The sequence below is a fragment of the Taudactylus pleione genome, unplaced genomic scaffold (genome assembly GCF_031769625.1).
Source record: "Taudactylus pleione unplaced genomic scaffold, aTauple2 ptg000189l, whole genome shotgun sequence".
Classification (NCBI taxonomy): Eukaryota; Metazoa; Chordata; class Amphibia; order Anura; family Myobatrachidae; genus Taudactylus; species Taudactylus pleione.
In genome coordinates this window covers 4,702,541-4,774,629 of record NW_028284591.1, presented here as the reverse complement: position 1 = coordinate 4,774,629, position 72,089 = coordinate 4,702,541, and the positions used below count along the sequence as shown (strand labels likewise).

Below are 72,089 nucleotides of genomic sequence, written 5' to 3'. Positions count from 1 at the left end.
AGCCAGTTTGTGCAGGGACACATTAATTGCCAGCTTGTTTTGTGGGGGCCCAAATGAACCAATCATTTCAGCCACAGTTGTGTGGCAGACCCTGGCGCTGAAATGATTGGTTTGTTAAAGTGTGCATGTCCTATTTATACAACATAAGGGTGGGTGGGAGGGCCCAAGGACAATTCCATCTTGCACCTCTTTTTTTTCTTTGCATTATGTACAGTTTGGGGCCTAGTTTTTCAAACTGCCATCCTGTCTGCCACTGCAGTATCATGCTGTCAAAGCTGAATAATTGAGTGAGACAAGTTCAGTTTAAAATTTAATCGCAGCGACGCCATTTTGGAAATGAGATCACAAGACACCATTTTGTGTGGTCAGCATTAATTCAAGTTATAACCCATTAACTAAGAACAGATGGCAATGTTTTTGTTAACACCAAGGGCAACGGGAAAAAACAGCTTTCTAAGTAGATAAGGAGAGACAATGGGTATTTTTACATACAAATTGGGAATCCCGGGATGCAGATAAAGTATAGTTGTGGCAATTGTAATATAATATCTACACAATTGGATTTGCCTGAATACTAGACAAGATGTCTCCTAATCCCATAGTTTGAGGTGATAATACATTTGCACTTCACACAAGTGTCTGTGAGAACAAAAGAGGTTTTGTTTTCCTTTGAACACAGCAGGTGGGGGCCTGCTGACAGAGGGCATGTCGAATTACAACCCTCAGCCATCCACACTGCTGGAGGTTCACTTCGTGTATGAGAGATTATGCACTTAAATCTCACCCATTAATAACTAGCGTCCTTATGTCAAACCCCAAATACCCACACACTACATATTCGCACATAAGGTTCCATAAACATCAAAATGTATGATTCAAGTTGGTTAAGTTAGTTTAAATGCTAAGAAATAGAGGTTTTTGATATCTAAGGTATTATATATGATAAGCAAGGTATGTTTGATCTCGTTCTGATGCCTACGCTTTTTACAGAATCCCGGTGTTATCGGTGGAGAGATCGCATCATGCAAACTCAAGTTATGGATCGCAGAACTTATAAGCAACAAAATGTTTTAGTTGATGGAATGTTACAGGAGGCATTACCAGAAAGACCCCGGCTGTTAGAGGCAGGAAAAGTCTATTTGAAACAACCTGTTAAATGTGTCGTTACATATGCTCCTCCTCTGGGAACCAATGAGATCAGCAGGAAGTTTCCCCTTTGTCCTGTTTCAGTCTGGGGGGGGGAATAAATACATGTGTCAAAACACTGGTTTGGGAGTTCATGCTGAATTTTGGGTGAGCTGAGGATATCTAGTCAGAAGTCTATCTCTGGGTCCAGAGGCGCAGCGTATGTATAACCGTACCTGGTCTGTATTATTTCCTTTTACGCCTAACTTGTGTATGTATAGATTGCGTGTAACTGACTGTACTTTTACCTGAATAATACTTGTGCGTTGGAAACACAGATTCCACTCCTGTCTTTATTTGCGGTTAAACTGCGTACGCAATTAGCGTTGTCTTAGAGGTTTTTAGGCAGGGTTTTGTCTTAGAGGTTCTAGGCAGGTGAATCTTAGACGTTTATAGGAAGGAATATATTAAAAGGTTTATTTACGATTTAACAGTGGGGGCTCGCATCGGTTTATCACACTATCTGATACACGATAACACTCCGTCAGTCCTCTCTCAGCAAAAGGGTGGAGGCGCCTTTTGAGAGACGTATTAGTCTCTCATTACCACAGTGTTGCTGAGAGCGTACTGCCGGTTATTGTGTAGAGGAAGCGCTGATCAGAATCCAGGGACAAGAAAGGAAAAAGTTTCTTTTTCCTTTGTTGATAGAACCTTACGTTTAGAGGGGTGCCGCAGTATTGCGTACGCGGCTAAAACGCATTTTTGCGTACGCAGTTAAAAAGTCATTATACGGTTGTGTGGTAGTCGCATAATTGTGTATGTGGCTGTTTGCACAATAGCGTATACGCACTTCCGGTTCTGCTGCCACATGATTGAACAAAGCCATTGAGGTTTACATTTTTTTTTCTATCTACCAATATCTGGGTTAAACGTTTATTTTCTGTGCAGAGAAAAAAGTGTGTAACAGTGTGTGTATTGTTGGTAGGGGTAATTTATTCCCTAATGTTAAGGGTACCGTATGATCCTTAAGGGCTAGGTGCAAGGGTTAGCCTAGTCGCTCGGTAAGCAGCTTTACAGTTCTAAACACAGTAGCAGGTGTACATGTTGTCTTTGTTGTATAGAGGTGCGTGAGAGTGGCCGACATACAAACTCTCATAGGTTTGGAAGTTACCTTACTAAAGCTTATCCGAGTCTGGAAGTTGCCTGTTTCAAAACTTATCTAGGTGTGGAAGTTGCCTTACGAAATCTTATCCAGGTGTGTGGGCGCCGCCGACTTAAATCGTTCACAGGTAAGTGAAAGTATCTTGATTGTCTTTCACCAGCTTAAATTTTTATTGAAAAGCGTAGGAGTTGTCTCAGAATGGGAGCCACGCAAACAGTAGAAATGTTAAGCAATGATGTGCTGCTAATGGAGGCTCCAATTGGATCAGCCCGTCGTATTATGCATACTAAGTACGGTACTTATGCAATAAGGTATTGTGATATATGGTTTAATATGACGAGAAAGAGTGTTAGACCGTTTCCCAGACTTGGTAGTTTTGATAAAAATGTGTTAGATAATGTCCAGGATCACATCAGTATGGTGAGATCCCGAGAGAAAAAGATTAAGTATTTTGAATGTTTAAAAATATGGCAGCATGAAGGGGATGCTTGGCTTAAAAATGTGCAAACGACGCAAACTAGCGTTGCGAACGCATTGCCAGAAAATACATCCACGACGCTGAGATGCAATACGGGCGAGCCGCAAATTAGCGCGCACGTGCGGCAAAGTAGCGTTGTGGAGAGTATTGCCAGCAGTTCACGCTCACCTCCCCCACCTTATGTGGATGGAGGTGCAAGTACGGTTACCAAAAATACCAATAAAAATGTAACAAGCAACTTGTACCCTCTCTTAAGCAACCATAAAGAAAGTGTTTATGATATGGATGATGAACCTATTGTAATGTCTGCCATTTCCCATGCTGTGCAAATGATAGATGCTGCATCACCACAATCACGGGTGGTGCCGCCATCTCCATTGGTAACAGCAAGGGAAGTGTTAACACACTCTGCACCCATAGAGGAAGTTGTTAATACCGTACGTAGCAGCAGCAGATTAAACACCCAGCCAGGTAATCAGGTCTGAGGTAGCAACGCTGCCGGTCTGCATCCCATTCGGACAATAACTGTTCCGAATGGAAATGCAGATGCAAACGGTGTATTGCCTACGAGGGAAGTAATAATGCATTGTCCATGGACAAGAGCAGAACTGAATTCCATCATAAATGATTTCCCCAATCCCAAAAAGGAACTAGCCAAATGTCAAAGATTTTTGAGAAATTTGGGTAGTTCTCATGAGCCCACTAATAAAGATTGGCGTGTAGTGTTAAGGGCCTGCCTGCCACACAATACCGACGTGACAAAATTTATCATGCACTGTGTATTGGATGGCGACGTTCCCTTAACAGACCAAGTAAACCAAGGTAACATTTCCCGCATTGTGACTCAATTGGGTGTATATTTTCCAGTAGTAGTTAACTGGAACAAAATCTTCACAATTAAGCAAAAGGAGAGTGAAACTGCAGAAGATTATTGCGACCGGGCTCTGCAGGCTATCACCCAGTACACTGGGATAGAAGATATTAAAGATAGCACTCACCACAGGGGAATGATAGTCACGATACTCATGGACGGTCTGAAAGACAATTTAAAGATTCGGGTTCAGACCTCACAACCTGGCTGGAGGGGACTTACAATAGATAACCTCATAGAGTCTGCCATAGAACATGATAAAAACATCTCCAAAAAGAGAGAGACCCAGAGCGAAAAACTAATGGCTGTCAGTATACAAGCTCTGGAAGGAATGACAATAACATCACAGCCAACCGACACACCTGCACCCACACACACACCTGCTCCTGAACAATTACACGTCCTCACCAATCCCACACCACAGCAAACACATCCTTACCCCACATATCATACACAACCACAGGTCCCATACTCATATCCCCCGCAATATCCTTACCCTCCCTATCCTTACCCATACCTACCACCTTTCCCTCTTGCTCAAATCCCACAACAATCTTTTCATCCACCCCGTTCAAAATTATGTTTTAACTGTCACCAAGTGGGACACGTAAGTAAGTACTGCAAAGCGAAGAACACCATACAGGAACACGAGTTTCCCACGAGTTCATAGGTAACCCCAGTATCTTCTCCCAGGCCTTATATGACTGTTTATATTTTTTTTTCAACCTATCAATGGATCTGTTCTAATGTAAAATGTGGATGATTTATTGTTGTATTTTGGGTCATGTTTAAATGATATTAAACTGTTGTGCTTTATCTCCCACTCATAGGACACAAGGTTGCTAAGGATAAACGGCAGCCATGCCAGGCTGAGGTCGACTACTCGGAAAACTATCCAACCCAGCGACACAGGCATTATTTAGAGCAGTAGCTATTAATAACAAGATTTAATTGCAAGAACCTGTATGCAGATACTATATCCCTAGAATTACTAAAAGTGATAGGGGGACTTATTTTACAGGTGACTTTTTCCAGAACATGCGTAAGATGATGGGTAACAACACTAAGATTATCCCAGACTGTCTTTTCCTTTATTTGCCCCCCCCCCCCCTTTGAGATACTGTCCAAACAGGCAGCCTCATGTGAAAAATTGATAATGAGGTTACTGTGCAAGGTCTCACGAAGATGAATGAGAATAACCGAAATTGGAAGTGTTATTAACTAACATGTCTAATGCAACCTGTCATGATGTCAAATCTGGAGGAATTTGTTATGATCCAAATTTTTTTGTAGCTCAGGTTGTTTGACTGATCGGTGGAAAGGTCCGTATCTGACGATACAGCATCCTCAAAGGGTGGCCAGGGAAGATACATGGATCCATTCCGCTCACTATAGGGAGGTTAACCAACCGGTGGAGATACAAGGCAGAGACAAGGCCGATAACGTGGACCCGTCGATTGCGAGCTTGTGCCGGAAGGATTAAAAAGGTGACGGTGAGATATCTGAGCTAAAGAAATGTGTAGATCAGTGCTTCAAGCAATGGAGTGGTCTGCTGTGGTCATCCTAGTTCTTTTTTTTTTTCCAGAGTTTTATTTTTTTTGTCATGATGATCTGTTTGGGGATGCTCGGTGTCTGTGATGGGGGACCAATAAAGGAGATGTGAGCTGATGGCGGAGCTGATGGAGTGGAGTCAGGAGGAGGAGTGCTATACCAAATCAGGGGAGTGCCGGTCCAATTTCAGGACAGTAAATTGTTGTGAAAATGTGAATAACAATAATAAGGAAGAACTGTAATTCAATCCTGAGTTATGACGTAGGGTATAACAATGTAGCCTGAGTTTGAGTGGTCGTGCATGGATATAATGTTTATGTTGTTTTAAGTCATCTTAGGTAATGCAGTCCCAACCCCTTCCAAGGCTCTCCTTATAGGATAGGTGCATCCCCACATCTTTCCCATGATCCCTTAAGGATCCGCGGTGTGCGTATAAGGGCAGTTTTATGTCCCTCCCGGAGACGCATCATCTGAATGGTTCAAATGACCATACTGTGTCATACCATAATAACATTGAACGGTATATTCTCATGCATGGCTAAACAGATAAACCCTCTGACGAGGGTGACTGCAGTCTGGAGCGAGCAGGGTCTGAGGATAGCAGCTAGGAACAGGTGACAGGAAGGGAGCAACAGAGAACTAGTACCCAGCTTGCACTGGGATAAACATTGCACTGGCAAAGAAAGGACTGCTCAACAGCCCTTAAATACCAAAGGAAGTGCATGGTTGCTAGGATTCCTGATAATGCTCTGGCTGGATTGGCAGAAATGAGTCACCTGATGAAATCCAAGATGGTGACGCCCATGTTGTGCTGCAGTACTGCCTAAAGTGACCCAAACTGACATCTGCATTCAGGACTCTGTGCCTGCGTGACCCTGAGGTATGCAGCGCTGACCTCCAGATGCCCGCGCCCCCGCTAGAGGGACCCCGCCACAGCGTCCGAATAGGTAAGGCTCGGTCCCGGACACACACAGCCCTGGTCGTGACAACTTCCTAATTTTATAAAACTTTTATTTTTTTGGGATGATTATTTAAATGCGTTAAGGGCCGAGAGGACATTCCCTGATTTACTTGATTCTGCTTCACTCCAATCATCTCGGAGACTTGTTCTCCTTACTGTACTTATAATAAGACTTACTTTACACCAGCTGGTTGTATTTTTTTCCACTAAGAACATTTCCAGGTGCCATTCAACCAATGTAAACCAGTGGCACATCTATAGTGGTGCTTGAAACTTTGTGACCCTTTCAGAATTTTCGATATTTCAGCTGAAATTTGTCCTAAAACTACCGCAGATTTTTACACAAGTCCTAAAAGTAGATAAAGAGAACCAAATCAAACAAATGAGACAAAAAAAATTAGACATGCTAAATTTTTTATTGAGGAAAATGATCCAATATCACATATCTGTCAGTGGCAAAAGTATGTGAACCTTTGCTTTCAGTATTTGGTATGACCCCCTTGTGCAGCAATAACTGCTCCTAATCATTTCCGGTAATTGTTGATTAGTCCTGAACATCGACTTGGAGGAATTTTACACCATTCCTCCGTACAAAACAGCTTCAACTCTGTTATGTTGGTGGGTTTCCTCCCATGTACTGCTCACTTTAGGTCCTTCCATAAAATTTGGATTGGATTAAGGTCAGGACTTTGACTTGGCCATTCCAAAACTTTAAATGTATTCTTCTTTAACCATTCTTTGTTCGAATTACTTTGGGTTATTGTCTTGCTGCATGACTCACGTTCTTTTGAGATGCAGCTCATGGACAGATGTCCTGACATTTTCCTTTAGAATATTCTGGTATAATTCAGAATTCATTGTCCCATCAATGATGGCAAGTTGTCCTGGGCCAGATGCAGCTAAACAGGCCCAAACCATGATACCACCACCACCGTGTTTCACAGATGGTATGAGGTTTTTATGCTAGAATGCGGTGTTTTCCTTTCTCCAAACATGATGCTTCTCATTTAAACCAAAAAGCTCTATTTTAGACTCATCTGTCCACAAAACATTGTTCCAATAGTCTTCTGGCTTGTCCAGGTGATCTTTAGCGAACTGCAGATGGGCAGCAATGTTTTTTTTGGAGAGCAGCGGCTTTCTCTTGCAATCCTGCCATGCACACCATTGTTGTTCAGTGTCCTCCTGATGGTGGCCTGATGAACATAACCATTAGCTAATGTGAGAAAGGCCTTCAGTTGCTTAGAGGTTACCATGGGTTCCTTTGTGACCTTGCGACCTATTAAACGCCTTGCTCTTAGCGTGATCTTTGTTGGTTGACCACTCCTGGGGAGAGTAATAATGGTCTGGAATTTCCTCCATTTGTACACAATCTGTCTGACTGTTGATTGGGAGTCCAAACTCTTTATAGATGGTTTTGTAACCGTTTCTAGCCTGATGAGCATCAACAACTCTTTTTCTAAGGTCCTCAGAAATCTCCTTTGTTCGGGGCATGATACACTTCCACAAACGTGTTGACAGATCCCTCTTCTTTTAAAAAGAGAGGTTGTCCACTCACATCGATTGTCATCCCATATATTGAATATATCTGACACTAATTTCACCTTCAAAATATCTGCTAAGCCTAAAGATTCACATACTGTGACATTTGATCAGTTTCCTCCAAAAAAAAAATGTGCATGCGTAATTTTTTTGTCTCGTTTGTTTGATTTGGTTCTCTTTATCTAATTTTAGGACTTGTGTGAAAATCTGAGGTAGTTTAAGGCTAAATTTCAGCAGAAATATAGAAAATTCTGAAGGGATCACAAACTTCCAAGCACCACTGTAATAAAGTTGTCCCCTCACAACCATCAGTAACAAGTAGATGAAGTGAAACCTGACAGCATTTTAGGAAAAAGTATAAATAAGTTTTTATCAAGATGGAGATTGGAAAGTGGAGGAAGGGAGGTCGGCCTTTAATGTGATCTTTGTGCCCGCCTGGTGCATTTTCTGGCACATCTGCCAACCTGCAAAATTTAATATAGAATCCTTTCCACCGGGCGTGAATTAGAAATCAGCTTGTTAGACAATTAGGTGCACATGAAAAAGCATTATGGGCTGTAGCTTCCGTGTTTCTTACAATGACCCTTAGTGAGTAGTTCACTTGCAATAACAATCTGACAGAGCCCAGAGCACATTAGACTTTAAAAGAAAAGGGAGAGACCCCTCAACATGGGTTTGATGGGTCCCATATACTAGTAAATAACACATACGTCAAACTCTTTTCAGCTTCAGTTTCTTAAGTGATTGTAGCCTTTCCCTGCCTTGTAGCAAGCAGTTACCAAGGTCTCTATGAGCTGCTTAGAGGAAACCATAATTGTCCAGAGTGGGCACAGCATTCTGAGAGGTTAAAAGGCTCAGAGTATTTACTCTTCTCCTCCTCACATGGCTCAATTTAAAACCTAACAAGTCAATCAAGTTTTAAGGCCTGTAAACAAAAAAGTATCAGTAAATCAACTTGACGGGCACCCAAACCTTTGCACATGCCGATTTCATGATTTTATTTTCTCCTATCTGTTAAATTTAGCAAAAAATAAATAAATAACTGCATTAAAATATGCAGATATGTGATGTTTACATTTGCACCCTGCACTGTATAGATTGGATGATAAATACACACAAGCAGGGCCAGTGATGTCATAGTACTTAAGATTGCACCATTTAAGTTTCTTGACCTGTGTCACATTCCATTAGCACACGTCTAATTATGTGGGAGTAGCTTCAGATGTCTCTAGTGAAGCGTAGAGATAATACTTTTCAACCACTCTGCAGTGATATAAAAGGGTAACACTGAAGAGTGTAATTTACTTTTATGGATGGAGTTTAATCAGAGGAAAATTAGACTATGGAAGATGTATGGACGAAGTGCTGTATGGAAAAGCTATGGATGAGTGCTTTATGGAAGAACTATAGATGAGCTCCAGATGGAGCCCTCTGTGAAAGAGCTATGGATGAGCTATGGGTGGAGTGCTCTATGAAATAGCTTTGGACAGAATGCTCTATGGAAGAGCTATGGATGTGCGCTCTATGTAAGAACTATGCATGAGTGCTCTATGGAAGAGCTATGGATGAGTGCTCTATGGAAGAGCTTTGGATGAGTGCTCTATGGAAGAGCTATGGATGAGTGCTCTATGGAAGAGCTATGGATGAGTGCTCTGTGGAAGAGCTATGGATGAGTGCTCTGTGGAAGAGCTTTGGATGAGCGCTCTATGGAAGAGCTTTGGATGAGCACTCTATGGAAGAGCTATGGATGAGTGCTCTATGGAAGAGCTATGGATGAGTGCTCTATGGAAGAGCTATGGATGAGTGCTCTATGGAAGAGCTATGGAAGAGCTATGCATGAGTGCTCTATGGAAGAGCTATGCATGAGCGCTCTATGGAAGAGCTATGGATGAGTGTTCTATGGAAGAGCTATGCATGAGTGTTCTATGGAAGAGCTTTGAATGAGTGCACTATGGAAGAGCTTTGGATAAGTGCTCTATGGAAGAGCTTTGGATAAGTGCTCTATGGAAGAACTATGGATGAGTGCTCTATGGAAGAGCTATTGATGAGTGCTCTATGGAAGACCTATGAATGAGTGCTCTATGGAAGAGCTATGGATGAGTGCTCTATGGAAGAGCTATGTATGAGTGCTTTATGGAAGAGCTATGGATGAGAGCTCTATGGAAAAGCTATGGATGAGCTATAGAGGGAGTGCTCTATGGAAGAGCTATGGACAGAATGCTCTGGTGAAGAGCTATAGATGCAGTGCACATTGGAAGAGCTATGGATGCAGTGCTCAATGGAAGAGCTATGGACAGAATGCTCTGATGAAGAGTTATAGATGCAGTGCACATTGGAAAAGTTATGGAAGAGCTGTGGACAGAGAACTATATAGAAGAGCTATGGATGGAATGTTCTATGGAAGAGCTACAAACGTAGTGCTCTATGTAAGAGCTATGGATGAGAATTGGACAAACTATATGTGGATTAGTCTGTGAAGGAATGATGGATAAAGGCGACATCACAGGTCACTTATACCAAGTGTGCACCTCAGGCTTCTGCACTGGGCAGTGAGCAGCCATACATCGGCAGCGGCTATAGCACCAGCATAATCCACGCTGTGTACAGAGGCACGGAGAGCCTACACATATATAACAACAGCTTGGAGTATTTGAACATACATTGAGCCATCACAGGTTGAAATAGCCAACACTTGGTTATTCCTAAGAAGGAGGTGTGAGTAACCACATAAAATACAAATCTCTTGAATAAATATATATATATATATATATATATATATATATATATATATATACCTAGAAGGGAACTGTGATAATATCAATCTATGAGACTAACATTATAAAATTATTCACTAACCAGTGACTAGCCAGTGTTGCTTTGCTCACTAACATTCTTATTTGGCTTCTATATATGCAATTTTTGCTTCTTACAGACTGCTTTATATGAGAGACTGCTATTCCCAGTGTACATCCCATCATTATGCCACTGGGAGTTTGATGTGGCATATTATGAAATATTTTAATCTTTACGCTTTTGAAGCCCTGTGGCCACAGGTTATTTTGAGGATATTATTATTATTATTGTTTATATTTTATCACTCGTAGGTGATAGCTTATGGCTGGTTTCTTTTGATTATAACATGATGATCTTGGCTATTGTGATTTAATAAAAATGTATTTTATTATATATATATATATATATATATATATATACACACACACACACACACACACACACACACACATACATATATACATACACACACAAACATGCAAACATGTAGTGGGGCACTCATAGATCAAACATTCTAAGTGCCGGGGTGCCATCCTAAGGTTAATGTATCAAGCAGGTGTCCATAAATCATGGAACAGACTGCACTCCAATGGATTTCAAACATGCAAAAAGAACTTTATTCTACCAACGTTTCAAGGCCATGTCTGCCTTTTCATCAGGGTGTAAAAACATCAAAGTGAATAGTGCTTACCATAAATAGATTACTTATCTCGTTGTGACCCAGTGAGCGTTCGTTTCTCTCCTCTGTTTGGGTGTCGCGCGGTGTATGACGTCATGGGGGGCGCCACTGATGCATGCGGACACTACCAAGAAAACCCAGGATGCTAACCACTACGGAAAGAGACAAAGGCCATGTGTATACATCGCAGCACCCTAGGGGGAGAGAGCGAAGAGTGATAAAATGTTATGGCATAATTATGCATAAAAAGTGTATAATATATATATATATATATATATATATATATATATATAAAACACAATGTACAGGACACATTCTCTATGTCAAAGTGATACATGGACAAAACAGCAAATAAAAAGATAAAAAAAGAGAGAGACTGGGTCACTAACATACATGATCACAGTGAGGTAAAAGAAGAAAAGATGTTAACATAAATGAATTAATATATCACCTGTCAATGTAAAAAAGATACAATACACGTATATAAATATCCAGTACAGTACAGAGTCATGAAGATGGACTATTTTAGAATTAAATAAATGCACTCCAAGTAAGTTTATCATTTAGAACTTTTGGGTGTATGGTCTCTAACACATAGATCCATCTAGTCTCGGTCTGTAACAACTTTTTTGCCCGATCACCACCCCTAGTAAAGGGTGGCACATGATCAATAATTTTATAGCGCAAACTAGCTAGCAGGTGATAAGCTTCTTTTAAATGCTGGGCTGCCGGTTGATCCGATTTCTTGCCTTCCACGTACAAGAATCGGATGAACCCTCAAATCCCAGGTTGACCCCTTTAGGCCTTACTTCCGACAGGGGAACAGACATCCCTCCCTCAGGCCCACTTTCCGCGGTGGACAGAATAAAAGAAACCACCCAATCACAGAAGAAAAAAACATAGTTTACGACCTGTCCTATAGAGTGTTCACTGACCTAGAACTAAAAGTTTTGAACCGTGGCCTTTCATTCATCCCACCGAACAAAGATTTTGAGTGGAAAGTTGAGAATTATCGCTTTGCACGATCACTACACCTAAAACTATTTTTTCAGCATAAATCAACACCTAATACATCATCTGGTGAACCTGCGACCACTCTTAGAAGCAGTACCTCTAATTATGATCCTTTCTCACAAAATCCATCCATCAAGACTTTTTCTCGTCTAACGTATGACTCGGTACATATATATAATTTGGCGCAACCAAAAGCCTATCACAATTTGTCTCCGAAAGAACAACAAGCGCTCAAAAATATGACACAGTACCAAGATGTCATCATCTGCCCTGCGGATAAGGGTGGAGCAATTGTCATCCAAAATACTAGTAACTATAAATTTGAATTGGATTCACAACTATTGGATGGGGACATATATGAGAAGTTATCGCAGGACCCTATGGATCTTTATAAAAAAGAATTAGACACTGTCTTACAAAATGCAGCACTGGAGGGATTTTTAAGTCAAAACATAATTACAAAATTGGGACCTTTTCCGAAGATCCCTGTGATATATACTGTCCCTAAAATTCACAAAAACAAAGATAAACCTCCAGGCAGGCCCATTATAATCGGCAAATGGCTCTTTATTTCAGCCCATAGCAAAATTCCTTGACAGTCTGATCCAACCGTATGTAGTTGTTCAATCCACTTATTTAAAAGATACTTCTGCACTGCTAGCGTTAATTCACAACCTAGGCAGGGTACCTGACAATGTGATCTTGTGTACATTAGATGTTCAGAGTCTCTACACCAGGGGTGGCCAACCAGTCGGAGGCAAAGAGCCAAAAAATATATGTAGTCAATCGAAAGAGCCGATAGCATGCACGCGGTCAAAAAGGGGCGTGGCCTGTCACAAAGCCACGCCCCATTTTTGTGCGCATGCCTTTGGTATGACATTTGAAGGAGCATGACCTTGGATCACACCCCCGTTTTTAGTCACGCTGGGGGCGAGCCCAGGACATTAAATAAAAACATTTTACATAATCTTCTCAATATACAGTTTTCACTGTTGAAGTGAAAGGAAAAGCCAGAGTAACATAGAAAACATTGAAATAGCCACGTTCACATAAAATACATATTGAAATCCAGAACCACATAAAATACATTGAGAATGCCAGTGCCCATTATGCTGTGCCCCCTTGTAGCTGTGCCATTATGCAATGCCCTCTGTAGTTTTGCCCCTTCTGCAATGCCCCCTGTAGTTGTGCCCATTAATCAATGCCTCCAGTAGTTGTGGCCCTCATGCAATGCCCCCAGCAGTTGTGACCCTTCAGCAATGCCCCCTGTAGCTGTGCCCCTTCTGCAATGCCCCCTGTAGCTGTGCCCATTAAGCAATGCCCCCAGTAGTTGTGGCCCTTATTCAATGCCCCTGTAGCTGTGCCAATTATGCAATGCCCTCTGCAGTTGTGCCCCTTCTGCAATCCCCTGTAGCTGTGCCCATTAAGCAATGCCCCATTAGTTGTGGCCCTTATGCAATGCCCCTTCTAGCTGTGCCCATTAAGTATTGCCCCCCAATAGTTGTGCCCCTTCTGCGCGGTCCCCTGTAGCTGTGTCCATTAAGCAATGCCCCCTGTAGCAGTTCCCCTCCTGCAATGCTCCCTGTAGTCATGCCCCCAGCACTAGCTCCACCCTATGAAGAAACTTACCTTTGTGCTGGCACCGCTCCACGACGTCGGGGCTCCCGAGTCCCGCCGCGCCGTCGTCGCTGCTGCTGCTTCTGCCGCCAGCTGGATCTAACTGGATCCAGCAGACGCGCGGGCTCCCACTGCATTAGTGGGAACACCGGCCTCTGAAGCGATCAGAGGCTTCTTTAGCCTCTGATAGCTTTAGACAGAGACCAGCGTTCCCAGTAACAATGGGGGTCTGCCAAGCCATGCGGCTCGAGAGCCGCGGGTTGGCCACCGCTGCTCTACACGGTCATTCCTCAACAGGATGGTTTGGAAACAGTAGACTCATTTTTGCATAATTGTTCATATGATAAGATAGACATTAAGTTATTTATTAAACTGTTAGAAATAACAATCGAGAAATTATTTTATGTGTAATGGGGCTTATTATTTGCAAAAGAGCGGATGTGCAATGGGATCGAATGTTTCCCCTGCATTCGTAAACATCTACATGTTTGCTCAAGAACAGAAATTCTTCTTTTCCGATCCCGGGAATTGTTCAAGATATTCTTCTATATACTAGATATATAGATGAAGTTATCAATTTCTCCTCTCCTCCCTTCCAAATTAATATCTACCATTAACAACATTAACATGCAATCTTCCGCCATCAAGTTTAACATAGCTAAAGTAATGTACATTTTCTTGATGTTAATCTTACCATTAAGAACAATTATATTGTAACATTTTAAATAACACTGATAGAAACACCCTTTTGGTAGCAAACAGTTTCCATCCCCCCGCACTCAAAAGAGGTTTAGCAAAATCTCAAATGTACCGAGTAGCCCGCATTACTAGTGACACTAGTGAGGTTGAACAGGAATTGGATAAAATAGTTTGTAACTTTGTACAAAGAGGGTACGATCGTCAATTACTTTTGCAACAGAAAATGTAGGTACTAAGTTTATCTAGAGAGTGACTCTTTAGCTCTAGTAAGAAACAACTATTACAATCCCATATCCCTTATGTTTCTGAATTTACTCTAGCTAGCCCGGTCATTTCCAAAGCTGCTAAATCTCCGTGGCCTATAGTGACAACGGACAAAGACCTCCCCATCTTACATAATAGCAATCCCCTAATTAGCAACAAAAGGGGACGTAAACCTAAAGATATGTTGGTCAAAACTGATATTACTCCTCAGCTAACCCAGACAGAGAATACATCATACAAAAAGCCTGGATGCTATAGATGCATATCATGCGTCACTTGTGGCTAGAGGTGGGTTCCTTTTTCAGCCATCCCCACTCAGTAAAAAATAAATAAAATCAACCATGTCCTTTCTTGTACATCCAAATATGTGGTGTATTTAATTACCTGTCTGTGTGGTCTGAGCTATGTTGGCCAGACCACACGAATGTTTAAAGAACATATATGGCCATGCACCGCTCTTCCATTAGAGCAGCATTAGCAGGCGAGGAATCGGATCAACCGGTAGCCCGGCATTTTAAAGAAGCTTGTCACCCGCTAACTACTTTGTGCTTTAAAATTTTTGATCATGTGCCACCCTTTACTAGGGGTGGTGGGCAGGCAAAATAATTGTTACAGACCGAGCCTAGATGGATCTATGTGTTAGAGACCATACACCCAAAAGGTCTAAATGATAAACTTACTTGGAGTGCGTTTATTTAATTGTAAAATAGTTAATCTTCATGACTCTGTACTGTACTGAATATTTATATACGTGTATTGTATCTTTTTTACATTGACAGGTGATATATTAATTCATTTATGTTCACATCTTTTCTTCTTTTACCTCACTGTGATCATGTATATGTTAGTGACCCAGTCTCTCTTTTTATCTCTTTATTTGCTCTTTTGTCCATGTATCACTTTGACATAGAGAATGTGTCCTGTACATTGTGTTTTATATATACACTTTTTATGCATAATTATGCCATAACATTTTATCACTCTTCGCTCTCTCCCCCTAAGGTGCTGCGATGTATACACATGGCCTTTGTCTCTTCCCGTAGTTGTTAGCGTCCTGGGTTTCCTTGGTAGCGTCCGCATGCATCAGTGGCGCCCCCCATGACGTCATACACTGCGTTACACCCGAACAGAGGAGAGACACGCTCACTGGGTCACAACGAGATAAGTAATCTATTTATGGTAAGCACTGTTCACTTTGATGTTTTTACACCCCGATGAAAAAGCCAACATGGCCTTGAAACGTTGGTAGAATAAAGTTCTTTTTGCACGTTTCAAGTCCGTTAGAGTGCCGTCTGTTCCATGATTTATGGACACCTGCATGATTTTATATATATATATATATATATATATATATATACACACAGCAATTTCCAACAGCGTACTTATTTTTCATGGTCCATTCATATATATCTATAACAGGTACAGACCTTGTTTTGTAAGTGCAGCAGTAGGTTTTTTTTGCTATCATATTACATACATTAGTGCCAACTTTTCTTCATAAAGTATTTTCCCAGGTATATGTAAAATCATATGCAACAAAAAGATAATATTCTATGTAGTTCTCTCTACCTTATTTTGTCCATGCGACATACCGCCGGAATATCTGTAAATCCTATCTCTGAGCAATTATTTTTAATAAAATAATCACAGATGCTCAATATTTGTGTATTTTATTGGGTCACATTTTTAGAAAAAGCATTGCGTCATAAAATCTGGCATACAGCTTGATGGAAAGAAAATCCGTCCAGGTAAAATAAATAGATAAACGAAACCGGTGCCTTCTTTATGGACATGTGTTTGTACAGGTTAGTGAGAGTTAGCAGGTTGGCTTTGCTCTGTTACAGAATTATAAACCATGGAATATATTATATTTAGTTGTTCCTTTTCTTTCTCCCATCAGGGTCTTCTCAGGTTAAGATTCCCGTTTTAAAAGTACAAAAGCGCCCATGATTGCCAAAACCGCATACTGTAAATGAAGACGAAAGACTATTAAACTCACTTAATCATTTAGAGAACCACAGGAAGTATACAAACAGAATACAATAAAATTATGATCTCAAACTGAAGAACTCACAGATATGGAAAAAGGGATCAAGGAGCATATTTAAGCAGTTGAAAATGATTTAAGTATTGGGGCTATTTAAGAAGAGTCTCACGCAGGAGATATCGGAGATGTCAGCACATACGCAGTAGCTAATTGCAAGGCACCTAAGAAGTGAACTATTGTGCTGCTGCATGGAACTAGCGGAGAAAGGCTTCACAATGGGAAAAGCAGCATCGCCAGTACAGCCTCTTTTCAGAGGCACAGTTTCATCATGCAAAGTAGGGTTAATATCTCAGATAAATCAGAGATCACAACTGTAAAATGAATCATTATTTAGCGGATAAAAACCCAGTAAATAATAAATAGGCCCCTAAATCTGTTAAGAAACCTGCATCTCAGGCTTCCTCTGATTGGGAGATCTATGTAATAGTCACAGTTGTTACTAGGCCAAGTCAGGTCCATTTTCCATACTCGCAACTAGGAAATGGCAGTAATCGAACCTCACTTGTGATCTCCCAGTACAAGGAATGTGCAATAACGTTGGTAATCTTATTTACAGATGTGTCCTCATTTCACTTTTTTATTTACATATACATATTAAAATGTTGTTATATTTTAACTATTAGTGTGCACCACAGTTGACACTTCCAATCCTGTCCTTTCATTGTTTGCTTATATTTTATGTGTTAGTGGTAGCACCCCCCTATACAATTTTGACCTTCCAGTAGTTTTATTTGTGCGAATAAGATGCCCATTTTTAGGGAAAAGGACGATCAGCAAGACAGTCACCTGTGACCTGGCGCTCCGACTGAAGCCACAATATAAAAAGGACACACATTTGTAGTCGGGAATGACCATCCCATCTGTGTTAACTGCTATAAATATAACTCAATTTAAAATATTGGAGGTGTCTTTCGTCCCCAGTGAAACTGGTCATAGACTTATCAAGTTTCCACAGGTAACAATTTGGAATCTGAAGAGGCGATGTAAGAGTTATAAACATTATTCTGCTATTAGTGCCGGGCATTAAGATATGTATCCTGCCCAATGCATGACGTAGCTTGGCTTAGTCACACCCTCCAAAAGTGGGCTTATATTCAAACCCCATCTAAGTAACTCCCCCTACACTTTGGACACAATATAATGCTTTAATCACATCCTACCTATCTAACCTGCCCACTGCGTGTTAGAAGGTGCCCTCTCTGAAGCTCAGGGGTATCCACAAGTCAATAGTGATGTGAGGGCAGGAGAGACAGTCTGTCTATGCATTTCCCACACAATCTAGTGAGTTCTTTAGGAATGGGCAGACTCGTGGTGGGTGTGATATCCAGGAACAGAGGGTCCCCCTAGGATAGTGTTTTAAATCCAAGGGGCCTGCGTACTGAGAGGGCGTGGCCTAACCCAGGAGGCGTGGCCACACTCCCTCCCTCCCTCCAAAACAATCAATGTAAAATACTATGCACTGCAATATTTGACCCACTCAGCAACTGGCCCGGACCCTCACCACACCCCTCCAGCAGGCCCGACGCTCGGGTAATTAGTACCCGCTTCCCCACCTCTCGGTCGCCCCTGATTACTACATGCGGTTGTAGTTAAGACAAGTAGGTGTTGACTTAAACGTGGACATGTTCTTTCAGAAAACTTCTTTTCGCCTACCTTAAATTTGGGGTAATCGTTCATCACTATAGTCACCATTCCAACATACGGCAAGAACCTAAACGAAAGAAACCAAAATTAAAGACCTGAATCATATTGCAGAATCCACAGTGCCTGCCGTATATTGGACCCACAAATCAGTCACCATGTAGAATGATTGGTAATTACTCCAGCTGGAAACCTAAGTAGCTAGTCCAGAAACCTACTGGTAAACACAGTTTCTTTCATGAAGCCCCACGCGCGCTATGTAACGCTTCACAGATCAATAACATCTGCACAAGAGCATGATAAAAGGATACAAATAATCTGATTTGTTGGTATGGGTAATATTGCATTTGTTCTCAAAAATGTCCCCTCCCCCATAGCGATGAAAATTGAGGAGCATTGTAGACTGAGCTGTTGAGTATTTGTTGGTGTTTTAGGATGTACGATCAAAGTATTTATAAATGCTATATTTTTACAGGTATGTAGTTGGGAAGCCGGTGGACCTAATCCCGACAGCCGACTTCCTGACTGCTTAATCCCGGAGAGGGTTAAATGACAGGCGTCTAAATCTAGACGCCTGTCATTTTGCCGACGCCCGGCATCCCGGGCGCGGATAGCCACTGATGGGGGGGGGTTAGGGTTCCCGGGGGGGACTTAGGGTTAGGCACCCCCCCGGGAGGTTAGGTTTAGGTTAGGGGAAGGGGGGGGTAGGTTTAGGCTAGGGGAAGGGGGGGGTTAGAGTTAGGCACCCCCCCGGGGGACTTAGGTTTAGGTGGCGGGGAAATCATACCGATTCCATTTAACATCGCTATATAAAGAACCACACCAGGCCCAGAGTTCACCTCTTTGCAAACCATGAAGATGCTGTAGTCCTTAGTACCCGAATGCTGCTGTATATTTGTATCTGCCGACAGTTCATCCTGCAACAACTTCCATGTTATAGATAGTGTTCATTCTAGCACCCAGCACCTGTCAAACAGTGCAGTACCTCTTTCCTGCCTGGGGTGTCGCTCTCTCTCTCTCAGCTGATGCAACAAACTGCTGAGAGTTCGCCAGAAGCACCAGGGCAGAGAGTGACACCCCAGGCAGAAAAAAGGTACTGCACAGGTTGTGACAGGTGCAGGGTACTAGAATGAACACTAATAGAACAGTTTTCTCAGCTGTACACATCAATATACTCATTACGGTTCATGTATATTATGCATGTGGCACAGATGACATTAATGTGTCTGAGACATCGGAAAAAACAGACTATGGAACGGACAGGGAACACTGGAGGGAGTAACATGGGAGTGTAAGACTCTCTCTTCTCCTTTCCAACGCTATAAACTGCATTATTAATTACGGTAGAAATCCCAGTCGGAGATGTAAATATGATGTATACACTACATAAAATGTAATTTTCATTTCAAAAGTTCAGTGCAAGTTCACCATACGGTACGTGGTACAAAGATCCCTTGGTCGATTCACTACATGATAAATGAATACAAGTTTGATGATTCTGCAGAGGGAAAAGGAAATAGATATTGCTAGGATACAGGCACCTATTAGGTGAGCCCTCATGAACAACAGTGTAATGACCGAGGCCTTGTTAACCTAATGTGGATAATCATCTACCAGTTATTCCACTGTGCCCACCCGCTATGGGGCTCATTTAGAGATGAACGTAGAGAACGCCCATGTAAGGATGTGCATATGTTTGGCTGCACATTTCACGTCTGTATTTTGAGTTATAAGTGCAAACCTTTTCTATATATATTTCTATATGTATATATATATACACACACACACACATACATGCACACACACACATGACTTTGATGGTCTGGAAAGGCACCGTAGGAAGTAATTGATTCACCCAAAATGTGAGTGTCGGGTTCAATTGATCAGTGTATAATATATATATAATATAACATATCATATTACATATGTGAACGGGATGCCGGTGGTCAGATATCCAACATCGGCATCCCATCAGGGTTAGGGCATTGACACCTGTCGGTAGATATCCTAACCCTCCCAATGCCTGAACGTAACCTTGCTTCTATGACCATCTGTGTTGTGCACTGCTTATGAGAAGAACACATTTTTCAGCATAATATCCCTTTAAACTGATGATACATGTTATGAACCAGTGGGCGATAATGTACTTAATTTATATGGTGCCACACAGGGGTCCGCTGCACCTTACAATGTACATAAACGTAAACCGTATTAACAAAACAAGAAAGAAAGTGACTAACAGTTCAAAACAATGCAGGACATGGATTACAAGGTTAATAAACATTGCTGCATCAGCAGACATAAGACCCAAATAAGCAGCACCAGATGAGCCCAAATGTTAGGTGTCATTGCAAGCAGCGGGGAGGAGATGATGGTATAAATGAGGGAAGGAAAAGCACGAGGGAATAGGGCCCTGCTCGTGAGAACTTACAATCTGGCTTTTTAGCCATCCGGCGCTGCCCACTCGAGGGCACAGGAGAAAAAACAGAATGGGAAGTGATCATCTTTAGGAAATAAATACTGTGGCAGTATCACCAGAGGTGGTGCTGGTGAGCAGCAGATTCAGTGTGGGGCAGGACAGATCCACCCACACAGAGTAGAAAAGCATTGTGGGAAGATGCCTAATCCCTGCCATATGACCAGAGCCCAGGTGAGGCTGCTGGTGGACACAGTCAGACAGTCCAGGTGGGGCTGTAGTGTGAGTGAAGCAAACCAGGTGGTCAGGATCATACCTGCAAGGAGGCAGGCAGATCCATATACCTCTGACACTGTCCTTGTGAGCGGCGGCAGCCAACAAGCTGGGAAAGCTATACCAGGCCAGGAGGCCAGTGCCCAGTCCTGCATGTGGCAGGAAGGACCACAAATCTCAGAGACTGTGAGAGACTTTCATACAGATTAGCTGCTTCTATAGAGAAGTGAGCTAGTGTCCTAAGAAAGGGCTAGGTTGTTTATTATTTTATTTCTGTTTCCTGATTTCCATGCTAAAGTAAAAGCACCATTTTCATTTGTTTTACTGGAACACCATGTGTGGACTCTAATTCGGAATCTAATCACTGCACCACTGACACCAATCTACCAAGTTAATAACCCCAAGTTATCACAATACTTTGAGTGCTATACTGGGTTATTCTGTCTCTGCCGCTTCAAAGTCATCCTCCCAGTTCTGCACCCAAAATGTGCTCTTTGAAAGAAGTAAAATGTGGCAATGCCTATAATTCTCCTTCATTAGAATGACTCTTGGCATTTAAGGTGGAATAGCCACGTAAATCAGTGTAACAGAGTTCCTCCATCCCCAGCAGGACCTACACACAGGTTAGGAAATATAGGCTAGGAAAACACAATACTGCAAATCTAATTACAGAGATTCGTCTATCTTTAGATCGTATTGTTGCTTAGCTTCGGGTGTTACATGTAAATAGTTTTATAAGGTTCCTTGGGGACAACAAAAAAGCGCTCGCTGTGTTTTCCTGAAGGTCCTTCAGAATGTTTGGTAAGTAATTCACTGTGGATTCTCTGTGTGCGAAAATGTCTTTGCAAAACTCTAAACGTGTTTGCCCAGCCGTGATTTATACAGTCATTTGATGCAAGGCTGCCGTTTCATTGCAGTCTCTATCAACGGAATGTGCTTTGTAAAATCTTCCACTTCCACAAGGACTATGGCAACAAAGTACTGAGCACTTGCTTAACCCTGTCCGAGTCTAACGGTGCTGCTGGGAGTACAGTGCAGTGTTGATTGGCCATCGCACTATAAGGAAAACTAGCGTTCATGTATTAACGTAAAGACAATTCAATATTTAGAACCTAGCCTCTACATTCAGCATAAGGAGCTGGTATTCACAGACCGCAGAACAACAGACTAAAGAAAGCCGCGTCATGAAAAACATAAAAAAAATAAATAAAAAAAATTCCACTCCACCATAGATTTTCCCCGATACACAGATCTCAGGGCCTAATTCAGACCCGCTCGCGAGCGCTGAGCGCTCGCAAGCGGGTCGATGGTGCCCAAGTGCGCATGCGCACGACGGAGGGAGCTCCGTCGTGTGCATGCGCGAGACCCGAATAACGACGGCCAAGCCGTCGTTATGGGTCTCGCACCAAAGGGGACGTGCTGTCGATGGTGAGTGACAGCACGCCCCCTTTGGTGGGCGTGGCTGCCCAGACGGAGGCGTTCCCATGGGAACGCCTACCGTCTGGGTCCGGCCCCACTGACATCACTAGTGATGTCAGTGGGAGTGTTTTTGGCTCTGATAGAGCCAAAAGCACTCCGGGCTTGCGGCAGACGAGACCCTACCACAAGGGTCTCGTCGCAAGCCCGATGGTCGCGATGGTCTTGACCATCGCGACCATCTTTTTGGCCGCTCGCATAAGCTGTGGGTGGTCACCCACAGCTATGCGAGCGGCCAGGAGGCCGCTCCATTTCCAGCTAGGACGGCCCTGATTCAGAGCGAGCGCTCTTGTCAGAGAGTCCGGCTCTGAATCAGGCCCTCAGTCCAATAAAAGATGAGGCAGAGGTATTCAGGACCCATTCTGCACACTCACAGAATGGGTCCTGGCATGTCTAGATTCTTGATAATCAGGAATCTGCGTTCGGCAGTGCACTTGCGTACAATGCTGAATTAGCCCCTTAGTCGCTTCTTTAAAATTGTAGTTGGTTTTTAAGTCACGTTAGTCTCACTTTTTTGCTTTGTTTTAGTCAAGATTTAGTCAGTGGACCTCAGTTTTAATTTTAATCTAATTTTAGTCAATGCTATAGTCATAATTTTTGCAAACAGTTTAATGATACTGTAATGCATTTTACTGTAGAACTGTTCTCTAAAATTCCATAGAGAACTTGAAGTCAGCATAGCGTTACCTACGGTATGTGATTAGCAATCTAGGCTCAGTAGGCTGAGTGAGAATCGTGTTATACAAATTAATGCCTTAAATTTGTTAGAACCAGTGTTAATTTAGAGAAGGATTTTAAATTTAGTTTTAGTTGCTTGTTTAAAACTGAACACAGATTTTGTCGTAATTTTCGTTATTAAAATGTTTGTATTATCGTTACTATTAGTCCTAAAAAAAAAAAAAAAAATGTAGTCGCCGATTACTTTTAGTCAAAATTTTCGTCAAAACAAATTAACACTGCAACCTACATGTGCAGTGGGAGCCAGGGCACGTGCCCCCCCACTGCTATGGATACAAGACAGACCTACTGTGGCCAGAGAGGAGGGAAGACCGGCTGGGTATTTGAACGGGGAGGGGTGGGACGGTAAGGAGCGGGTGTTGAGTGGCAGAGCAGCAGAGGGGAGAAGGACCCGCTGGGCCGCTGGGTACGGGGCAAGTATGAGAGCGGGGAGTGGTGGGACGGAAAACTGCAGGGGTAGGAGAGAGCAGCAGAGAGGAGGGCGGAGCAGGGAGGGAGACTGAGAAATAGAGGAGGTGGGGACAGACAGAGTGGGGGGGCACAGCAAAGCAGGGGGCAGACAGAGGTGACCTAGCATATGATGTGTCCCTTTACTAGTCTTTAATAATAAATTAATTGCCTAGCTGGTTAAAATCATTATCCTGTCTACGCTGGTATGCTGATCTCTGTATGTGCAGAAATCAGCTGCAGAGGGGGGACCAATAATTAGTCCTCCCTGACCTGCGCTCTGCATTAAGAATTAGGGGTGAGAGAGGGTCAATGGCACGGGTGGGGGGATAAGATTTAGTTAAAATGGGGATAGGTGAGAAAAAAAAAGATTTATTGATCCTTGGGGGGGTTGCGGAGGTTGTTATACAGGCATATATAGTGAGACATAGGAGGGGGGTAATAATTCAGTGGGGGCTTGTGGACACAGATGGGTGGTGGGATGTGCTAATGGGGATCGATCACCCCTAGAAGAGATGTTGACACTGGGGATCTATATCTGCTGGGGGATATAGAGACACTGGGGAGATCTGGGTATAGTTTATATTTTTATTTTTTCATTTAAATATTTACAGATTCCATTCATTTTAATGCAGTCAAAAATCGTTCAATACTTTGGTAAAATCGTTCAAATCGTTTAATCGTTCTGTCGTTCATCTGACAAATCTGACCGTGTGTACGCTCCATTAGAGTCAGACAAATAAGCAGACGCATGGCAACGATTTTCAGGGTAGGCTAAAGGCCAATGTGAGTATTTTACACTACACAAACTGGCGGAAGTCAGCTTCAGCCCCTGGACATTCACCACGAGTTAGCCGTAAGTATACCACAGGATGGGTTAAGGACCATTAATCCCAGCTTGACCACACCTGCTTGTTTTCAAATCAATGACTGTTCCTCTTCACAGAACATATTGTTGGAATTCAGTCCTGACAATGAGCAAATCTAGTTCTGCTAGCAGTCAGCGCGTCGTGGCGAAATGCGTGTACACATTACTGTGAATGAGGCTGTTCTCTGCACCGGTTTTTCAATCTCACAAAACTACTATTAACAGTTGTCCAGTTTTATGAGAACCAACAGGACTTAGATTTTGATTTAAAAGCATTTTATTACAAATCCTTACGAAACATATCATTGCGACTGGATGGAACTATTATTATTATCCTTTATTTATATGGCGCGACAAGGGTTCCGCAGCACGGGTACTACTATATTACCACGTTATGAGCTTGTAACATGGAGCCGTTTTTTCATTTATCATATGAATATTACAGGTGGACCTACTGGCAATAAACAGGAAACCATTTCTGAGGACTCAGAACAGGTTCTGTGTCTTTATTAAAGCATCAAGTACCCACTTGAAGAGGGAATAAATAAACAGCTGTACGAATGCAGTGCCAACGTGGGCAATTGTGAGACGCAGGCTGTCGAGCTGAAGGACCCACTAAGGCTGAAAATGTGTTTTGTTGTAGTTATGCTGAAAAGGATGTTTTCTGCTTACATAATGCTGGCACGCAAGGCTGAATAACATAAAAATACAATTTCCTTTATGGACGGCTCAATGATTGTCAGAAGTGCTGTAAAGATCTTTATAACTGAGAGGATGTGCAGGGACGTATAGAGCAAAAATAAGGTTTAAAAGGGAAAATTGACTACATGACAGCTTTAAACAGTCATATCATACCTGTTAGGTCCACTGTAAGAGAAAGTAGCTTCATATCAGTTAAAAATGACACCAATCACTGTTCATGCCTTAGCGCTCATCAAGACAAATACGACAACTGCAAGCACGCTACCCTGACATCCATCAACACTGCTGGTCAGGTGAGCAAGGGAGGTCAGGTGAGCAAGGGAGGTCAGGTGAGCAAGGGAGGTCTGGTGAGCAAGGGAGGTCTGGTGAGCAAGGGAGGTCTGGTGAGCAAGGGAGGTCAGGTGAGCAAGGGAGGTCAGGTGAGCAAGGGAGGTCACTGTTAGTCTGTCCATCAACACTGCTAGTCAGGTGAGCAAGGGAGGTCAGGTGAGCAAGAGAGGTCAGGTGAGCAAGAGAGGTCAGGTGAGCAAGGGAGGTCAAGTGAGCAAGGGAGGTCAAGTGAGCAAGGGAGGTCAAGTGAGCAAGGGAGGTCAAGTGAGCAAGGGAGGTCAAGTGAGCAAGGGAGGTCAAGTGAGCAAGGGAGGTCAAGTGAGCAAGGGAGGTCAAGTGAGCAAGGGAGGTCACTGTTAGTCTGTCCATCAACACTGCTGGTCAGGTGAGCAAGGGAGGTCAGGTGAGCAAGGGAGGTCAAGTGAGCAAGGGAGGTCAGGTGAGCAAGGGAGGTCAAGTGAGCAAGGGAGGTCAAGTGAGCAAGAGAGGTCACTGTTAGTCTGTCCATCAACACTGCTGGTCAGGTGAGCAACAGAGGTCACTGTTAGTCTGTCCATCAACACTGCTGGTCAGGTGAGCAAGGGAGGTCAGGTGAGCAAGGGAGGTCAGGTGAGCAAGGGAGGTCAGGTGAGCAAGGGAGGACAGGTGAGCAAGGGAGGTCAGGTGAGCAAGGGAGGTCAAGTGAGCAAGGGAGGTCAAGTGAGCAAGGGAGGTCAAGTGAGCAAGGGAGGTCACTGTTAGTCTGTCCATCAACACTGCTGGTCAGGTGAGCAAGGGAGGTCAGGTGAGCAAGGGAGGTCAAGTGAGCAAGGGAGGTCAGGTGAGCAAGGGAGGTCAGGTGAGAAGGGGAGGTCAGGTGAGAAGGGGAGGTCAGGTGAGAAGGGGAGGTCACTGTTAGTTTGAGCAGAAGTCTGAAAAATCTTGCATGTGGACTGTCCTATGTTTTTTGTTGTCACCGATATGACCAGCAGGGGCGTAAAAGCACTGGGATCAATCACCCCAATGCCTATATTCAGTGCGATGTGCTTGAGTCGTGTCCACCTTGATAGACGCCATGAGCTATTTCTAACAAAAACACACCTATGTATTAGCAATTAATGTATATTTAATAACATGGTGCATACAGCATCAATTAGCTGTAAACCGCAGCAATCATTTAAAGTCTATGGTAACAAAAGAGGGTGTTGGGGTTCCGCACCAGCTCTACTAAATGATTAACTAAGAATAAACAAAAAAACAAAAAACTTTGACGTAAATCTATAGGAAAATCCTGGTAGGATTGCTTTGGTTTGGCATTTTGGTGGTGCACCAGTGGCTTACATAGTCTATTGTAACAAGAAAGAGGACTCTTTGGAGGCGCAGTCTTAAGAAAAATATAATAGACAATGTTAGATAGTGTTTAGAATATTAGACCACATTAGTATATAAGACTGATGTGTAAGAGTGCAGTGTATAATCATATAGCGCCATATATGCAGTACTGTAGAATATATGCACATTTCTGACGCTGGATATAGTCATTTTCTTATATGCACCACATTAGCTTTCTGCAGGCAAAACAGAATAAACACATTGATAACCAGATAGTTGTAGGTTAATTGCTTATTTAAGGAAATCCCATAGTGTACCATGAGTATATTTAGAGTTGATGAATTGATACTAAATGGCAGAGATCAATAAATATATACATTAAAAAACAGACAATACTGTATACAATCTTCAGTAGGTCTCCTCCAAAGGGTATTCTGATACAAATGTAACTCTTGTATATTAATTCACTGCTGATACACGGTTTAAGAATTCTGGTGAATAGATATAAAGGAATCGGTATGAAATAACGCCGGCCACATAGTTCAATTCCCGGCAGCAGCAGCCCGACAGTTGAACAGATCCCGGCAGCAGCAGCCCGACAGCGCTGGAAATCCCGATCGTCCTAAGGTAAGTAATCACTAACCTAACCCCCCTAACCCTAACCCTCCTTAGGGGTGCCTAACCCTAACCTCCCAAGCAAGTGCCTAACCCTAATCCCCCCTGTAAGGGCCTAACCCTAACTAACACTACGACAGACACTTGGGTTCTGGAGGTGGTCTCCCACGGGTACCCCCCCTTCCCCGCTGCCTAAACCTAAGTCCCCCTCCGGGGTGCCTAACCCTAAGTCCCCCCCTGGGGGTGCCTAACCCTAACCCTCCCTCCCCCTAGCCTAACTGTAACCCTCCTGGGGGAGGTGCCTAACCCTAAGTCCCCCCCCGGGTGTGCTAAACCTAACCCTCCCCCCTGCGGCTGCTGCTTGCGGCGCCTGTCTCCCGGCGTCGGGAAAATGACAGGCGTCTAGATATAGACACCTGTCATTTAACCCACGCCGGGATAAAGCAGTCGGGAAGCCGGCTGTCGGGATCATGTCAACCGGTTTCCTGATTGCATCCCGATATAAATACCAAGGTCAGTGCAGATGTGACTGTAACTACTGTGCTGCCTCTCTGTACTGTGCTGCCTCTCTGTACTGTGCTGCCTCTCTGTACTGTGCTGCCTCTCTGTACTGTGCTGCCTCTCTGTATGTCAGATGACAGTGAACAAGCGACGAGTGGGCACGTGGTCTGCCCTCGGTATAGACGGAAGTATAACAGCATGAGGGTCTGATTCAGGGTTAGACCGGGGAGTGTCCCGTTATCTGCTATTCAGTAATTTATGTGGTTTTTTACTCCCTGTGTTTTTATACACGTGAATAATTTGTGTTGTTACTATATGGATACATTATAACACAGCAACTCAATAGCAGCACTTTTATTTTTCTTCATCTATTATTTTTACATAAAAATTAGCATAAAAATAATAATAATAGGAACACAAAACAGAAATTAGGAATCACTACAAATGTATGATAAAATACAACATGTGACATCACACTACATAAGATCAATGACATGAATTACAGAATGTGATGCTAGCAGCCAATTACAGACACTTAATATACTTAAACTAAGATACACCAACGGTGCCAATGTGCAGAAATATACATGACAAATATACATACTTATTTCATAAAAGGACAAACACATAAAACTACACGTACCATCAAGGACAAACAAATGCACAAATGATGTATAATATTTGTCATGTATATTTCTGCACATTGGCACCGTTGGGGTATCATGACGTGTTTCCTTTGCGACTGGCGTTTGGCAGCGCACACGGGGCATGTCGGAGGGTTGGTCCACATGGGGTAAGCTATTTATGTCGGTTTACTTTAATTCATTTTGTCTTTTAAGCTTGATAAAAGCGCTGATTAAAGGCGCTGAAACGTTGCAATGATAGCTGTGTGTTCATAGCGTTTATTTGTACGGAGTGCCGCCGAGTGTTGGATTATGTGACAGTGCACCTTCTTATAGGAGACTGCGTTGTGGAAGGCACCCGCCACAGTTATCAGAAGTACCAGTGAGTGCCAGATCGTGGATATATATATATATATATATATATATATATATATATATAATATGAGATATGGTAAGAACTTACCCTTGTTATCTCTATTTCTACGAAGTCCATAGGGTTCCACAGGATACCTTGGGGTATAGGTGTGACGTCAGTCGCAGGGCACCAAAGAGTTAAGCTTTCAGCCTCCCAGGATGCACTAGGTCCCCCTCCTATACCCCGCCCCCGGGCCAAGGCACCTCAGTTAGTTACCAAGCCATAGGCCGGAGGAGGAGAAGGAAGAGAGAGAACAAAGATCTGGACACATACAAGAATCACATTCTCACCAGAGGGAGACGGAAAACCGGTGACCAGAGCAAAGCCCATCTGCAGCACAGGTGCGACAGGGCGGGAGTCCTGTGGAACCCTATGGACTTCGTAGAAATAGAGATAACAAGGGTAAGTTCTTACCATATCTCATATTTTCTACTTCAGGGTCCATAGGGTATCCACAGGATACCTTGGGGATGTCCCAAAGCAGTATCCTTTAAGGGTGGGGACGCTCCTGTGCAAAAAGGAGAATCCGCCGCCCGAAGGAAGCATCCTGAGAGGCGAAGGTGTCAAACCTGTAATACCTCATGAAGGTATGGACAGAAGACCACGTAGCAGCCTTGCAGATCTGAACTGCCGAGGCACCACGTCGAGCTGCCCACGAAGGACCCACAGACCTAGTGGAATGAGCCTTCAGAGAAGGAGGGACCGGTAGGCCTTCATGAAGATAAGCTTCAGAAATAGCCATACGGATCCAGGCTGCCAAAGTTTGCTTTGAAGCAGGCCAACCCTTTTTACGGAAGCCATAGAGGACAAACAAAGCGTCCGACTTCCTAAACGAAGAAGTGCGGTCAACATAAGTCCTTAAGGCCCGCACAACATCCAAAGAGACCTAACCCACGGAAAGACCCGGTGAGTTAAAGGCCGGAACTATTTCCTCGTTAACATGAAACTGGGAAACAACTTTGGGAAGAAACTCGGGCCGAGTGCGGAGCACTGCCCTGTTCCCATGAAAAACCAAGAAAGGGGGTCTACAAGAAAGAGCCCCTAACTCAGAAACACGTCTGGCCGAAGCAATGGCCAGAAGGAAAACAGTCTTAGCTGTTAGCCATTTAATATCCACTGAGCCCAGCGGTTCAAACGGCGGTCCTTGGAGAGCCCTCAGGACCACAGCCAAATCCCAAGGCGCCACAGGTGGAACAAAGGGCAGCTGAATACGGAGAACACCTTGCATAAAGGTGCGCACATCCGGGATTGTAGCAATCCTACGGTGAAACCAGACAGATAGGGCCGAAACCTGTACCTTCAAAGAAGCAAGGCGAAGCCCATGATCTAGTCCCGCTTGCAGGAAGGCGAGAATCCGAGACAGACGAAACTCCCGCGGTGCATAACCTCTCGGTCGACACCACTGGAAGAACGTATGCCACACGCGATGGTATATCCTCGCGGAAGACGGTTTCCGAGCTCGTAACATGGTACGCACCACAGAGCTGGAAAGCCCCCGGGACCTCAGCATTGCCGTCTCAACAGCCACGCCATCAAAGACAGCCGAGTCAGGTCCGGGTGAAGACAAGGACCCTGAGACAGAAGGTCCGGTCGTAGCGGCAACCGCGGAGGACTGTCCACGGACAGACCCTGAAGGTCTGAGAACCAGTGCCGTCTGGGCCACGCGGGAGCAATCAACAGGAGCGTCCCTCCTTCCTGTTTGAATTTCCGGATTACCCGTGGAAGAAGGGAGACCGGAAGGAACAGGTATGCGAACCTGAACGTCCACCGGACGGACAGAGCATCCACCAGAGACGCCCCTTCGTCTCTTGTGCGAGACCCGTACACCGGCAACTTGTTGTTGTGCCGGGACGCCATGAGGTCGATTTCTGGAAGACCCCACCTGTCAACCAGTAGTTGAAAAACGTCCGGGTGCAGGGACCATTCCCCTGGATGAACGTCCTGGCGACTTAGAAAGTCCGCCTCCCAATTTAGCACTCCCGGGATGAAGACCGCTGATATGGCCGGAAGATTGCGCTCCGCCCAAACCAGGATCCGAGAGACCTCTACGAGAGCCGCCCGACTGCGAGTTCCTCCTTGGCTGTTTATGTAGGCCACGGTGGTAGCATTGTCCGACTGGACCTGCACCGGGTGACCCTGGAGAAACCGCTGTGCCTGCAGGAGAGCATTGAAGACCGCACGGAGTTCCAAGATATTTATTGGAAGCTCCGCTTCTGTCGGCGTCCACCTGCCCTGGAACAAGTGTGGACCCGAAACTGCTCCCCAGCCCCGAAGACTGGCGTCCGTTGTCAACAGGACCCAATTTGGAACCCAGAACGGACGTCCCTTGTTGAGGTGGGTCGTCTTTAACCACCACGCAAGGGACAGGCGAACCTCCGGGGTGAGCACAATCGTCTGGAACTTCAGAGACTGAGGCAGCCCGTTCCACTTGGACAGGATTAGGTGCTGCAGAGGTCCGGAGTGAAACTGGGCGTATTCCACCATGTCGAACACCGACACCATGGAGCCCAGTAACCTCATCGCCGAGTGTAAGGACACCCGGCGGCTGTGCAGACAACTGCGCACCCTTGACTGTAAAGCAGAGATCTTGTCCTCCGTCACGAAGATCCTTTGCTGTCCCGAGTCCAATAAGGCTCCAAGATGCAGAATCCTCCGAGACGGGATTAGAGTGGACTTCTGCCAGTTGATTAGCCAGCCGTGCCGTTGCAGCAGTGCAATGGTCAGGTCCAAGTGGTGTAACAGGAGCTCTGGAGATCCTGCCACCAATAACAGGTCGTCCAAGTACGGCAACATGCGGACTCCTTGCAGCCGCAGAGAAGCCGCCATGACCGCCATCACCTTGGTGAAAACACGTGGTGCTGTCGCCAGGCCAAAAGGTAACGCCCGAAACTGGAAGTGGTCGCTGCGGATTGCAAACCGAAGGAACTCTTGATGGCGCAAAAGAATAGGGACATGCAGGTAAGCGTCCTGTATGTCCAATGACACCATGTAGTCCCCAGGTTCCAGCGCCAGAATGATGGACCGTAGGGTCTCCATCCGAAACTTCGGGACCTGCAAAGACTTGTTGAGTGCTTTGAGGTTGAGAATCGGACGATATGACCCATTGGGTTTCTGTACCAAAAATAGATTTGAATAGAAACCCTGGCCCCTCTGGGAGAATGGAACAGGCACTATAACTCCAGCCTGGAGCATAGTGTGCAATACCTTCCGCAGCTCCGTAGTCTTGTTCCGGTCTGATGGTAGACCCGTGGTGAAGAATCGAGCTGGGGGTCTGTGCCGGAAGGAGAGGGCGTACCCGTGGGAGACCACCTCCAGAACCCAAGTGTCTGTCGTAGTGAACGACCAACACCGGGAGAACTGCAGCAGGCGGCCTCCCACCCTGGGATCCCCCAAGGGGAGACCCGGACCGTCAGGCCGCAGGCTTGTCATCTGGCTTGGGGGCCGGACGTCTGGTACTCCATGCCTGTTTCCGGGGCTTGACCGATTTCTTAGGGCCAGCCTGTCGAGGAAACGACTGTGGTTTGGGCCTGCCCTGGGCCCTAGATGACCGAAAGGACGATGGTCCAGAACCAGAAGGAGCAGCGGCCGACGGGAGACAAGCAGATTTGGCTGCCGCCAGCGTGGCCACAATCTTATCCAGATCCGGACCGAAGAGAACTTCTCCGGTAAACGGCAACGCTTCCAGACCTTTCTTGGAATCTGCGTCCGCCTTCCAGGATCGCAGCCACAAGGTGCGACGAGCAGCTACCGCTGCTGAAGAAATTCTAGACACCAGAGCACTAATGTCTAGAGCCGCCTCGTTGATGTAGGTGGCCGAATCACGGAGATTGCCAATCAACTCCGCCTGTTCGGCCGGACAGTCGGATTCAAAAGAAGCCTCTAATGAATCCGCCCAGCGCTCCATCGCTCTGGCAACCCAGCAAATGGCCATAGCCGGCCGTGCTGCCCCCCCTGCAAGGGAATAAGCGGACTTCAGGCAGATTTCTACCTTGCGGTCCGTAGCATCCTTAAGGGAGGACATGGATGGCATCGGCAATGTGGCACTACGGACAAGACGGGTCACGTGAGAATCCACCTGTGGAGGGGATTCCCACTTAGCAAAATAATTATCCGCGAACGGATAAGCCACCGCCAGGCGTCTCTGCGGCTGGTATCTTTTGCCAGGTTGTTTCCACGCCTCCTCTAAATGGTCCACCAACTGACCCGAAAGAGGAAAGACTGTGGCATCGCCCTTCACATCTTTGAAAAAGGCATACTTAGATTTAGCCGCTGGGGGAACTTCGTCCTCAATCACCAAGGCTGTGCGGACCGCCCGAATAAGTCCAGGAATATATACTTTGGACTTAGCATCAGCGTCCTTAGTATGGAGAGGTTCCTGATCGTAAGGATCCAGAATCTCCCCATCATCAGACGTCCCTTCGTCATCCTCATAAGGAGCGGACAGAGACGCCACCGGCCTTTTATGAGGCCACATCACAGACTCCCCTTGCAACACATCCGACAAGTGCTGTACAGAACTCGTCAGGGAGTTAACCCACGCTGGCTCCTGAGAACCCGGGAGCGGGGAAATAGGGAGACTGTGGGGTACCACCAATTGTCGTGGGAACCCATGCATGGGTGACGACACCACAGACTGCTGGGACAAACCCATCGGAGTAAACGCGGGCTGCGGAGCTAACTGGCCCACTAAAGCTGTTAACGCCTGAGCGAAACAAGCCCAGGGCGGCTCCTGTACCGGTGCTGTAACCGTAATAGGCCGCGCCATGGACAAACACTGCCTGCAAAGGCCCTCCGCGCTACCCTCCCTCTCCGCTAACGGTACTTTGCACGTGGTACACTGTAGCCGGAGGGGAAAATCACTTTCAGACATGATGGCACCACGTATGTGACCTCTCTCACCAATTAAGTATTAAATAGGCGAGAGACCACCCTGCAGCACCGCACCGCAAGGGCTTTAGCAGAAAGAACAGGGACAGTAATAAAGCTGACAGTTTAGAGAAGAAAAGCTACAGGCAGCGCTAGCACAGTCACATACAATGCAGAGAAATAACAATTCCTGCACTAACAGCGCTGATCACTCAACTACACAGACACAGGGCCTGGTAGGACACAGCACTGCATACACAGACCTGAGCCACAGCGGAGGAGAGGTATGCGGGGGGACCCAGACCACGATGCTTCCTTCCAGACTTCCAGCAGCGTTCACCATGCGTTGCAGAGAAGATGGCCGCCGAGGAGCAGAGAGAAGCTGGCCTGGGGGAGGAGCGCTGACACAGCACAGTGCAGAGAGGGCTGTGTGCAGCCGGCTGTGAGACAGGGAAGGCGCGCTCCCCTGGCATGCATTTAACCCCTGGGACGCCGCAGCGCTACCGCTCTACTGCGGTCCGCTGTCCCAGGGGGTAGTGGAAAGCGCAGGTTCAGTACCTGGCTCCACGCTGCAGCCAGTCCCCAGGGAGCCCCCTGCCTGGGGACTCAGGACCATGTGACCAGCGGGGACCCAACGCGGGACCCCGCTGCTTACCTTTGTCCCCCTTGGATCCGGCCATGGTCCGGAACATCTGGGGTCACCGCTAGCTGTGACCCCAGATGCTCACCAGCATCCCCGGTTCGGTACCGGCGTTCTGGTACCGGCGGGGGTGTAGGGAAGACAGCATGGACGTCAGGACTGACTGTCCATGCTGTACATCCAGATGTGCAGCCACAGCTGCACTGAAGAAAGCTTCAGGGGCTCTTCTAGCCCCCACTCCGACAGGTGCACCCGACGCCGGCCGGGCACCAAACTAAACTGAGGTGCCTTGGCCCGGGGGCGGGGTATAGGAGGGGGACCTAGTGCATCCTGGGAGGCTGAAAGCTTAACTCTTTGGTGCCCTGCGACTGACGTCACACCTATACCCCAAGGTATCCTGTGGATACCCTATGGACCCTGAAGTAGAAATATATATATATATAATATTTACACAGCTACTGAGGATCTGCATGACTGAACATAAGCACAGGTCCATATATCGTATACGCCTTGTGCTTGTATTCAGTGATACAGATCTCAGTAGCTATGTACAGGGGCGTCGGAATGATTTTAAATTGGGTGGGCATTATATAATTACATTTTGGTGGAGCCCCCTCCCTCCAACTTACCTGTTGCTGGTCGGCGAGCTGATAGGCGCCGGAGTAGCAGGAGGCAGGGACAGGAGCGACAGCCTCGGACGGTCAGGGGCTGTGCTTTATAGCAATGGGCTGCATGGCCCCTGCACTGCACGGAGGAGGAGGAGGAGGTGGTGTAATGTCAGGTCTTTTAACTTAAACACCGCATACTTCACCTCATCCTAAATGCAGCCCAGTGCTATAAAGCACAGCCCCTGATTGTCCGCGGCCACCACTCCACAGTGGCGCCTTTCAAATGTTTGGGGGGGGTGGCGTGGCGGGGTGGGGGGGGAAGCGCCCCCTCGCCCCCTCCTTTCCGCCGCCCATAGGCTACGTAATTTACTATGCACATATAGGAAATATGTGCATAGTCAATTAACGTACAGATTTGTTGCTCCTTGTAATATACAAATTATGTTGTTTCTAAAGACAGTGAAATGACTACACCAGGACTCACTCGTTAAAAAGATATTAATTGGAGTTTATACTCTATATATACCATGGTATTGAATAACAATGCAGATTGACAAATGTACGTTTCCTGGAAACCATAATGTGACTGAATCTCCTGTAATTTATCATTCAAGTGTAACATGCAAACTCCTAGGCAAATGAGGGGCACAGACAAGTTCCTAAGTATGATCACAGCTCGCACAGCGGGATAACAAAGGACGACATCTGGCGTATACACTCTCCTGTGCTGGCAACGATTACTGATATACACATTCTGATATTACATGGCCTTAAAAAACCCCAATCCCTTAGAGCTGAATTCACAAATGTAGGGATTCATAATACGTCTTGCTCTGGTTAGTAGTATATTCACCAATATAGGGGCCAAATCTAGAGTTAATACAGGTTGAGTCTCCCATATCCATAATGCTCGGGACCAGGGGTATTTTGGATATCGGATTATTCCGTATTTTGGAATATTTGCATACTATAATGAAATATCTTGGGTATAGGACCCAAAACTAAACACAGAATGCATTTATGTTCTATATACACCTTATACACATAGCCTGAAGGTCATTTTATACAATATTTTTTATAATTTTGAGCATCAAAAAAAAGTTTGTGTACATACATGAAATTCATTTATGTTTCATATACACCTTATACACACAGCCTGAAGTTTATTGTATACTGTATTTTAATGAATTTGTGCTTTAAAACAAGTTTGTGTACATTGAACCATCAGAAAGCAAAGGTTTCACATTCTCAGTCATACTAAAAATATTCCGTAATTCGGAATATTCCGTATTTCGGAATATTTGGATATGGGGGACTCAACCTGTATTAACCTAACTTGCAGATAAATAAAGTGACTTCTTTTTTCATCTGAAACTAAAACTGGAAAGAAAGAGGGGGGGGGGGGGAACCAGGTAGAGGATGAAGAGTGATTTCTAAAGTCATGTAACCCAAAAAAGAAGTTGTCAATCAATGAAGAAGTGCTGTATACACCCAGTATAATGATTTGCCGGACAGCTGAGAATGTTGGTTGAGTATTGTGATACCACGTAATAAGTTAAGTTGAGACCCCTTAGAGTAAATCCAGCTGGGAGACGCAAAAATCATGTTGTGCTATGGGGATAGGACAGGTTTAGAGTTGGAAGGGGAGTTCGTTGTAGTGGAACTGTAACACGCAATGGTAAAAAAATAGCAGTTATAGTATTAGGCAGGGTTACATGCAACTGGGTGGCAGGTGCTATTACTTTGCGTGCATGGACTTCTCATACACTGCATTTCATAGCCGTCACAATCATTATCATCTGGGCACACTTGCACCAGTCTATACTGGGTTGCACCTGGGTGACTCTTCCGCCCAAATCTGTATAGCCTGCAATTCTGGCGGCACGCCCTCACTAAACATGACCTATGTGATGACACCTCGTTACAGCCCAGTTACAGCTACTCAAGTAGAGATGCGACCGAATTCTTACACCTCTGCATCACCTGTAGCTACGTGCACTTGTCTTTGAGGCATGATGCGGTCCGTGGATGGGCGCATGTTCAATTCTGCAACTGACTTGTTGCGTGCAACGTGCTAAAGCATGTAAATGACAATGATACCCCTCGCAGTGCACAACTGTTCTTCCAGGAGAAAACATGAACCCTTGAGCCGGACTCTGCATGGGGCGCAGAGTATTGCTACGGTGTGGCTCCTAAACTCAGCATCATCAGGGAATGAATTCAGGAGCCAAATGGGTAGGAGGGGAATAAAACGTACATTCAGGATCCTCAGTAAAAGCTGAATGACATGATCCTACATACACAAGTCGCCACCAGATTATACACATCACAGCCCATAGCTCACCCTCTTGCTCTGCCCACAACATCCTTCTTCTCCAGCCAGTTCTGACCTTCCTTATAGAGACCTCGGTCATCAACTTCATTGTTATCGCCCTTCGTCAGGAACTTAATATCTCCGTTTTCTCTGAAAATTAGATGTGAAGAATTAGGGATGGTGATACACGGAACTGAAGGGTCCTGCTTGGATCTACAACCGGATCGGGTTCACAGGTCAACTGTCACTGTTCTACAACATGTTTAAAGTGAATCTCTAGTAGCCTCCAGAGAAGGCCATTTACAAAGAGCAAAGTGACTGCTCTGCAGTGCAAAAGCATCTTTGTACATGACGCAAGTGCCTCTAGATTCTATATGTTCACTAAGCAAGATGGACGCTTTTGCAGAGGAGCCGCAGTTTGCTCAGACTGACTGAGGGAAGGAGTAGGGAAGAGTGAGGCTGTTGAAGAATAAAGTAGGGACACAGGAATGATAAGATTTGAAGGTAAGTGTAGGAATAGGATTTTAGTTTGTAGATTGACATCATTGAAGTGAGAAGGATGCAGGGCCTTGCCGTGCTGAGGGACTCACTGTTATTACCACTCCATTCACATTTTCAGCAGCTCTGGACTGGCGGACATCGTGTCTTGTCCTATATCTTTAAAGAGACCCCCTTTGTGCCTTTATGGGCCGAATTCAATTCTGTGCGATGTTGAATAGCAGCATTAGCGTTGTCGGGAATGGGTTAAGTCTAAGCATGCCGGTTATCGAGACTTAACCTGGGTGTTAAGGCGTGGTAACCGGTATTCTCTGACTAAAGTGCCGGGCGCACGGCTGTTAGCGCCGCGCTAAGCCGGCAAACAGCTGCTCGCCCAGCACTTTTGTCGGATTTCTCCTCGTATCCCCAGGGAGGTGCGAAAAGAAATCCTTTAGCCGCCCAACCAGCGCAGTGTATTGAATAGCTTCGGGAGCTCTCTCCCACGGCTATTCAACATCGCACTGAATTGAATTCGGCCCTATGTAGCAGTTTAGTAGTAGGAAAACAAATTTGCAGGCCCACTCCAAGCAATGTATTTCTTCATTCAATACTTTCATACCCACGATAGTGGCGCCTGTAATAAATACAATCCCAATGTCCACCAGTCCCCAAGATTAATAAGGCTAAAACAAGCATCATTTTAGGACAGACATTTAAACCCTCATCACATTCTAGTTTGCGAAGGCGTCTCTTGAAAGCGAGAAAGCAGACACTAAATACGACAGATAAACTCAGCTGATCTCTTGTCTTATTCTAGGTCAATGGAAAGAAACAAATTTGCCTGACAATAAAATATTCAGAAAGCAGAGTGTTTAATAAACTCCAGGGACACCTACGGCCTATGGTGGAGGATAACAATGGCTAGTTATGTAATCACGAATGACTCACTCTAACTAGAACGTTCATGGCAGAAAATGAGTAATACAGAAATAAACCGCATTATACGTTACTTTTCATGAACTTTGATGACCCTGTGAACTATCGGGATATCTCGGCCTTCCACTTTGAACACGACGATCTCTCCGGCTCGGATGGGGTCTTCCTGGAAGTTGGTTAGGAAGAGCAGGTCTCCTCTATGAAACGCCGGCTCCATGCTGCCACTGTGCAAGGTCACAATACAGACAGAGGTTATCAATCTGATGGCTGGGATCTTTGCCCACATTTAGTCATGGCTGAGGGCAACAGGTGGTACTGTGCCCTGTGCCCAGGAGCCATGCAAAGAGTTCCCTTTGTACAAACGGGATCGGTATGAATGACATACGGCAGTTCAAATACCGACAGCAGAAGACCCGAACGGTAAGTAGACTTCTAACCTTAATCTTCTCCCCCCCTCAACCCTCCCTTAGGTGTGCCTAACCCTAACTTCCCCCCCTAGTGCCTATCCCTAACCTCCCTCTAAGTGCCTAAACTTAACCCCCCGTTCCCGCAGCCTACACTTAAGTCTCCCGGGGGGGCCTAACCCTAACCTCCCCCCGGCGTAGTTAATCCTAACCCCCCCCTTTCCCTAGCCTAACCCTAATCCTTCCGGGGGGGGGGGGGGTTGCCTAACCCTAAATCCCCCCCCCCCCAGGACCCCCTAACCCAACCCTCTCCCCCGCGGCTGTCCGCTCCCGCCGCCCGGCTTACCTTCGTTCGGTATGCCGGCCATCGGGCTCCCAACGTAGGTAAAATGACAGGCGAGCGGATTTCGACGCCTGTCATTAGACCCCTGCCGGGATTAAACAGTCGGGAAGTCAGCGGTCGGCATTTTGACCGTTGGCATCCTGACTGCATCCCGTACTAACAATGTCGCCTGCAAGCATGACATTGTTAGCTTCTTTATATACAGGTGTTCATTTCAATTAAGCTATTATTCAACAACTGAATATTGTTTTTCATGTCGGCTCCTTACGGGACTATTACTGAGGCGGAGGACGTCATTTCTGGGTGTACTATTTTTGAACATTAAATCCAATTTTTCCCTCTCTTGATTAGTTGCTGACCCATTTCGCATAATATTAGGGATTTCCCCTACTTTTTCTATCCGCCCTATATTCATTTTCTCATTGCCGTATGTTTGCTCGTTGCTCATCCGGTGAGACCTGCCATGTTTTTATCTTGTCCCTGGTTGATATATATGCGAGGCACAAATGGCCCGTCCCCTTCCAGCTTTACTACGGCCTGTTAGTGTGGACAAGATGGCAGCGCACATAGGCAGTAATGGTCTTATACCAACCACATTTTCCGCCTTGCCCAATAAAGATGTTATGGCATCGGGGGCCACATATGGCAATATTAAAGTGCCAGAAACAGCTTTATAAAGGAGGTTTTAGCCAAGTATATGGGTCTATCTAGCTTTCATATAAATGTAATGGTTCTGATATTGACCATTACAGTACCTACATAAGTGACCTTATCGGGTCCTCAAACCCCCCACCCTCCCCTCCAAACATTTGTTAGCTATAAAATAATAATCCAACAGTGAGACCAGTAACAAAAGTCAGTCTAAGTACCTTAATACGACAACAATGGGGCTCTCACTCCCGGTGACCACGATCAGGCCTTTCCATATCATGAGGGCTGATGATACTATCATAGCAAAGTTCAGCACTTGATAGTACAACTGTAGAGACACAAATGGCGGAAATGCAACTGGATTATTATGTAATAAAGAGCAACTCGCATGGAGCAAGAGACTGTTGTTGCTTAACGGTCACATTAAATCTAAGAGTAAAGCTGCCAGTTCTAGTCACCGCATTGCAGCCTGGCCGGTCTCTAACTGAACACTGAGGAATGAATTTAGGGAGAAACAATGGGCCATGTGTGACACATGGAGGACACAGGATACTCCCTCACAGACGATGCGGGGAATGTCCGGAAAAGCCTCATGGATTGCAGCGACAATTGCTGCCAGCGCCAGGGAGTTTCCCACGTAACAGGCTTCTTTCCAGCCCATCTGTGACAGTCACTTTACTCCACATCTCAATCTTCCTTCTTGTGACTGGTGATATGACGTAACCAATGTCCCTTGTATATAACGCTGCATGTCTGCTGCCGCCTACTGTGCAAATGCAACGTCCATCAACTATCTAAACTGCCGCGCCATTCCTCAAGTGGATCCCGCGTCACAGGACCACTGTACATAGCCATAGTACCTATACAATGTTTGCATCAGGTCTTAATTCTTGTAAAGCTTACAGAGAAACAAATACTATATAATATCACAGCACAGTAATACTATATAATATCACAACACAGTATACATTGCAGGTGGTATTACATGAAGTCCCGGTGACCTCTGTAATATTTGTATATGCAACCTTTACTTTCATTTTATTTATTTTACAAAGCACGGCACATAGATATTTTGACACCAGCACTCAGGGGGCGATTCAGACCCGGACGCTAAGCTGCGCTCTCTCGCAGCCAAAAGGGGCCGGGTATGCAAATTCCGCGAACGCACTGTCTGGTGTAAGGACGCCCTCTATGTCTTAGAGAGCGACGGCAGAGTGATCGCACGCCGGTGTAATGACGCCCACTTTTCTTTTTTAACACACGTCATCTCCAGGATGTGTATGCTTAATCAGAACCATCGAGAGCCATCGGAGCTGCACGCTGCGCTTGAGGGAGACCTTACTCCACCGCAAGCACTGCAGGCTGCAATACAACCAAGTGACATGTACAATGACGCATCCATGCTAATTATGCACACCAATAAAACTCTGTTTCGACGGCCAGACACGCCTGCGTTCTCACCACCACTCCCCCGTTCACAAGCACCTTCCCCTGTTACCACCCACAAACGGCGCTGTCACTCAGAGTAGCGCTCAGTCTTTGTGTTAAGAGCGCAGGATTCCTGATGTCAGTGACTGGTTCGCGCACACGCACTGCGATGCATACGCATGTGCAGACGGGCGACAATCGCCCATAGCGTGCGTCCGCAGCTTAGCGCCCGGGTCTGAATCGGGCCCTCAGTGCGATATTTTTATATACAGGTATCTGGCCTAATTTCAAGAAACCTGTCAGCCAAAAAGTTCCAATACCAGCAAGAAGAATAAGTAAATAAGTGGTTCTGTAAGTGTATCATACGAGCTGTAATGTGTATTCTCCTAGTCACTGCGAAGAGCACTGCAATACAGGAGGAGGATGATAATGCCAGGAGCAGTAAGGAGAAAGACTGGGCAAACGTTTAAATGTACTTTAGTACAATTGTGGGGATGGTTCTCCAAAGCACCAATAATACTAATGGGCCATAACAAAGTCTTCCCATAGACACATTGGGTCTCATTCAGACCTGGTCGCAAGCACAGATGTGCTTGCAACCGGGACGATGGGTAGCCCTGCGCACTCGCAGCGGCCGCACTGCGCGTGCGCAAGCCCCGGAGCGAGAGAGAAACTCGCTCCGGAGCTCGCTACAAAAGGGGCGGCTGTCGATGTTGATCGACAGCTCGCCCCGTTTTGTAGGCGGGCCGGGGGGGGGGTGGTTTCCAAAACGGAGGTGTCCCTTAGGGAACGCCTACCGTTTTGTGGGCGGCCGCACTGACATCATCAGTGATGTCAGTGGGGAGCTTCCTGCTCGATAAGAGCAGGAAGCTCCCTGGGGCTTGCGGCTGCCGAGACCCAACCTTAGGGTCTCGTCGCAAGCCCCGATCGTCGCGATGGTGATCACCATCGCGACCATCAACCCACAGCTTAACTAACGACCAGGAGGCCGCACATCAAAAATGAAGTGGCCGCCCTCATTCAGAGAGAGCGATCGCTTCTTGAGGCCGCCTCTGAATGAGGGCCATAGTCTAACATGTTAAAGAACATGACATTTGCAAATTGTCGAGATCTTGGCAATTTTTTACTGCGCATTTTTTGCATTGTACAAATTTGCCGCTTTCAATCTCGCTGCTAAATCGATTAAATCTCAGCATTGACAAATCTCGCACTCTATGATGTTTTGGCCATGCTATTCTAAAAGGGCCTATCCATTAGCAGATAAATTTGAACGATATATCATTCAGTCGTTCAATTTATCTGTCATGGATAGGCCCTGAACGATGACAGATGCGCACTCCCGCAGCCGACAAATTGTGTCTTTCGTCTCTCCAACCTGTTGGTCAATTATCACTTATCGCTGACCGATATTAGAAATTATCTGTGAGTTTATAAGCGGTAAACGACAAACGATATTTTTAGTGAAAATGAATAGAAACATTAAAAAAAATCGACTCCCTGAATGTCATGCAATATCGTTCGTCATTCGCAAAAATCTGTCATGTACATGACGGATATCTGTCACCGCAGCCCCAGGAATTTTCAAGGGATAAATCTTTTGTCTTTCATCGTAGAGAAAGATCTGCTAATGGATAGGCTCCTTAACACCAACTTAGGGCGAAAAGTCCGTTATCGGCGATGACGTAATTTTCCCTTATCCCCATATTCAATTTCAAAGACTTTTCGCAGGTGCGAAAAGTCTTTGTTAAAAAACGGGGATAAGTTTTCACCACTCCATAGGTAGCAAAAAAAAAAGTGCAGAATTGGGGTTTTGGGGTGTAGAATAAAAAAAAAAAAAAAGTACCCTGCAGCCCTTGGAATGTCCCCTTAAAGAAATCGGTGTAAAAAAATAAATAAAAAATAAGCATTTCATTTTGGGGGCAAAAAAAAAAAAAAGAAGTTGGGGGACAAACTTAAAAACTAGGCTAATTTCCCCAAAAGTGACAGGACTTTGATACTTACCTTTCCGCTGGGTCCCGTTTTCGCCGATTCCTAATTGAATACGGGGATAAGCGGACACGCGCCCAATACTTTATCCCCTACAAAAACGGCGATGATGGTGAAAAGTCTGACCTCGGTTTCAAATTGAATACGGGTTGTAGACAGAAGCCCTATCCTCAGTGGGAGAGCCCACGAGCTGCGGAATCTCTCCCTCCTCTCCCTACTCACTTTCCTGGTTCCATTCTCCTGTCTTGTTCAGTTTTCTCCCCAACGATCAAAGCCAAACGTGTCTTTGTTTTACTTTCCCTGTGTTTGATCAGATGGGTAAGATATTCAATTTGTGATGCACTACGTATGTGTAAAATTCTGTGTAAAAGATCTTTTACGTCATTCTAAAAAATAAACAGTGCAAATTGGCTTTTTTTTATTATTAGGTTAAAACTTTCAGATTTTGTAGACAAATTCGGGAGATGCTGCAGTGGACTTTGGTAACTTTCCAGATAGCAAAGTCAGATTTGAAATTTACGAATCCAGAATTAATTGTATGGACAAAAATTTCTAAAGACCAATCTCTTAAGGGGCCTATCCATTTGCCGACTTTCTGCAGGAGGTTTTGGTCGGAACGTGCAGAAAGTCTGCAACTAGATAGCCGGCAAGGACCAGCGATGCGCGTGCATGCTGGGTCCTTGCCGACCCCGACTATCTATTGAACATGCCAGTCAACCTGACGACGGTCGTCAGGTTCGGCATGTTAATAGATAGGGAGGGTGGGCTCCTGCACTGAAGACGTTCAGTGAACGTCTTTCAGTATGGTTCCCGCACCTCAGCGACGTTAAATGGATAGGCCCCTTTACTCCCTGCAGTCACAAGTTATGGTGTTAAATCTGGATAGAACTTTGGCTTTATCCCAGGTATAAGATCACTTTTATCATTTTGACCATAGTGGTCTTAAAAAAAATGTTAATATGGAGTTGAGTAAAAAGCATGGGTGTCGGGGGAAGGGGGAGCCAAGTGGGCGTCTCATAACCCTAAACATCAGAAAGGCGCGGCGGCCGCAGGCGGTCAGGGGCTGTGCTCTACAGCAATAGGCCCCTGCACTGAGGAGGAGGTGTAATGTGCGGCGGTCTTTAAGTTACAAGACAGCACATTACTCCTCCATTCAGTGCAGTGCAGGGACTGTGTAGTCTATTGCTATAAAGTACAGCCCCTGACCCACCGCTCCAGTCCCTGCGTGCCCAGCAACAGTTAAGTTAGAGGGAGGGAAGGGGGTCTCATTGCATGGAGGCAGGGGTGTTGAAAAAATTTTATGTCACCCCCAACATAAAATCGTTTCAAAGCCTCTGGTAAGAAGGGACATTAAGGGGGCTTAATTAACAAAATAGGGACATGTACTGGAGATAGATAGTAATGTGTCGGCACCATAATGCTAGTGCCAGTATGTCGGCGTGGTTGTAATGCTACTTACAGCATATTAAACGGGTCAACATTATAACTTTAAACATGCTGCTTTAACATGATGTTTAAAGTTATAATGCCGACCGACAGCGTTGGCATACAGTTACCGGCATTGTGGTGGCGATATTGTCAGTGTCAACATCCTGACCGCAATCCCTACAATGGTGCTGTAACACACAACAACCAGTCCATTGTATGCCATGAACCTAATGCACTTTAGAACATGAAAGCAATCTTATGAGCTACAGAATACTATATATTAAATATGCTTCGATAAACTAATTTTAGAAAAACCTAAAGGCCGGTACACACTAGACGATGTCTAATATGTACTGATCCCGTTAGCGATGCCAGCAGCGTCAACGCGATGGCGGGGGCCATGCTACATTTTGCGGAATGGCCCTCGCTAACGATGTCGCCCATTGGACCTGCGTCCAGGTCCGACGAGCGATGTCGCTGATGACGCGTAGGAGCTTGTATTGTCAATGACATAGTGGGTACACACTGGCCGATGTGCCCGATATGTTGCTCCGATCCGCTGGATCGGGCGACATAGCGCTTAGTCTGTACCCGGTATGACTCACCATCTCACAGTGACCCAAGACGTAGAAACTTTGTTCCTGATGCAGAGTTGAATGCAAGTCGGCCATAGTTGCTCCCTCATTGCGTGCGTGGAACTTAAAGCGTATATTTGCCACATGCAAAGTTGCGCGCACTGAAATCGCCCATACATGCCGACGATCCGTGCGTCTGCATGCGGAAGGCCATCCCTCCCCGTTTTTACATCTGCAGCTGCAACTGTGATTAGTATATGGAGTTGCACCCACCCTATGTGATCCGTCCGAAACACAGACCCACGACAATCTCATGAAACAGCAGAGTTACAGAGAGTTCGCATGGCTGCCGGCCAGTTACGCCTATTCCATGGAAAGTGTGGTCGGTCAACATGCATCAACCCATCATATGCACTGGCGATTTCCGTTAGCGTGTACATGCCTAATCCAGCACATGTGCCGTCACAGATTCCTTACTTTTGCGCAGTGTGCAGAAAGCCGCAAGATATGTCCGAATTTCCACTTGTGTCTAAACTCAGAATCAGGCCCTTGGTTTGGTACTTACCATCATCATCCAGTCGAACTTGCACCATTACATGCGTGGTGTAAACAATACGGCTGGAAACAGCCGTATCTACGACATCGTCGGACTCCAAACAGCCTGCGATCCATCGATGTGCCATTTTACAACTTTGCCCATGCGAGAACGTTCCATTACAGCCCAGTTATGCCCCTTTACTTGCAGGCGGAAATGCAAGAAGTACGCACGAGACCGCACCTCCAATACCTGCGTAATTCAGTGCATCACGTACGTTCAGCCACTTTTAATATCATTTATCTGGATAACTTGCATTTTAGATAAAGAGTAAAACTGCCCGTCTCCTGTATAAAGCTTACAGTAACTAGGCAGGAGTATTAGAGAAAAGCTCTTTACAGCGGCACCGCAGGGAGATGAGTGGAAAAAGAAGAGAAAACAAAAACTAAACACTCCAACGTTACCTGCATTGTAATGCGGCTAAACACATCAGAATATGAATGCTGGCCTGCTGAGATTTCCCAAGCTGCTAAGAGGGCTCTGATAGATTGCCTAGTACCAGCCGAATCATATGGGTCCTTAATCACTGCGTACGACAGACGTCTGGGCACGCGCTGCTGCTTACAGGACTTACAATTCAACATAAGTGCAGAGCCAGAGCATAATATACAATATTCCATGCAGTGAGCAGTTAACAGATTGAAAGATGGTAGAATAGCAACACTGTGGCTTAAATTTACTAAATAATAGGTCTTTAGTGTTTTTTTGAGGCCACGGGAGAGAGAAGAGCAAAGAATGCGGGACATGGGTGATGTGTGGGTTTTCTGAATGCAAATAACCAGGGGAGCGAGTCTGCAGTGCTAATTTACTTGATAAAGATCCCCTTTTCATCTACGCATTATGTAATAACACTTTATGTCAGACGTCCCAGGTCAGCTAGGTGACTAAAACAGATTTCACAACAATAAAAATGATTTACAAACTGCAAGAACTGTGGACTTGCAAAGCTTCTTTACTGCTCCCTGCACCCACCGGTCCACCAGGGTGTACCCCTAATTCAAGATCATCTTATAAAGATAAAGGCAGTTGTTTCACACTACGGCACTTAATTATACAGTGTTTCCCCGATAATAAGCCCTACCCCGAAAATAAGCCCTATGGAGTTTTTTTGCCCCCCCAAAAAATAAGACAGTGTCTTATTATCGGGGAAACACGGTATATAAATGTACTGCCAGCCACCTTGTTACATGGAGACCCCAACGACTGCCAGCCACCTTGTTACATGGAGACCCCAACGACTGCCAGACACCTTGTTACATGGAGACCCCAACGACTGCCAGTTACCTTGTTACATGGAGACCCCAACGACTGCCAGACACCTTGTTACACGGAGACCCCAACGACTGCCAGTCACCTTGTTACACGGAGACCCCAACGACTGCCAGCCACCTTGTTACATGGAGACCCCAACGACTGCCAGCCACCTTGTTACATGGAGACCCCAACGAGTGCCAGACACCTTGTTACACGGAGACCCCAACTACTGCCAGTCACCTTGTTACACGGAGACCCCAACTACTGCAAGACACCTTGTTACACGGAGACCCCAACTACTGCCAGACACCTTGTTACACGGAGACCCCAACTACTGCCAGACACCTTGTTACACGGAGACTCCAACTATTGCCAGCCACCTTGTTACACAGAGACCCCAACTACTGCCATACACCTTGTTACATGGAGACCCCAACTACTGCCAGACTCCTTGTTACATGGAGACCCCAACTACTGCCAGTCACCTTGTTACACGGAGACCCCAACTACTGCCAGTCACCTTGTTACACGGAGACCCCAACTACTGCCAGTCACCTTGTTACATGGAGACCCCAACTACTGCCAGTCACCTTGTTACATGGAGACCCCAACTACTGCCAGTCACCTTGTTACATGGAGACCCCAACGACCGCCAGACACATTGTTACACGGAGACCCCAACTACTGCCAGTCACCTTGTTACACAGAGACCCCAACGAGTGCCAGACACCTTGTTACACGGAGACCCCAACGAGTGCCAGACACCTTGTTACACGGAGACCCCAACTACTGCCAGTCACCTTGTTACACGGAGACCCCAACTACTGCCAGTCACCTTGTTACATGGAGACCCCCCACTACTGCCAGCCACCTTGTTACATGGAGACCCCAACTACTGCCAGTCACCTTGTTACATGGAGACCCCCAACTACTGCCAGCCACCTTGTTACATGGAGACCCCAACAACTGCCAGTCACCTGGTTACATGGAGACCCCAACTACTGCCAGTCACCTTGTTACATGGAGACCCCAACTACTGCCAGTTACCTTGTTACATGGAGACCCCAACTACTGCCAGTCACCTTGTTACATGGAGACCCAACTACTGCCAGTCACCTTGTTACATGGAGACCCCAACTACTGCCAGCCACCTTGTTACACAAAGACCCCAACTACTGCCATCTCCAGGAGTACAGAGACCCCAAGTAATGTCAGCTCCAGGTGTTTTCCGAGACCCCACACCTTACCTTGCAAACTCTGACTGCCAAGTGCAGCCGTCACATCCACTGTCAGAAGATAGTGGCCCCTCTCCGGCACATCCACACTTGCTGGTCGTGATCTACCCAGCGATGACCTGGGAGTTTTCAATCAACCACTTGTGTAACAATGTCTTAAGGTTCGGTCACCAGACTGACGAGGAGTCTTAGGGGTCACTGTATTTTAGTGCCATAGTGAGCATGCCCAATTTTCTAACAGTTATAAAAGGTTGCACTTGGATGCCATACCCCTCCCCCTCCCCCCGTGTGTCACAACTCTCTATCGCCCTTTCTACACTATAGAACCATGATGTGCAGGAAGCAGGAGAGCAATTTCGTATAGTGGTCTTCATTCGGGTTGGGTATGAGTTCCCGGCAGTCGGTCAGAATACCGACAGTGGACTCCTGACAGACAGAATCCCGACACCCGTAAGTAAGTATATTACTACTAACCCAAACCTCTACCCTAACCCTTCCCGGTGCCTAAACCTAACCTCCCATTCCTCGCATCCTAACCCCCCCCGCCCCGATGCCTAAACCGAACCTCCCCCCTAGTGCCTAAACCTAACCTCCCCTTCCCCGCACCCTAACTCTACCTCTCCGGTGCATAAACCTAACTTCCCCCCCTAGTGCCTAACCAGACCTCTCCCACCCCGAACCCTAAACCTAACCCTCCCCCTAGTGCCTAACCCTAACCTCTAACCCTAAACCTCCCCTAAACCCCGATACTTACCTCCAGGATGCCGGTGATCGGGATCCTGGAGCCGGGATCCAAATGCTGTCGGGATTCCGACTCCAATATTTAGACCGTCAGCATTCCGCAAGCCGGGATGCTGACTACATCCCCTTCATTCTAGCATCCTGCACCTGTCACAACCCATGCAGTTTCTCTTCCCTGCCTGGGGTGCCGCTCCCTGCTCTGGTGCTTCTAGCACACTTTGGTTTGTATCTCAGCAGTTTGTTGCATCTACGGAGTGTGCAAGAAACACCAGAGCAGAGAGAGACACCCCAGGCAAAAAAGAGGAACTGCACTGACTGTGACAGGTGCAGTGTGCTAGAATAAACACTAGTATAGTGGGCACACTTCATTTCAAGGGCCTCAAATGGGCAAGTAGTTGGAGCCAAAAAAAAACTATTTCCGGAAAAATAACTAGTGACTCTTTACTTCATTATACATAACTAAAAATATACATTATTACACTTAACTACAAATTCCCCAGTAGCATCATGCAGTAGATTGACTAGACCTATAATGTATATCTTTTTTTTTCTTATAATCGTGTTTTATTGCTTCTGATGGAATAACAATGCAGAGTGCACAATGACTTCACAGTAGGACGAGGAATATAATGATACATGTAATTGGAAATATCCACTTCAAAGAGATAACATAAAAAGGAACAAATTGTACTTATTGTAAACACACATTATATCTCATATCAAATTCTGGTCTCCAGGCTGCCATGGCAACCAAGGTTTTAGTCCTGGCTACTAGAATTTTCCATGTTGGGACGTTGATTTTTAAAGTTTGCGGGTTTTTCCGTCTAGCGGGGTTTTTTAAGCATAGATGTTTTTTGCTGTTTGCTTAAATTTTATCAGCACGTGCGCAAGCCCGTGGTCTGTCAGCAAACTACGCGGGAGCCGAACAGAGACACCACAATGTAATACGGTATTTGTGTATGTATATATGTCCCATCTCCAACATACGTGGCAAGCAGGAGCCGACACCACAAATAGGTTAGTTATTATGCTTGTTCCGTTTTCCTTATGAAAGTCTGTTTTTCCTATATAGCTTTCATATCATTTGGTTGGGCTGATGGTCTGGCTCCTAAACTTTTAGGTTGGCTCCTAGATTTTACTAAAATGTGTTTGTGTATGTAGGGGTGAGTGCCAGAAATGAACATGAGCAGCCTAGCTCTGCCTACTGTACAGTACCTACTGTCAGGGACAGACTGGGGCTACTGAGCAGCCCTGGCAGGCCCCCTATGGCGTGGGCTTCACCTCAAAAAGGTTGTGGTTACCTCTCAAAGGGGCGTGCCACGAGTCACGGGGGCCTAGCCTTGCGGCATGCCCCTGTCTTTCAGTATCTCGGCCAAGCAAAGCGCCAGGAAGCGGAGCTGCTCAGCCAGGGTTTGACAATGGACAGACCCATCTGGCTATCAACCCTTCTGGCATTTGCCAGAAGTGCCAGATGGGTAGGCCGGCCCTATTTACCGTACTGTCATTATATACTGTTATATGGGAGGGGGATATATATTTTCAGCTCAGCGGATCAAATCCTGACACCAGAAGACCCCGACTAAGGTAGGTTAACCACCCTAACCCTCACCTCCCCCCCGCCCCCTCCCCAACCCTCCCTTAGGGGTGCCTATCCTCCCCCCAGAGGTGCCTAAACCTAACCCCCCCTCCCTGCACCCTAAGATTAACCCTCCTGGGGGTGCCTGACCCTAACCCCCCCCTTTTCCTACCCTAACCCTCCCGGGGGGGTGTCTAGCACCAAGTTCCCCCCGGGGACCCTAAACTTGACCCAACCGCGTGCGGCTATCCGCTTCCGACGCCCGGCTTACCTACAATGGGTATGCAGGGGGTCGGGATTTCGGCGTGGTGCTAATTATAGGCGTTGGTATTTAGACGCCTATCATTAGTCTAATGCCAGTATTTCACTGTCAGGAAGCCAGCGGTCGACATTTCGTCCGTAGGCTTCCTAACTACATCTCATTTGGTTTATCCACACAATGGTTAATGTGATCCCAGGTAGCCAGGATTTTACTGTACAATCAATAATTATTATTTTCATACCGTACCAAACTGGGAAAATAATGGGCTTGGTTCAGAGGTGGACACTGCTGCGCCCGTTCTGCGTCTGTTGCTGGGGTCGCGGCCGCGGTAATGTTATTATGTGTTAGTATCAGCTTTCCCCTGGAGTAGTCGCCAGCGCCTGAATGTGCTAGCACTGAAATGCTCACTTTCTGCGTCTCTGCACGCCATAACGCCGCTGGTGATTCCCCACACGCCACCATTTTAGCACCATCGACACCTGCACCAGCCCAAAGGCAGGAACAGCTTCTCCGCCATGGTCCCTGCGGCTGCAGTTCTGCGTCCGAGCCGCTTTCACCGACGTGCTTGCAACACTCCCATAAGATTAAACAAATCGCTCACTTATGTGAATATCTGCATTACATGCACCTCTGAACTACGCCTAATATACGGTAAAGAATAGTTATGGTGAATTACCACAACTGCAACAGGCGTACCCATCTCCCCACACAAGCGCTGGTTACTGATAATTACATTTAGCGTGCCCAGATGTCAGTATAATGCGATGGGTTTTCAGGCTTTGACAATAAAATAATTTACCACACTGAAGGAAATAATTACCATTTTAGGCTGCAAGCTCTTTGGGTCAGGGATCTCTGTGCTCGTGTGTGGCTGTCTTCCAGTAGGGCAAGGTGCTGAGTACACTACGTAGCTCTATGTAGGTATACCGTGCAGTGGGCACAGCGCTCTCAGGATTAATATCCACATAGAAATCAGGAAATGAGACAGTGTACAGAGAATATTTTGCAACTATGCAAATACACAAGGACTTCAAAGTGTGTGTGTGTGTGTGTAGATGTATATATATATATATATATATATATATATATATATATATATATATATTCTTCTGACTTATAATGTGTTACAAATTTGCAGAGGCTATATATATATATATATATATAAATATATATACATACATACACACACACACACATATATATATATATATATATATATATATATATATCTCCCACCTTGCAGCAATATTTTACAGCTCTATATATAGTTCCCTGCATTTTAACTCCTTAAACTACTCAAATGATAGCTGCACCTATTATATTAATGACCATGCATTCATTCTATGCACATAGTTGGGGGCTGGGGACCCCTAATTGTCTGTATCTTCTGTTATTTTACCTGTAATATGAAAATAACCTGGAAACATAAATATAACATAGGATAATCAGTATATAGTGCAGGATGAGGTGGGGGCTAATGACCCAGCGACTTATAAGAAAGATAAAAGTTATTGGTGGTAATACATGTGACCCCCAGCTGGGCACCATGTGGGGCCCCTGGGCAGCCCTGGCTGTCACTCACCTGCCTCTTGTTCATCCTTCGCAGGTCCCCGAACAGGTCCATGCCTAGGGTGCCCGCCTTGAGTGGGGGGTGCATGGGGGAGAGCCGGGGGAGAGGTGCCAGCTGCTGCCACCACCACCACAATACAGAGGCTGGCAGCAGTGGGAGGAGGGGCTTGTTGCCAGGATACCCTCCCCGGCTCCCCCTGTTCCATGTGGTGCTCGTTCATAGGCCGCTCGCAGAGCATGACGGGATTTGTAGTCCTGAGACGGCGCGCTCAGGCAAAGCGTTCTACGTCTCCGAAGCCCGGCGGGGACTACGAGTCCCGTCATGCTTTGCGTTTCTGGAGATCCAAAAAGCGAAGTCACCTAAAATAATGCTGCAATGTTATATATTACTTACTACTAGCAGCAGCCAGCCCAGCATCACTACTGCTGCTGCTGCTGCTGCTGCTGCTACTACTACTACTACTACTACTACTACTACAGGTGCAGCTCTCAGGGTCATAGCAGCTTAGCACTATTCCTGCAATTTAAACATGACACAGTTCCTGCAAATAAACTGTAAAAGATTACAGTTCCTGCAAATAAACTGTAAACATGATAGAGTTGATGCAAATAAACAAAAAAAAGATTACAGTTCCTACAAATAAACTGTAAACATGATAGAGTTGATGCAAATAAACAAAAAAAAAATTACAGTTCCTGCAAATAAACTGTAAAAGTGACACGTTTCCTGCAAATAAACGGTAAACATTACACAGTCCTTGCAAATAAACTGTAAAAAAAAAGGTCCTGTAAATAAACTAAACGAAACACAGTTCCTGCAAAAAACTGTAAACATGGCACAATTCCTGCAAATATACTGTAAACGTGATACAGTTCCTGCAAATAAATTGTAAACAATAACAGTTTCTGCAAATAAATTTTACACGTGACACAGTTCCTGCAAATAAACTATAAATGTGACACAGTTCCTGCAAATTAATTGTAAACGTGACACAGTTCATGCAAATAAACTAAAAAAATTACAGTTCCTGCAAATAAACTGTAAACATTACACAGTCCTTGCAAATAAACTATAAAAAAAGACAGGTTCTGGAAATAAACCATAGACAAAACACAGTTCCTGCAAATAAACTGTAAACATGGCACAGTTCCTGCAAATATACTGTAAACATGACACTGTTCCTGCAAATAGATTGTAAACAATGACACAGTTCCTGAAAAAAAAATGTAAACGTGACACAGTTGCTGCAAATAAACTATAAACGTGACACAGTTCCTACAAATTAATTGTAAACATGACACAGTCCCTGCAAATTAATTGTAAACATGACACAGTCCCTGCAAATTAATTGTAAATGTGACACAGTTCCTGTAAATAAACTGTAAAAGAAATGACAGTTCCCACAAATAAACTGTAAACGTTACACAGTTCCTGCAAATCAACTGTGTTAAGAATCAACACAATTCCTGGCTTTAAACTGTAAACATGACACAGTTCCTGCAAATAAATTGTAAACATAACACATGGCCTGATTCACTACGGATCGCTATTCTGCTTATAGGCACGCAACGCAGTTGCTAATTTCAGTGGTGATATTTAAATGTTTGCATTCACATTGTGATCGCAGCCTAAAACATTAGGACGCCCACTTCCCCTTACCCACATCCGTATACTTGGGCTACATTGTGAAATAATCGGTAACATTGAGTAACTGGCACCCGACCACCTCCCACATTGCCACTTACAAACGGCACTTCTTGTCAAACTCTGCCATGGGTCTGCGTATCCTCTACAAACGCAGTCCCGATCGCAGTGGCTAGTTCGCGCACGTACACTGCGATGCAAGCCCAGTACGCAACAATTGATTGATTGCGTACGTATAAGCAACTGCGTTCATTGCTGAACCAGGCCCACAGTTCCTTGTAAAAAAATTGGAGTTATGGTACAACATACCTTAGTTAACTCTTTTTCTTCGAGGTCCATAGGGTCCACAGGATCTACCTTAGGCTATGTAGTTGGAGAGATCCATTGCACCAAACAAACAGCTACAGCTTTAAAGCTCCCAGCATGCACTAGTCCTCCTCCCTATATACCCCGCCTCCAGCCACAGGCATTCAGTTTGTAAACAAGCCTAACGGCAAGAGACGGAAAGTGGAGAAGGAAGTACAATGTACACAAGAAACATTCTCAAAATACGAAGAGGGAATCAGTAATACAATAAATCAAAGACAGATCCCAACTGAGGCCAGGTGCGTCAGGGTGGGTGCCCTGTGTACCCTATGGACCTCAAAGAAAAAGAGTTAACTAAGGTAATGTTATACCATAACGCTAATTTTCTTCTTCAGTGTCCATAGGGTCCACAGGATCTACCAAGGGGACGTCCCCTGCTTCTTTACTGCCCCTGGTCTATTTGTCTGTACCACCTGCTGAGGGGCTATAGAAGGCAGCATACTCTGACTAGAGTGAGCAGAAGAACCAAACCAACAGGGATTTATAGGCAACATGTACATAGAAGGATGCAACTGCTATTGGTATCGTGGTAGGAGCATGCGACGCTGCCACCTTATCCACCATATGCAACAAAACCTGCGACCAAGATGCCACCCAAGATGGCTCTTGTGTAGGTGCAGGTGTACCAGACAGAAAAGGTGGCTGTTTACAACAGGCACTACACAATCCATCTTGCACAAAATCCTGTTTAGACAGGCCTGCAAAACAGGATTTACATGACTTTAGCACCGGAGGCTCACCCTTCTCACCTTTACCCTCAGACATGACAAATGTGTGACCGGTATAAGGTGTACAGTATAAATGCAATGTGACCTACTTCACATATGAAAACCTCACACACCTTTTCAGAGGGATGAGGAGAAACACAGTGATGGATATAACTGTGACAGTTTGAAAACACAGCAGCTAGCATAAAGTCACATACAATGCATAAATACAAACATTGCTATTGCAAACTGACTCAATCAACTGACCAGCCCCGTCGGGGTATTGGCAGGATATAGAGCGCTATATACCAGTCCCAGAGGAAGGGTATACAGGGAGACAGACCAGACCTCTGAGACAACCAGCCTGCAGCTGTACGCACAACTGTGAACTGCGAGCGCCTCACACACGACGTAGTCAGAAGTAGCAACCCAGAGGCGGGAATCCGTAACCGGACGTTGCGTCTGGGTCAGGGAAGAAGCGGCCAGGGGAGCGGCTATCTCCGCTAAGCTGCGATTTTGACAGCACGGGTACACTGGCCTCACAGTAGCAGACGCTAACTAGTGCACTGTAGTGCGTCTACTACCCATCCCTGGTGACAGACGATATGGCCCCGGCCGCCTTAGTGAGTACATGTTACACGAGGCCTACACCCGCAGCCGCTTCTGATGCGTCTCCTACGTCGCGCACGATTCCCCGCACGAGGAATCGCTTACCTGCCATCTCCGTGAAGCCGACCGCAGTCCGGACCCCAGCAACATCGCTAGCTAAGCCCCACTGAGGCCCGCCGAAATCCTCAGGGCATATAGCGGTACTGGCGTTTCGGCATTGGCGGAGGTAGTCGCAGTACCTGTGTCCTATTCGGCGCTTAGTACTGCTCAACTCAGAAGTTCAAAAAATTAAGGTAAATTATAAAAGAAAAAGCCTAGGCAGTCCTACTGTAAAACAGGTGCATCTGGATACTTGCCGCGCACCAAGCAAAACAACTGAATGCCTGTGGCTGGAGGCGGGCTATATAGGGAGGAGGACCAGTGCATTTCTGGGAGCTTTAAAGCTGTAGCTGTTTGGTGCAATGGATCTCTCCAACTGCATACCCCAATGTAGATCCTGTGGACCCTATGGACCCTGAAGAAGAAATGACATGGTTCCTGCAAATAAACTGTAAACGTGACACAGTTCCTGCAAATAAACTGTAAACGTGACACAGTTCCTGCAAATAAACTGTAAACGTGACACAATTCCTGCAAATAAACTGTAAACGTGACACAGTTCCTGCAAATAAACTGTAAATGTGACACAGTTCCTGCAAATAAACTGTAAACGTGACACAGTTCCTGCAAATAAACTGTAAACGTGACACAATTCCTGCAAATAAACTGTAAACGTGACACAATTCCTGAAAATAAACTGTAAACGTGACACAGTTCCTGCAAATAAACTGTATAAAAAAATTGTCTGGAAAACAGAAAAATAACACAGTGGAGATGAGGTGGTCTTACTGTTTGCCCCTTTTTATGTCACTGGACATCATGTTTAAATATTTGAATGAATTTTAGGAGAACCTTATTATACCTCCTAACATTTATACATGTGGAATCATGGTAAAATAAATCCTGTCCCTGACCTAACACCAAACGCACAATAAGTGGAAATGTAATGAGGTGCGCGTGTGGAGATGGAATTCGTTGGACATCGCTGGCAATTTGATGCCCAGAAAAAGAGAGAAATAAGGAAATGAGACTTTGCCGATTGTCACGCATGCGTATGCATTGCATTGCACAAAGGCACAGCGTAGATCCATCGCAGAGTGATTGACAGGAGTTTGAGGGTGGTGACGGGGGTGGTCAAAGAAACGCAGGCGTACCAGTACGTTTGACCGCCGTTGCAGGAGCGTGCATAAATTAGCCACTGCGATAGCAATTTAGTTGTTACGGATGTGCGAGAGGGGAAGTGGGCGTCTACATGTTGTCCATGCGAGTGCTTTACGATTGTAATTATTAGCCTATTTTCGCAGCAGAACTGCGTGCGTGATTGCTACCGTGATCGCAATAGCGATCCTTGCTGAAGCAGGCCCACAGTTTGTAGTAGTAGATCTAGTTCCTTTGGAGGTTATTAAAGCTGCTTAAATGATAATAATTACACTTTTTGTATTAATTACCATAAATTCACATGCATTTATTTTATTCACAATAGATGGCGGCTGAAGCAGGGCCGTAACTAGGGTAGTGCGACCAGTGCCATGGCGCAGGACAGGGAGCGCTGTTTGGGCCTGTCAATTATCCTGTTTATTAACATTCTCACTTGTAGCTTCCTCTTCTTTTATCCCCAGCATCTCCTGGCCTCCCCTATCTCTTCCCTGGCCCTTCCCCATCAGGCCATGGCCCTTTTTTCAGGTTCACTATCTTATGTCTCCCTATTTAAAAAATAGGGGGGGAGGGGGGCGGCGCAGATGCTCTCTCTGGCACAGGGCACCAAAAAATCTAGTTACGGCTCTGGGCTGAGGGACTTCTAATTGTCTGGCTCTTACGTTGTTTTAACTATAACCTAAATAAGAATAAACAAATAAAAGAAACAGAGGATACCCAATTAAATAACTATTTCGGCCTGCTCCCCTGGAATGTTCGGGAGACTCAATATCAATATGCTCTCGCGGATTCCCCAAGGAGAAGACCAGCTGGTGTTTAATAATATGATTTCCTGTGAATCGCATAATTGTGTTCCACCCCCTCTCCCCTGGCCCCCAGAGATGCTGAATCATGGATGCCTGACAGGTGGCACTGGCAACGCTGATTAGAATTTACATTGGAATTAAAATATTACATATTTAGCTGTTTATTTTTTGAGGGAAGGGGATGGCCAATAATGTTGTGCCTAGGGGCAGCCTGACTAACCATTAGAGAGTGTATGCTCTGGAACCCTGGTGCAGTTTCTATAGCAGCAAACCAAGAGCCCATGTTTTTGAGGGGAGGGGGTGGCCAATAATGTTGGGCCTAGAGCCTGCCTATTTATCATGTGATTAGTAGAAAGCGTTTCCAATGGAGAGCCACCGCGAGGCAGTCACTGAGGTGGTGGGTTTTCTTGGAGGGCAGCCCCTACGTAAAATCCACCACTGATAACTACTTTCCAAAGCAATTCCTCAACCCTAATGGCTAGTGTAAGAAGAAGACTCCTGGCATGGTGGGTGGCTAGTGTAAGAAGAAGACTCCTGGCATGGTGGGTGGCTAGTGTAAAAAGAAGACTCCCGGCATGGTGGGTGGCTAGTGTAAAAAGAAGACTCCTGGTATGGTGGCTAGTATAAAAAGAGGACTCCCAGCATGGTGGCTAGTGTAAAAAGAAGTCTCCCGGCATGGTGGCTAGTGTAAAAAGAAGACTCCCGGCATGGTGGCTAGTGTAAAAAGAAGACTCCCAGCATGGTGGCTAGTGTAAAAAGAAGATTCCCAGCATGGTGGCTAGTGTAAAAAGAAGACTCCCGGCATGGTGGCTAGTGTAAGAAGAAGACTCCCGGCATGGTGGGAGGCTAGTGTAAAAAGAAGACTCCCAACATGGTGGCTAGTGTAAAAAGAAGACTCCTGGCATGGTGGCTTGTGTAAAAAGAGGACTCCCAGCATGGTGGCTAGTGTAAAAAAAACACCTGGCATGGTGGCTAGTGTACAAAGAAGACTCCCACATGGTGGCTAGTGTAAAAAGAAGACTCCCGGCATGGTGGCTAGTGTAAAAGGAAGACTCCCGGCATGGTGGCTAGGGCAAGAAAAGACTCCCGGCATGGTAGCTAGTGTAAAAAGAAAAATCCCGGCATGGTGACTAGTGTAAAAAGAAGAATCTCGGCATGGTGGCTAGTGTAAAAAGAAGACTCCCGGCATGGTGGCTAGTGTAAGAAGAAGACTCCCGGCATGGTGGGAGGCTAGTGTAAAAAGAAGACTCCCAGCATGGTGGCTAGTGTAAAAAGCAGACTCCCGGTATGGTGGCTAGTGTAAAAAGAGGACTCCCAGCATGGTGGCTAGTGTAAAAAGAAGACTCCCGGCATGGTGGCTGGTGTAAAAAGAAGACTCCCAGCATGGTGGCTAGTGTAAAAAGAAGACTCCCAGCATGGTGGCTAGTGCAGAAAGAAGACTCCCAGCATGGTGGCTAGTGTAAAAAGAAGACTCCCGGCTTAGTGTCTAGTGTAAAAAGAAGACTCCCGGCATGGTAGCTAGTGTAAAAAGAAAAATCCCGGCATGGTGACTAGTGTAAGAAGAAGAATGCCGGCATGGTGGCTAGTGTAAAAAGAAGACTCCCGGCATGGTGGATAGTGTAAAAAGAAGACTCCCGGCATGGTGGCTAGTGTAAGAAGAAGACTCCCGGCATGGTGGGAGGCTAGTGTAAAAAGAAGACTCCCAACATGGTGGCTAGTATAAAAAGAATACTCCCGGCATGGTGGCTAGTGTAAAAAGAAGACTCCCAGCATGGTGGCTAGTGTAAAAAGCAGACTCTTGGTATGGTGGCTAGTGTAAAAAGAGGACTCCCGTCATGGTGGCTAGTGTAAAAAGCAGACTCCCGGGATGGTAGCTAGTGTAAAAAAAAAAATCCCGGCATGGTGACTAGTGTAAAAAGAAGAATCCAGGCATGGTGGCTAGTGTAAAAAGAAGACGCCCGGTATTGTGGCTAGTGTAAAAAGAAGACTCCCGGCATGGTGGCTAGTGTAAGAAGAAGACTCCCGGCATGGTGGGCGGCTGATGTAAAAAGAAGACTCCCAACATAGTGGTTAGTGTAAAAAGAAGACTCCCGGCATGGTGGCTAGTGTAAAACGAAGACTCCCAGCATGGTGGGTAGTGTAAAAAGCAGACTCCTGGTATGGTGGCTAGTGTAAAAAGAGGACTCCCAGCACGGTGGTTAGTGTAAAAAGAAGACTCCCGGCATGGTGGCTAGTGTAAAAAGAAGACTCCCGGCATGGTGGCTAATGTAAAAATAAGACTCCCAGCATGGTGGCTAATGTAAAAATAAGACTCCCAGCATGGTGGCTAGTGTAAAAAGAAGACTCCCGGCATGGTGGCTAGTGTAAAAATAAGACTCAAGGCATGGTGGCTAGTGTAAAAATAAGACTTCTAGCATGGTGGCTAGGGTAAAACGCAGACTCCCGGCATGGTGGCTAGTGTAAAAAGAAGACTCCTGGCATAGTTTTGTGGCTAGTGTAAAATGAAGACTCCCAGCATGGTGGCTAGTGTAAAAAAAAGACTCCCAGCATGGTGGCTAGTGTAAAAATTAGACTCCCAGCATGGTGGCTAGTGTAAAAAGAAGAATCCAGGCATGGTGGCTACTGTAAAAAAAAGACTCCCGGCATGGTGACTAGTGTAAAAAGAAGAATCCAGGCATGGTGGCTACTGTAAAAAAAAGACTCCCGGCATGGTGGCTAGTGTAAAAAGAAGACTCCCAGCATGGTGGCTAGTGTAAAAAGAAGACTCCCGGCATGGTGGCTAGTGTAAAACGAAGTCTCCAGGCATGGTGGCTAGGGTAAAAAGCAGACTCCCGACATGGTGGCTAGTGTAAAAAGAAGACTACCGGAATGGTGGCTAGGGTAAAAATAAGACTCCCGGCATGGTGGCTAGGGTAAAAAGAAGAATCCCAGCGTTTTGGGTGGCTAGTGTAAAAAGAAGACTCCCAGCATGGTGGCTAGTGTAAAAAGAAGTCTCCTGGCATGGTGGCTAGTGTAAAAATTAAACTCCCGGCATGGTGGCTAGTGTAAAAATAAGACTCCTAGCATGGTGGCTAGGATCAAAAGCGGACTCCCGGCATGGTGGCTAGTGTAAAAATAAGACTCCCGGCATGGTGGCTAGTGTAAAAATAAGACTCTCGGCATGGTGGCTAGTGTAAAAAGAAGACTCCAGGCGTGACGGGTGGCTAGTGTAAAAATCAGACTCCCGGCATGGTGGGTGGCTGGGGATCAAAAAAGACTCCCGACATGGTGGCTAGTGTAAAAAAGACTCCCGGAATGGTTGGTGGCTAATGTAAAAAGAAGACTCCTGGCATGGTGGGTGGCTAGTGTAAAAAGAATACTCCCGGCATGGTGACTAGTGTAAAAAGAAGACTCCCGGCATGGTGGCTTGTGTAAAAAGAAAACTCTCAGCATGGTAGGTGGCTAATGTATAACGAAGACTCCTGGCATGGTGGCTAGTGTAAAAAGAAGACTCCCAGCATGGTGGCTAGTGTAAAAAGAAAACTCCCAGCATGGTGGCTAGTGTAGAAAGAAGAGTCCCAACATAGTGGTTAGTGTAAAAAGAAGGCTCCCGGCATGGTGGCTAGTGTAGAAAGAAAACTCCCGGCATGGTGGCTAGTGTAAAAGGAAGACTCCCGGCATGGTGGCTAGGGTAAAAAAAGACTCCCGGCATGGTGGGTGGCTAGTGTAAAAAGAAGACTCCCGGCATAGTAGCTAGTGTAAAAAGAATACTCCCGGAATGGTGACTAGTGTAAAAAGAAGAATCCCGGCATGGTGGCTAGTGTAAAAAGAGAACTCCCAGCATGGTAGGTGGCTAGTGTAAAAAGAAAACTTCTAGCATAGTGGCTAGTGTAAAAAGTAGACTCCCGGCATGGTGGCTAGTGTAAAAAGAAAAACTCCAGGCATGGTAGCTAGTGTAAAAAGAATACCCCCGGAATGGTGACTAGTGTAAAAAGAAGAATCCCAGCATGGTGGCTATTGTAAAAAGGAAACTCCCAGCATGGTAGGTGGCTAGTGTAAAAAGAAGACTCCTGGCATAGTGGCTAGTGTAAAAAGAAGATTCCAGGCATGGTGGCTAGTGTAATAAGAAGTCTCCCGACATAGTGGCTAGAGTAAAAAGAAGACTGCCAGCTTAGTGGCTAGTGTAAAAATAAGACTCCCGGCATGGTGGCTAGTGTAAAAGGAAGACTCCCGGCATGGTGGCTAGTGTAAAAAGAAGATTCCCAGCATGGTGGCTAGTGTAAAAAGAAGACTCCCGGCATGGTGGCTAGTGTAAGAAGAAGACTCCCGGCATGGTGGGAGGCTAGTGTAAAAAGAAGACTCCCAACATGGTGGCTAGTGTAAAAAGAAGACTCCTGGCATGGTGGCTTGTGTAAAAAGAGGACTCCCAGCATGGTGGCTAGTGTAAAAAAAACACCTGGCATGGTGGCTAGTGTACAAAGAAGACTCCCACATGGTGGCTAGTGTAAAAAGAAGACTCCCGGCATGGTGGCTAGTGTAAAAGGAAGACTCCCGGCATGGTGGCTAGGGCAAGAAAAGACTCCCGGCATGGTAGCTAGTGTAAAAAGAAAAATCCAGGCATGGTGACTAGTGTAAAAAGAAGAATCTCGGCATGGTGGCTAGTGTAAAAAGAAGACTCCAGGCATGGTGGCTAGTGTAAGAAGAAGACTCCCGGCATGGTGGGAGGCTAGTGTAAAAAGAAGACTCCCAGCATGGTGGCTAGTGTAAAAAGCAGACTCCCGGTATGGTGGCTAGTGTAAAAAGAGGACTCCCAGCATGGTGGCTAGTGTAAAAAGAAGACTCCCGGCATGGTGGCTGGTGTAAAAAGAAGACTCCCAGCATGGTGGCTAGTGTAAAAAGAAGACTCCCAGCATGGTGGCTAGTGCAGAAAGAATACTCCCGGCTTAGTGTCTAGTGTAAAAAGAAGACTCCCGGCATGGTAGCTAGTGTAAAAAGAAAAATCCCGGCATGGTGACTAGTGTAAGAAGAAGAATGCCGGCATGGTGGCTAGTGTAAAAAGAAGACTCCCGGCATGGTGGATAGTGTAAAAAGAAGACTCCCGGCATGGTGGCTAGTGTAAGAAGAAGACTCCCGGCATGGTGGGAGGCTAGTGTAAAAAGAAGACTCCCAACATGGTGGCTAGTATAAAAAGAATACTCCCGGCATGGTGGCTAGTGTAAAAAGAAGACTCCCAGCATGGTGGCTAGTGTAAAAAGCAGACTCTTGGTATGGTGGCTAGTGTAAAAAGAGGACTCCCGTCATGGTGGCTAGTGTAAAAAGCAGACTCCCGGGATGGTAGCTAGTGTAAAAAAAAAAATCCCGGCATGGTGACTAGTGTAAAAAGAAGAATCCAGGCATGGTGGCTAGTGTAAAAAGAAGACGCCCGGTATTGTGGCTAGTGTAAAAAGAAGACTCCCGGCATGGTGGCTAGTGTAAGAAGAAGACTCCCGGCATGGTGGGCGGCTGATGTAAAAAGAAGACTCCCAACATAGTGGTTAGTGTAAAAAGAAGACTCCCGGCATGGTGGCTAGTGTAAAACGAAGACTCCCAGCATGGTGGGTAGTGTAAAAAGCAGACTCCTGGTATGGTGGCTAGTGTAAAAAGAGGACTCCCAGCACGGTGGTTAGTGTAAAAAGAAGACTCCCGGCATGGTGGCTAGTGTAAAAAGAAGACTCCCGGCATGGTGGCTAATGTAAAAATAAGACTCCCAGCATGGTGGCTAATGTAAAAATAAGACTCCCAGCATGGTGGCTAGTGTAAAAAGAAAACTCCCGGCATGGTGGCTAGTGTAAAAATAAGACTCAAGGCATGGTGGCTAGTGTAAAAATAAGACTTCTAGCATGGTGGCTAGGGTAAAACGCAGACTCCCGGCATGGTGGCTAGTGTAAAAAGAAGACTCCTGGCATAGTTTTGTGGCTAGTGTAAAATGAAGACTCCCGGAATGGTTGGTGGCTAATGTAAAAAGAAGACTCCTGGCATGGTGGGTGGCTAGTGTAAAAAGAATACTCCCGGCATGGTGACTAGTATAAAAAGAAGACTCCCAGCATGGTGGCTAGTGTAAAAATTAGACTCCCAGCATGGTGGCTAGTGTAAAAAGAAGAATCCAGGCATGGTGGCTACTGTAAAAAAAAGACTCCCGGCATGGTGACTAGTGTAAAAAGAAGAATCCAGGCATGGTGGCTACTGTAAAAAAAAGACTCCCGGCATGGTGGCTAGTGTAAAAAGAAGACTCCCAGCATGGTGGCTAGTGTAAAAAGAAGACTCCCGGCATGGTGGCTAGTGTAAAACGAAGTCTCCAGGCATGGTGGCTAGGGTAAAAAGCAGACTCCCGACATGGTGGCTAGTGTAAAAAGAAGACTACCGGAATGGTGGCTAGGGTAAAAATAAGACTCCCGGCATGGTGGCTAGGGTAAAAAGAAGAATCCCAGAGTTTTGGGTGGCTAGTGTAAAAAGAAGACTCCCAGCATGGTGGCTAGTGTAAAAAGAAGTCTCCTGGCATGGTGGCTGGTGTGAAAATTAAACTCCCGGCATGGTGGCAAGTGTAAAAATAAGACTCCTAGCATGGTGGCTAGGATCAAAAGCGGACTCCCGGCATGGTGGCTAGTGTAAAAATAAGACTCCCGGCATGGTGGCTAGTGTAAAAATAAGACTCTCGGCATGGTGGCTAGTGTAAAAAGAAGACTCCAGGCGTGACGGGTGGCTAGTGTAAAAAGTGTAAAATGACTCCCGGCATGGTGGGTGGCTGGGGATCAAAAAAGACTCCCGACATGGTGGCTAGTGTAAAAAAGACTCCCGGAATGGTTGGTGGCTAATGTAAAAAGAAGACTCCTGGCATGGTGGGTGGCTAGTGTAAAAAGAATACTCCCGGCATGGTGACTAGTGTAAAAAGAAGACTCCCGGCATGGTGGCTTGTGTAAAAAGAAAACTCTCAGCATGGTAGGTGGCTAATGTAAAACGAAGACTCCCGGCATGGTGGGTGGCTGGGGATCAAAAAAGACTCCCGACATGGTGGCTAGTGTAAAAAAGACTCCCGGAATGGTTGGTGGCTAATGTAAAAAGAAGACTCCTGGCATGGTGGGTGGCTAGTGTAAAAAGAATACTCCCGGCATGGTGACTAGTATAAAAAGAAGACTCCCAGCATGGTGGCTAGTGTAAAAAGAAAACTCCCAGCATGGTGGCTAGTGTAGAAAGAAGAGTCCCAACATAGTGGTTAGTGTAAAAAGAAGGCTCCCGGCATGGTGGCTAGTGTAAAAAGAAGGCTCCCAGCATGGTGGCTAGTGTAGAAAGAAAACTCCCGGCATGGTGGCTAGTGTAAAAGGAAGACTCCCGGCATGGTGGCTAGGGTAAAAAAAGACTCCCGGCATGGTGGGTGGCTAGTGTAAAAAGAAGACTCCCGGCATAGTAGCTAGTGTAAAAAGAATACTCCCGGAATGGTGACTAGTGTAAAAAGAAGAATCCCGGCATGGTGGCTAGTGTAAAAAGAGAACTCCCAGCATGGTAGGTGGCTAGTGTAAAAAGAAAACTTCTAGCATAGTGGCTAGTGTAAAAAGTAGACTCCCGGCATGGTGGCTAGTGTAAAAAGAAGACTCCAGGCATGGTAGCTAGTGTAAAAAGAATACCCCCGGAATGGTAACTAGTGTAAAAAGAAGAATCCCAGCATGGTGGCTATTGTAAAAAGGAAACTCCCAGCATGGTAGGTGGCTAGTGTAAAAAGAAGACTCCTGGCATAGTGGCTAGTGTAAAAAGAAGATTCCAGGCATGGTGGCTAGTGTAATAAGAAGTCTCCCGACATAGTGGCTAGAGTAAAAAGAAGACTGCCAGCTTAGTGGCTAGTGTAAAAATAAGACTCCCGGCATGGTGGCTAGTGTAAAAAGAAGACTCCCGGTATGGTGGCTAGTGTAAAATGAAGACTCCCGGTAATGTGGCTAGTGTAAAAAGAAGACTCATAGCATGGTGGCTAGGGTAAAACGCAGACTCCCGGCATAGTGGCAAGTATAAAAATAAGACTCCCGGCATGGTGGGTGGCTAGTGTAAAAAGAAGCCTCCCAGCATGGTGACAAGTGCAAAAAGAAGACTCCCGGCATTGTGGGTGGCTAGTGTAAAAAGAAGACTACCGGCATTGTAGTTGGCTAGTGTAAAAAAAAAGACTCCCGGCATGGTGGCTGTTGTAAAAAAAGACTCCCGGCATGCTGGGTGGCTAGTGAAAAAAGAAGACTCCCGGCATGGTGGGTGGCTTGTGTAAAAAGAGGACTCCCGGCATGGTGGCTATGGTAAAAAGAAAACTCTCAGCATGGTAGGTGGCTAGTGTAAAAAGAAGACTCCTGGCATAGTGGCTAGTGTAAAAAGAAGACTACCGTCATGGTGGCTAGTGTAAAACGAAGACTGCTGGCATGGTGGCTAGCGTAAAAAGCAGACCCGGCATGGTGGCTAGGGTAAAAATAAGACTCCCAGCATGGTGGCTAGTGTAAAAAGAAGACTCCGGGCATGGTGGCTAGTGTAAAAAGAAGACTCCCAGCATTTTGGGTGGCTAGTGTAAAAAGAAGACTCCCAGCATGGTGGCTAGTGAAAAAAGAAGACTCCCGGCATGGTGGCTAGTGTAAAAATAAGACTCCTAGCATGGTGGCTAGGGTTAAAAGCAGACTCCCGGCATGGTGGCTAGTGTAAAATAAGACTCCCGGCATGGTGGCTAGTGTAAAAAGAAGACTCCCGGCATGGTGGCTAGTGTAAAAAGAAAACTCCCGGCATGGTGGGTGGCTAGTGTAAAAAAAGACTCCCGGCATGGTGGGTGGCTAATGTAAAAAGAAGACTCCTGGCATGGTGGGTGGCTAGTGTAAAAAGAATACTCCCGGCATGCTGACTAGTGTAAAAAGAAGACTCCCGGCATGGTGGCTAGTGTAAAAAGAAAACTCTCAGTATGGTAGTTGGCTAGTGTAAAAAGAAGACTCCTGGCATGGTGTAAAAAGAAGACTCCCGGGATGGTGGCTAGTGTAAAAAGAAGACTTCCGGCATGGTGGCTAGTGTAAAAAGAAGACTGCCGGCATGGCGACTAGTGTAGAAAGAAGAATCCCAGCATGGTGGCTAGTGTAAAAAGAAAACTTCTGGCATAGTGGCTAGTGTAAAAAGAAGACTTCCGGCATGGTGGCTAGTGTAAAAAGAAGACTTCCGGCATGGTGGCTAGGGTAACAATAAGACTCCCGGCATGGTGACTAGTGTGAAAAGAAAACTCTCAGCATGGTAGGTTGCTAGTGTAAAAAGAAGACTCCTGGCATAGTGGCTAGTGTAAAAAGAAGACTCCTGGCATGGTGGCTAGTGTAAAAAGAAAACTCCAGGCATGGTGGCTAGTGTAAAAAGAATACTCCCGGCATGGTGGCTAGTGTAAAAAGAAGACTCCCAGCATTTTGGGTGGCTAGTGTAAAAAGAAGTCTTCCAGCATGGTCTCTAGTGTAAAAAGAAGACTCCTGGCATGGTGGCTAGTGTAAAAATAATGCACCCGGCATGGTTGCTAGTGTAAAAATAAAACTCCTAGCATGGTGGCTAGGGTAAAAAGCAGACTCCATTCATGGTGGCTAGTGTAAAAAGAAAACTCCAGGCATGGTAGGTGGCTAGTGTAAAAAGAAGACTCCCGGCATGGTGGCTAGTGTAAAAAGAAGACTCCCAGCATGGTGGCTAGTTTAGGAAGAAGTCTCCCATCATGGTGTCTAGTGTGAAAAGAAGACTCCTGGCTTGGTGGCTAGTGTAAAAAGAAAACTCCCAGCATGTTGGCTAGTGTAAAAAGAAGACCCAGCATTGTTGGTGGCTAGTGTAAAAAGAAGACTCCCGGCATGGTGGCTAGGGTAAAAAGCAGACTCCTGGCATGGTGGCTAGTGTAAAAAGAAGACTACCGGCATGGTGGCTACGGCAGAAATAAGACTCCCGGCATGGTGGCTAGTGTAAAACGAAGACTCCCGGCATGGTGGCTAGTGTAAAAAGAAGTCTCCCGGCATGGTGGCTAGTGTAATAAGAAGACTCCCAGCATTGTGGGTGGCTAGTGTTAAAAGAAGACTCCCAGCATGGTGGCTAGTGTAAAAAGAAGACTCCTACCATGGTGGCTAGGGTAAAAAGCAGACTCCCAGCATGGTGGCTAGTGTACAAATAAGACTCCCGACATTGTGGCTAGTGTAAAAATAAGATTCCCGGCATGGTGGCTAGTGTAAAAAGAAGACTCCCGGCATTGTGGTTAGTGTAAAAAGAAAACTCCCGGCATGGTGGGTGGCTAGTGTAAAAAGAAGACTCCCAGCATGGTGGGTTGCTGGTGTAAAAAGAAGACTCCCGGCATGGTGGCTAGTGTAAAAAAAGACTCCAGGCATGGTGGATGGCTAACGTAAAAAGAAGACTCCTGGCATGGTGGGTGGCTAGTGTAAAAAGAATACTCCCGGCATGGTCACTAGTGTAAAAAGAAGACTCCCGGCATCGTGGCTAGTGTAAAAAGAAAACTCTCAGCATGGTAGGTGGCTAGTGTAAAAAGAAGACTCCTGGCTTGGTGGCTAGTGTAAAAAGAAGACTCCCAGCATGGTGGCTAGTGTAAAAAGAAAACTCCCAGCATGGTGGCTAGTGTAGAAAGAAGAGTCCCAACATAGTGGTTAGTGTAAAAAGAAGGCTCCCGGCATGGTGGCTAGTGTAAAAAGAAGACTCCCAGCATGGTGGCTAGTGTAGAAAGAAAACTCCCGGCATGGTGGCTAGTGTAAAAGGAAGACTCCCGGCATGGTGGCTAGGGTAAAAAAAGACTCCCGGCATGGTGGGTGGCTAGTGTAAAAAGAAGACTCCCGGCATAGTAGCTAGTGTAAAAAGAATACTCCCGGAATGGTGACTAGTGTAAAAAGAAGAATCCCGGCATGGTGGCTAGTGTAAAAAGAGAACTCCCAGCATGGTAGGTGGCTAGTGTAAAAAGAAAACTTCTAGCATAGTGGCTAGTGTAAAAAGTAGACTCCCGGCATGGTGGCTAGTGTAAAAAGAAGACTCCAGGCATGGTAGCTAGTGTAAAAAGAATACCCCCGGAATGGTGACTAGTGTAAAAAGAAGAATCCCAGCATGGTGGCTATTGTAAAAAGGAAACTCCCAGCATGGTAGGTGGCTAGTGTAAAAAGAAGACTCCTGGCATAGTGGCTAGTGTAAAAAGAAGATTCCAGGCATGGTGGCTAGTGTAATAAGAAGTCTCCCGACATAGTGGCTAGAGTAAAAAGAAGACTGCCAGCTTAGTGGCTAGTGTAAAAATAAGACTCCCGGCATGGTGGCTAGTGTAAAAAGAAGACTCCCGGTATGGTGGCTAGTGTAAAATGAAGACTCCCGGTAATGTGGCTAGTGTAAAAAGAAGACTCATAGCATGGTGGCTAGGGTAAAACGCAGACTCCCGGCATAGTGGCAAGTATAAAAATAAGACTCCCGGCATGGTGGGTGGCTAGTGTAAAAAGAAGCCTCCCAGCATGGTGGCAAGTGCAAAAAGAAGACTCCCGGCATTGTGGGTGGCTAGTGTAAAAAGAAGACTCCCGGCATTGTAGTTGGCTAGTGTAAAAAAAAAGACTCCCGGCATGGTGGCTGTTGTAAAAAAAGACTCCCGGCATGGTGGGTGGCTAGTGAAAAAAGAAGACTCCCGGCATGGTGGGTGGCTTGTGTAAAAAGAGGACTCCCGGCATGGTGGCTATGGTAAAAAGAAAACTCTCAGCATGGTAGGTGGCTAGTGTAAAAAGAAGACTCCTGGCATAGTGGCTAGTGTAAAAAGAAGACTACCGTCATGGTGGCTAGTGTAAAACGAAGACTGCTGGCATGGTGGCTAGCGTAAAAAGCAGACCCGGCATGGTGGCTAGGGTAAAAATAAGACTCCCAGCATGGTGGCTAGTGTAAAAAGAAGACTCCGGGCATGGTGGCTAGTGTAAAAAGAAGACTCCCAGCATTTTGGGTGGCTAGTGTAAAAAGAAGACTCCCAGCATGGTGGCTAGTGAAAAAAGAAGACTCCCGGCATGGTGGCTAGTGTAAAAATAAGACTCCTAGCATGGTGGCTAGGGTTAAAAGCAGACTCCCGGCATGGTGGCTAGTGTAAAATAAGACTCCCGGCATGGTGGCTAGTGTAAAAAGAAGACTCCCGGCATGGTGGCTAGTGTAAAAAGAAGACTCCCGGCATGGTGGGTGGCTAGTGTAAAAAAAGACTCCCGGCATGGTGGGTGGCTAATGTAAAAAGAAGACTCCTGGCATGGTGGGTGGCTAGTGTAAAAAGAATACTCCCGGCATGCTGACTAGTGTAAAAAGAAGACTCCCGGCATGGTGGCTAGTGTAAAAAGAAAACTCTCAGTATGGTAGTTGGCTAGTGTAAAAAGAAGACTCCTGGCATGGTGTAAAAAGAAGACTCCCGGGATGGTGGCTAGTGTAAAAAGAAGACTTCCGGCATGGTGGCTAGTGTAAAAAGAAGACTGCCGGCATGGCGACTAGTGTAGAAAGAAGAATCCCAGCATGGTGGCTAGTGTAAAAAGAAAACTTCTGGCATAGTGGCTAGTGTAAAAAGAAGACTTCCGGCATGGTGGCTAGTGTAAAAAGAAGACTTCCGGCATGGTGGCTAGGGTAACAATAAGACTCCCGGCATGGTGACTAGTGTGAAAAGAAAACTCTCAGCATGGTAGGTTGCTAGTGTAAAAAGAAGACTCCTGGCATAGTGGCTAGTGTAAAAAGAAGACTCCTGGCATGGTGGCTAGTGTAAAAAGAAAACTCCAGGCATGGTGGCTAGTGTAAAAAGAATACTCCCGGCATGGTGGCTAGTGTAAAAAGAAGACTCCCAGCATTTTGGGTGGCTAGTGTAAAAAGAAGTCTTCCAGCATGGTCTCTAGTGTAAAAAGAAGACTCCTGGCATGGTGGCTAGTGTAAAAATAATGCACCCGGCATGGTTGCTAGTGTAAAAATAAGACTCCTAGCATGGTGGCTAGGGTAAAAAGCAGACTCCAGGCATGGTGGCTAGTGTAAAAAGAAAACTCCAGGCATGGTAGGTGGCTAGTGTAAAAAGAAGACTCCCGGCATGGTGGCTAGTGTAAAAAGAAGACTCCCAGCATGGTGGCTAGTTTAGGAAGAAGTCTCCCATCATGGTGTCTAGTGTGAAAAGAAGACTCCTGGCTTGGTGGCTAGTGTAAAAAGAAAACTCCCAGCATGTTGGCTAGTGTAAAAAGAAGATCCAGCATTGTTGGTGGCTAGTGTAAAAAGAAGACTCCCGGCATGGTGGCTAGGGTAAAAAGCAGACTCCTGGCATGGTGGCTAGTGTAAAAAGAAGACTACCGGCATGGTGGCTACGGCAGAAATAAGACTCCCGGCATGGTGGCTAGTGTAAAACGAAGACTCCCGGCATGGTGGCTAGTGTAAAAAGAAGTCTCCCGGCATGGTGGCTAGTGTAATAAGAAGACTCCCAGCATTTTGGGTGGCTAGTGTTAAAAGAAGACTCCCAGCATGGTGGCTAGTGTAAAAAGAAGACTCCTACCATGGTGGCTAGGGTAAAAAGCAGACTCCCAGCATGGTGGCTAGTGTACAAATAAGACTCCCGGCATGGTGGCTAGTGTAAAAATAAGATTCCCGGCATGGTGGCTAGTGTAAAAAGAAGACTCCCGGCATGGTGGTTAGTGTAAAAAGAA

At 45.8% G+C, this 72,089-nt stretch overlaps 1 protein-coding gene across 1 annotated transcript; it reads right to left on the bottom strand.

Moving 5' to 3' along the window:
- Nucleotides 1-16,407: 16,407 nt before the first annotated feature.
- SEC11C (SEC11 homolog C, signal peptidase complex subunit) lies at nt 16,408-53,251 on the bottom strand. The gene is made up of 6 exons (XM_088476530.1): nt 53,058-53,251; nt 40,614-40,723; nt 39,072-39,221; nt 37,615-37,734; nt 18,454-18,511; nt 16,408-16,719 (listed from the first exon to the last, which is right to left on the bottom strand). The coding sequence occupies exons 1-6, from the start codon at nt 53,130-53,132 to the stop codon at nt 16,666-16,668; spliced, it is 567 nt and encodes a 188-aa protein (XP_088332656.1). The 5' UTR covers nt 53,133-53,251; the 3' UTR covers nt 16,408-16,665.
- Between the last annotated feature and the right edge of the window lie 18,838 nt (nt 53,252-72,089).

Coding starts and splice junctions, on each gene's coding strand:
- SEC11C (XM_088476530.1), bottom strand. CDS start 53,132: ATGCACCCCCCACTCAAGGCGGGCACCCTAGGCATGGACCTGTTCGGG. Junction 40,724..53,057: donor GAAGGATGAACAAGAGGCAG/GTGAGTGACAGC, acceptor GTGTCTCTACAG/TTGTACTATCAAGTGCTGAA. Junction 37,735..39,071: donor GTCATCAAAGTTCATGAAAA/GTAACGTATAAT, acceptor TCTAATTTTCAG/AGAAAACGGAGATATTAAGT.